Here is a 70,805-nt window from a genome sequence, read left to right as displayed (position 1 = left end):
ATTCCCGGGTCAGCAGAAGATTGGTCTGTCGATTTGACAAGGAGGGAATATGCAAAGTCAGTAACGCCTGCTGGCCGTCCCTAAGAACATCCGGCACAAAATAATGCAGAAAAATACTGCTAAGGTGGCGTAGATCGCAGGCCCTCCGCTTTTCCCCCACCCAGTGGGTGGAAACGGAAGCGTGGAAGCGGCCTCTAGCGGCCCGTACATCGCCGGAGCGCGATCATCGGTTCAGCTTGAGACGATACACACCACCTTCCTCACTAAACAGAAGGCCCAATTAAGCTGCTGAACAAATATCCTTGAATCTGTCGTGTTTCACGGTCTAGTCCAAGTGTTGCACAATGCTGGCCAAGAACTCATATTCAGCTGGAACCTGAAAAAGACGGAGGAAAGCTAATTAAATAGTTCTACAGACGTTGAAAACCTCATTCCATTTTTTTCTGACATCAACAACAAACAAGTTGTCAAACGATTTGCCATCGATCAAAGTGAGCCATCAGGTGAAAATTTGGCGAAAGAGGCCCTTTGGAAAATACAACATCGACACCTTCACTTAATCCACTTGTAACTAAGTCAGTTCGGCTTAGATCAACTTGGGGTGTTCTAGAAAATTGTTACCCATATTATTTTTGATATATATCTAAGGTTTCAGACATTTTGGTTCAGTAGATGATTTTTGCGGTCAGAAAATGTAAAAAGGTGAAGATTCTCTATGAAAATCGCATACAAACTTAAATGCTAAAGAGCTTCAATGAATCCTGAACCAAATTGGCTGAAAATTTCAGGAGAGCTTCTGTAGACATAGAACAATGATTTTATCAACAATGCAACGGTCTAGCTGACATTTTTGCATTTCCAAGGGGCCATGAACCACACTAATGGGTATGCTTTGCTCGTGGACTCGCTCTTAAATTAATGGCGAAATTTTTCTGTGACCAGAACGATTGGTGCAGCCTTAGAAGCACTGTCTGCACTATCTGAATAAAAACTAACTAAATCCACCTGTGTGGTTGGTGCCTTCCTCACTACTTATTGAAAATCACATCACATTACATAAATAATTATTCATTCTTTGGAAAGTACATCATAACTTGAGACAAGGTTGCTAGAATTTCGAAATTTTAGACTCGTTTGAAAGGGCTCTCGATTATCTATCCAAGCATAAGCTGGATGATGGAACCGGGCATTGTTTTTTTTTTTCATAGAATTATTTTTATTAGGTCATTTTCGGTACCTGGACAAAAGCAAAGCAATCCACTTTAACGACCCCCGGGTCTTTTGTGGGCTCTGTTGCAAGTTTCTGCTCATTTCTAGGCGTCCGAAGGTTATGTGTGGTGAGTCACTCAAAACCTCTTTTACGCTAATGGACTGACGTTTTACTTCCCCATCTGATAGAAGGCATGGTCAGGCAAATCTCGTCTCGAAAAATGCCACCGGGTCCGTCTGGGATTGAACCCAGGCCATACTGGGGTTTGGAGGCTACCACGCTAACCACTAAACCACCGGACCCCGGTACCTGGACATTGTTTACAAATAGATAAGTGAGACGTCATAACATGAGACAGGGTTGCCAGATCTTCAATGTTTTAGATTCAATGGCTCTCGATTATCTTTCCAAAGATTTGTAACATGATGGTATTTGAGTCAATATCTGGCTACTAATCCAACATCCAGATATATGAGAAAACACATTTTTAAGTACTTTTGAACTACTGATCGAAACTTCAAACTGTATAACACTCGAATCGAATGAAACTGGTTGGAGTTAAATCGGTTCAGCCAGCGCATGAGATATTTTGTTGGTCACATACATACATACACACACACACATTTGCTCAGTTTTCGATTCTGAGTCGTTATGTAATAGGGTGTTTCAACCAAAACAAAAAGTTCTCAGATCACGGAATCAGCCCATTTGGTTGGCCTGTCTCCAGCGAGTTGAAATTTACATGGAAATTACTATGGGATTTTTGTGCTTTTCTTTCAATCGATCCTACAGGTCAGGGGACAACATCAACAATTCACCCTTCAAAAGCATCGCATTTCCTTAGTATGCTATGACGGCTTTGTGTAAACCACGACGCCACATATCAGACGGCGACCACGTGGCAGAGCATACACTCAAGTTTTGGCTCAGAAATATTCTTTAAAGTAATAAAACTATAATTATTGATGTTGCTGGAAGAATTTCAACTTTTCTAAATAACGTAAAATGATGATTTTGTGTTAATAATGCAATCGATGCCTCTCCACGTGGTCGCCGTCTGATATGTGGCGTCGATAGGTTCGATAGGTATACATGAATACACGGTACGAGCTGTTCAAATGTTAATTTTTAGAGCAGGATTATAGCCTTACCTCAGTGAGGAAGGCAAAACAGAGTTTGAAAAAAACAATCGGCGGCAAAGTTCACTATGGCTCAAAAGTTGCAGTTTTTTCCCCTAAAACACATTGTACGATCAGTTCCTAACTGAACTCGGTCGTTGGAAATGACCCTGGGTCCAACGACTGCCAAAATAGGCGGCGGGTCAGATGCGGGATTACAAATGTCAAATGTCTCACAATCCAGGATGAACTAGGGATGATCTATATAATAAAAATCTAGAAAAAGAAATATTTTGTCAACATGATAAAATTTGGCTGGAGTGTAATTTTTTTTTGTTGGAGTAGTGATTAAGAGCGAGTCCACGAGAAAAGCATACCCATCTCGCATCGACCTCAGCAATCTGCCTGACATTTTTAGGGGTTGTTTGTACATATATAACTAGCATCTGGCCAAAATATGAGCACTCTAGGTCAACGGGAAGTGGGGTAAGTCGGGACACAAAGTTTGAAGCTTCAAAAACGTCAAAAATCTTAAAAAAGCTATAACTTCGGCAAAATTCAATTTAATTTCAAAATTCAAAATGTATCTGAAAGAGATTAAAAAATGCAACAAAATGCTGGGTGAAGCATCCCAATTGAAAAATAAATATAATATAGATATTGCGCCTTGCAGCAATTTCTAGAGTTTTGTGTCAATCGTGCTAGGCCTAGATTTTTTCATCACACTGCTTTGCAAGACGGAAAACTGTCAAATTTGCGCACTTTGCACCGCAGTAGAGTGCTGCGGGAAAATTTTCATCACAGTTGGCAAACTGATTTTCCATCACACCATCAAAACAAAACAAGTGTTATGCATCGACTTCTGACCACAATCTAGTCACCAAGCTGTGGTAGCCGAGGCAGTAAATCATTGTCATGGTCTGTTAAAGGTTCCAAGCTCGATTCTCGTAGTTGGATCTTTTGAGATTTTTTTTTTTTGACAGGTTATTTTTTTGTCTAATGAGCTCGAGGGCATAATTCTATCGGCCACCTCGAGATGTGTTCGCTGAGTCCGTAAACGGTACCATGAATTGGATATAAATTTAACAGAGTTCTGGCTAAAACCAATATTTCGAAGACGAATGAAGCCTTTACATTTTTCAGTAAAAACAGTTAAATAATATTACCCTATTGGCGCTAGAACCGAAAAAACATATTTTTAAAAGACTTTATTAGAAAAGATTACATGTATTAAATGGCAATGATACATCGGACAAGCTCCAGGGTAGCGAAGGGTAACAAATCACCCTCTCCATCGGCGAAACTCCGAGCAACCATCTCGTCCATACATCTCGTATTGATCGGTAGCGTGAATCCCGGGCAGCTTCCCTCCGCCGCTGTCTGTCGCCTCCCCATATGAGGACCGTAGATGACGATAAACCTCAGGGTACTTGCCATGAAGGGGCCTCTCTCGGCAGCGCAGGATCATCGGGTACTAAAGACGCCTGTCCGCAACGTAGCCAGCAACGCCCGCTGGTTGTCCACCACCCATCCGGCAAAAAGTCGAAGATCCATAGTAAGCCTCCACAACACCGCTGCATCCCGACACCGGAGACCACGATTCCGGAACAAGCTTTCGTCCCTTGAATTACTTAGCCGGTCCGTAAAACTTTCTTTGGGCTGGACGAGCCAACAGTTTCTGAATTTCCAAAAATAAATAAATAAACATAAACAGCCTACCATATTAACGGATATCTTCGTCATCACTGTGAAGAAAAATCACTGTGATGAAAAAATACTGTGATGAAAATAATTGCGCAACACTCTAGTAAAGTGCAAAATGCGCAATAATATTTGTCAGTAATAAATTTCTTTGAATTGAACTTTTTTACTCCAATTGGGCACCCCTAGGCCTATCCAAGACCGTTTTCAATGACCGTGAGAAGATGCTATGAGCATCTATGAGCTCAATCTACAATATCAATTTAAAAAAAAAACAATAAATATGTGCCTTGAGAAATTGATTTTTTTGTGAAAAAAGTTAATTTAAAAATTGGCTATTTATTCCGTGTGTGTATTGTATTCTGAATAGTCCTCATCGATACATACAACTTTGCCGAAGATACAAAATCGATCAGAGTATTCCTTCAAATGTTACAGATTTTGGTCACAGGAAAGGTCACAATGTCAATGTTTTTCATTTTCAATTTTGAATTAGAATTGCATTTAAAAAAAAAATATTTAATGTTACACATATTTTGAAATATAAAAATTGGTGTTTTTTTTCTCTTGCACTGTAACCTTGTTTTTTCCCACATTATTCTATCGCACTTTTGACAACAAGAATTAAAAAAAAACTATTTGAATTTGAAAAAGTTGATCCAGGTGTCGGTAGAGTATCAACCATCGATTGCTGCGATCCCTGTCTGACATCGCAGTTATGAAGTAAACAGGGGCGAAAGTGACAAACGCAACATTCTGCGATTTGCCATTGTAGATTAGGCTTTAAAATCAAGCGAGCAAACTTGGCTTGCTTTGATAATTATAAATAATTTTTAAATTTAAATCCCAGGCCTGTTTGACAAGTCGCAATATTGCGATCGATAACAAAAAAAATGTTTAAGGGTGCACAGTTACCAAGGAAGTTGTTGTTTTCTTATTCCAAAATTGTCAAACTTACGGACCCAACCCAAGTAGCAAACTTTGTTCGCCAAGAGATTTCCGAACTGGTTGTTGAACTCGTTTACTATGTTTTCCCAACGTCCCTAAGAACTCTTGAACGCTGGAAAAAGCGCACGTTTTTCTGTTGTTGAACATCTCTTAATCCGTTAGAAATGTGCGTGGTTTAATTTAGTTTTACCAGCGCACGACATACTTGCATAGAGAACGTTTGTTTAACATGCCATAAGAACTCTTATATGAGATTATGAACCGGGTTAAAAACCGTTTAAAAACATCCTGCTTTTAAGATCCAGAAGGGAGTTAGGCAAACGTTTTTGACATTTGTGTTACACAACCATGTTGAACACTGGATTTTTGATCAAAATGAGAACAAATGACCAAATTTTATGACACTTGTTCAATAATTAACGTATAAAAACGCTTTTGCAGCAATTGTTCAGCAAAAAAAGCGATGTTTCACTTGCTACTTGGGAATCCAACAACAATTGTAGAAATAGTCAAACTTTGGTTTAAATCTTTCTGTTGACAGCACATTAGGGGTTGAATCCCAAAACACGAACGACGATTTATCGAAAGATATCTGCTCGTAAGAGGTGGGCCATCCAAAGGAAAAAAAACATTAGGGATTGAATCCAAAATTATATCGAAAGCCCCCGTAGTTTTGAAGATATAAAAATGTCTGTTACAAAAATCTTGGTGCAAAAGATATTTAAACAATGTAAACACGATTCTAACCCCTCAATTAAGTGAGGAAACAAAGAGCGAGCATATTAAATAAATCAATAATCTGTCCAAAAACGATTACTTTTGATAAAGAATTTCTAGAATTCATGTTGTAGTTCCTCGAAAGAAAAAACAGTTAAAATTTGAAATCTTGCCGCCTTGCCCACCCCATCAGTAATGAAGCGGCGATAATGCCCTTTCAAGAATCTGTGCTAATGACCACTGCTGTTGCGCCTTACAGTTAACCGGCGCGGTAAATGTACCTGTCACGTGGACTTCCGGGCAAGCTTGTTATACGCTTGCATACAATTTGCACTTTTTGCTCATTTCCGGTTCAACAATCACGTCGGTCTGGCCCTGCTGTAAGTTATGCGCCCCCGTTGTTGTTGGCATTCATTTATCATCCGTGGTTTCTGACTGAGCTTTGCACGAGAAGGGCACTTTTTGTGCCAACCGTCCGTCAGTCCCTCGTGGAGTCCCGCGAGAGTGTTTTGCAAACCAAGATGGAAATGGGGAAATTTATGCGTCCATTTATTTTCCGTGCTCACTCAGAGTGAATGCTTTTTCTTCCTCCCCCCCCCTTTTTCTGGTGTACAATCAGTTTTCCGTGTTGCTCACAGCAAACATGCAACGTCATGTGTCGGAATGAATAAAAGTGTGCATTTCTTGTTCGCCCCACTCTCACCACAACAGCTTCCGGCGAAGCTCTTTGCACCACTTTGGACATTGTTTGAAGAATTCCTCCAGGGGATGCAGAGATACCTTCACTTTATTAAGGGACTTGACGAGCTCGAGATATGTGGTTGTTGAGATACATTCGAATGTGGTTGAATTTGTAACCCTGTTTTTGACAATTTATACTCTCACTCATGTTTCCTTTATCCCTTTCAAGCCTGATGGGTCATATATGACCCAAAAATGAAAATTTTCAAAACTAGCCTATAATTTTCGTATGGTCTTAAGAATCATTTTCCCATCATTAGATTGAAAAATATTTTTTTTGAAAATTCAGGCTCGAAAGGGTTATATTAACCCAATTATTTTTCCACCCCTCCAGACGGAACCGTCTAACCTGACCGTGCTGGTCCAGTACTATTGCTACCTGTTTTTCATCACCAACTTTGGCATCAACTTTGTGCTGTACTGCATCAGTGGACAAAACTTCAGGTTCGTCGCCTCACCCCGCACAACTTCTTTTTGAATATAAATTGGCAATATAATTTTCCGGGATTTTTTTCTTCTTCTAACTTTTGCAGAAAAGCTGTGATAGAGATGTTTAATCGTACCCGGCAGAGTCGACTGTACCAGGAGCCGTTCAGCGGCGGAACACAAACAGGTCGGTATGATTTATGTATGCCCGAGCAGACGGAAATAACTTAGGAATAACATTTTTTGATATTTGAAAATACAAGGCCAATAACATTTTATGTTATTTATAACAAGATTTGTTATTCGTCGTTATGAATTTTGTGTTTTTGGATTGTTATTGTAACAACAAACTAATAACATTTTTAGTCATTCTTCCAACAAATCTTTGTTATTATTTTTTGTTATTATAGCAACTAATCCGTTCATCTCAATAACAGTTGGAGGTATTCTTCCATAACAAAATATGTTATTCCAAAGTTGTTTTGGCTTACCATCAATATCAGACCAATAACAAATTTTGTTATGATAACATAAACTGTTTTTAAATCCATATACAAAAATGGATTGTTCAAAAAGATTCCATAAAACTTTCTATAATTTTAACAGTATTTTTTATTGAAATGGCATGAACTTTGTTATTACCGTCTGGGTGTGTACTAGGGTGCCCAGAATATGTGAGTTTTTCTCAAAACCTCGCTCTACAAGCTGAATATTGTTTCTTGGGCTATTTTAGGACTCTGGGCCAAATATGAGCAAAATTGGTCAACGTTTACCCATTGATACTCAAAGGTGAAGTTTGTATGGGGAAAATCGAAAAAAATGTATGGAAAAACTAACATTCTAACGTTTTGGTCTGCACGGCGCGCTTCTTCCATCTAAATAGTCCCAAAAGTGAGATTCTCATTCGAAATTTAATGCTCTACATCTTTGAAGAACATCTCAAAGCTGTAAAACTCGATCCTGAAAAGTTATCACCGATTTAAAAAAGTCATTTTTGTATGAAAAACTTTTTTTTCTCCAGCTTCAGGCTCGGGTATCAATGGGTTAATCTCAACCAATTTCGCTCAAAATTTGCACAGATGCTTAAAATAACCCAAAAAACCGTTTTCCGCTTGTGGAGTCGGGGGTCATTTTTTTCTGTGTACGAATGTGAGATCGACGCTGTCGTGCAATCTTGTCGAATGTCACTTTTTGTCGATTCGAGAAAAACGATTTTCAATGTTTGACCTTGAATGAACAAAAACCAGAGCACGCAATGTAAACAATAACAAACACATTTTGTTTGGTTGACCATTCTGTGCGTTTTCCCGAAGTTTGAATGAATTTGGTTGCCGAGGTCCCGTGTTATAATTATAATTGTTTACGGTAGTCGAGACAGTACGTATGTCAAACGCGTTCTGCCCTGAAATTGCCTTGGCAAGTTGTCGCATTTACATCAATTTTCAGGGTGTGTCAAGTAAGCACGACAAGATTGAAACTTCGTTCATGTGAAGAGCGACAACAATGCACGGAGTTTTTTTTCGGTTTTTATTGAATATCTCAGGAGTGAAATCGAATTTTGGGGAAGAGTTAGCACGACAGCGACGAGAAGCTTCTTCTTGCAATCCAAAATCTGTTTGAGTCTTTGTTTGGTTGGGTGGACACTGCTGCTGGGACTTTCTTCCGGGGTTCATCAATTTTGCAGTGATATTGGAGCTGGATGAAACAATAAGATTTGTTTGTTGTTTGGCTTCTTTCGGTGGCTTCTTTGTGCAATTTCCGGCCAGCTTGCCTTTATCTAGTTTCACGCCACGTGCAGGATATTTCTTTTGGAAACGACATTTACCGGCCAAGATTTTTCCGGAACGGAAGTTGTCTAAAAATAAACAACTGCATTTTTGTCTAAAGTTTTTATTAAAGAGTTTTATTTATTTTTTCAGTTTTCTCTTTAAAATAGAAAACCGTACAGTAGGAGTGAAAAAGTTGTTAAAAATTTGACGGGCTTTCTAAAAAAAAAGCGCTGAAATAAAATTAATGCTTTTTCCAGGATTTTTTGTTATTGTAAGATTCAAAAGTCGAATTTGAAAGTGGTCCTATTTTTTTCGTTCAAAATGTTTGTGCAAATAGCCTTAGATGTTACACAAGCCTCACGAATAATGCAAGATGGTATGTCTCTCCTAAAAAAAATAAAAAAAATAATTATTGAAATTGTTTTTTGAAACTGGTCCAAACGTCAAAATTCGATCAGAACACAACACAAACAATAAAACAAATTTTCAAATATTCACATGCCCATTTTGTTTGAACAGGCCGGAAAAATGTATGGCTTCTTTTGATCGAAAAAAAAAACATTCAAATTGATATAAAAATCTCGTTTTTTTTTGCGAAATTCATGAGAATCACACAGAGCGAGCAATTCTCTACGAAATAGGCCGATCCTGTGCATTTTTTTTGTTTGAATCAAACTTTGTTGGTTTTCTTCATGTTCCTAAAATCGGCGTAATTTTCAAATCGGATTCTGGTGAAAAAAACGCGTGCACTCTGTTCGTGTGAAAAGTGAAAACTTAATGATACTTTATTTCAATTTCAGGTGGGAAAAAGTTCAAACATTAAAACTCTCTATGATTAAGGAAGCCATTTTGTGCCATTGGTTCGTTCACCCATACAGGTCTTCATGCAATCTTTGCAGCTGTCCAAACAAAAATTGAATGTTCGTATATCTGAAATCTTCCGATCGTTTTGGTGTATTCGGCAATGTTGTAATTTTTCACAAAAAGGGTTTTTTGAAAAAAAAATGTTTTTGAGTGAAATTGAAATTTTACCGAATTTTTGTTAATATCTTTCTATGAACTATTGCAATCGCAAAGTACTTTTCAGACATTTTGGGCAAAGTGCACCGTATTTGAGATGATGACCGGTTGAAGTTTGATTTTAACTTAAAAAATTGTATTTTTTTTATAGTACACATGAATAACATTTTCTGTATTTATTTAATTTTATTTCGACAAGTATACAATTTCGTCTAAGAAACATTGAAGATTGGACATCTGATGGCTAAGATACAGCGGATAAAAGAAAAAAACAGGAAAATTTAAGTTTTTACCTCAGTTTCTCCTCCAAGTCTTACTCAAGCAATCCCCCGCTTTCTTATGCCCATGTAACTTATGGCTTAATTTTCAATGTTAAAAAATGAAACATTTGTGAAATTGTCTGATCAGTCGAATCATTATTTTGGAAGCATTATATCATATATTACGCCCATTTTAATTGAAAATATTTATCTAGAAAATTAATGTGTTAAAGTTTATGACGTTAAAAGTTGTTGGAAATTTGATTATTTTTTTTTATATTTATTTAGAATAAGTATAAATATTTAACATACACTTAGGCTTAGTGATTTTTCACGCTAAAAAATTAAATTTTCACGGGGCCACTATTCGAAAACAGAACATTTCGCGGAAATTTCACGGAACGTGAAAAATGTTGTAATAACCTATAAAATCTTTTGTTAAACAACCGTAAAGTTTTTTGTACCGTCAGTGGGGGTGACATTGGGTCTGGGGAGTGAGATTGGGTCAAAGTATTTTTTACGAATTTTAAAATTCTTCAGGTACTTCTCAATGAAACTAAATTCTGTTAAAAGGGTTGTGCAAGGGATGACCTTGCTGAGAAAATCTCGTTCCTAGAACAAATCCTGTCATTTTAGCAGCTGTCTAAAGTTGAGGTACGTTTTTAGCCAAAAATGACTTCTCGAAAAATCTGAAGAGCGAGTTGTGGCGCTATAACCACGGCAAATAGTGTCCAGGTTTGCCAGATTTAATTTAAATTGCTAAAATAATCGAAATACAATACTATTTCTTCAAATAAAAAAAGATGATTTAAGCAAACTATTTGTTGTCAAATTTACATTGAAAATATTTGTGGATAAAATATTAGTTTTTTTTTTAATGTTTACCAATGATTTCAGAAAATCCTAGAATTTCACGGGATTTCGCGGAAATTGTAGAATTTCATGAATTTCACGCTGTCCGCGAAATCGTGAAAATTTACTAACCCTATAGAGCAGTTAGAGCAGTGGTCCCGCCCGTGTGGATCAATCGGACCGCGCACTGGACTCACAATCCAGAGGTCGCCGGTTCGAGTCCCGCGGAGGGTGCTCTAAAATTCTTTGTGTAAATATGGGTATTCGGCGCCGTCGCTCCGTGCCATACTTTCATACACTTAGGAGCCCAGGGCGGCGAAGTCCTTGTAGATAAAAAAAGGAAGACACTAGTGGTTGGTACTAGCAATGGTGGCCGACAGCTATAAAGTCAACTTTGTTTATAGAGCAGTTCTCTACGGAATCGGTCTTTTTTCTTTAATTTTATTTTTTTGTATTTTTTAATCCGGCTGAAACTTTTTTGGTGCCTTCAGTATGCCCGAAGAAGTCATTTTTCATCATTAGTTTGTTCATATATAAAAATAAATAAAACAATTTAAAATAGCGTTTTTTTGCAAATCAAGTTTTAGTGACAAAAAATGAAATTAAAAAACACAATTTTTTTACCGTGCATCATTTTTTTTCAGTGTAGTCCATTTTCATACCATACCTCTATAAATTCCTTCAAAAGATACAGATTTTTGAATTTTCGCATATCATTTTTGTATGGAAAACTATAATTGTAATTGTAATTGTAATATTATTGAAACGATATCCTGTTAGTTTACACTGTATATCAGGGCAAAGAGGTAATCTGGATCTGAATTAAACTTTAGGAGCGATCTGAATTAAACTATATGAACAAACTAATGATGCAAAATGGCTTATTTGGGCATACCGAAGGCACTAAAAAAGTTTCAGCCGGATTAAAAAATACAAAAATTAAAATTAAAGATAAAATACCGATTCCGTAGAGAACTGCTCAGGTGGAAACTATTTTTGGTTACTCGGAAAAGTTTTTGATGTGTGTCACATTCAAATTTAGTAAAGATTTTTTCAAGTTTACTAAAAAATAACATATGGGTAATTCCATCTGAAGCGGAACAGCATTTGAAAATTACCATCTCCGATTCTGCTCAAATTTGGCAGAGCTGTTGAGACTATCAAAACATGCAAAAATCCCGAATTTCATCCAAATCGGACAATCCCCTCCATTTTGGTCCCCTCCCAAAAAATCAACTTTTTGGCGATTTTTGAGCAAAACCCCTATCCTCAAACGACGATAGCTCAGGAACCACAAATCTTAGAGGGTCGGTCTTAGACTCATTTTTTTTTTTAGAAATTAGACGTAGAATCCATTTCCGTGATCAAAATTTAGATTAAAATATTTTTTTTTCCTGTATTGCGCAATTGAAAACTTTAAATGGCCGTATCTCAAAACAGCCCAACTTATTTTTTTAAATTTGACCTCACCATTGTATTCCCCGTCCAATTTTACATAAGAATCACTTATCGACAGAAAGGAATATGTTTCGTTCCAGAGATATCGAATTTTAAAGTTTTGAGTATTTGACATTACCTAAATTAGCTACCCTAGCCGCATCTGCTAGAAGCACTCAGTCGTGCTGATCAATAATTAATACCTGGTGTTCTGTAAGATGAATTATTTTTATAATTTAATACGATTTTGGGATAAATAATACCTTGAACAATCTATTTTTTGTTTAAGGAATATTTATTGGGTAATTTTCAATGCACTGTTTTTCCTGATCACAGTGTCATTGAACCATATTAAGTAAAATTTGAACTTTTAATATTTATTTGCAAATGCTACAGAGTTTTTACAATACAATTTTCGAAAATTTATCATTTTTCTATTATTTTCATATTTTTCCTAATTCCTCATTTGTTCCCACTTTATCAAATTATTTCTTTTATTTCATCTTTGATTTGAAGCGAGAACAAATGTAGAGCTGGCTGTAGTAGATGAAATAATTCTCATGGGTTCTAGAGCTTTTGCCATGTGCGGTAACGAAATAGTGCCATTCAGCAAAAACCCAAAAATCTGCCTAACGGTTTGAAAGATTGATCATATTAAACCGACTTTTATATTGTGAACCAGCTTCAATTCTGGTACATTTAATTTCAAAAACAAAACCTTATACTTCTGATACATGTGGACAGCAGCTGTATCGTCTTCCAAGCAAAATTGAGTCTAAGACCGACCCTCTAAGATTTGTGGTTCCTGAGTTATCGTCGTTTGAAGATAGGGGTTTCGCTCAAAAATCGCCAAAAAGTCGATTTTTTGGGAGGGTACCAATATGGAGGGGTGGTTCGATTTGGATGAAATTCGGGATTTTTGCATGTTTTGATAGTCTCAACAGCTCTGCCAAATATGAGCATGATCGGAGATGGTAATTTTCAAATTTGCATTTTTTCTTGCACACTTCAGGTGGAATGACCCATATAATGAAGCATAAAAAGTAGTTTCTGTAATTTAAACATATTTTTTTATTTCACGTTCCGCGAAATTTCTGAGAAATTTTGTGTTTTGAAATTGAGGGTCCCGTGAGGGGTTGCAAAAAAGTTGAATGTTGTTGGAAATTATGAAACAATTGTGGTAGTCGAAAATACAAGTTTTGTATATTTAATTTAATTTAAGATGGAGTTTATATCCTGCACACTTTAGAACTTCCGAGAAAAACTCGTATAAATGTCCGTCACCAATCCTGTGTCTAGAGTAAAATTTATTTAGTTTAATACGTTTTTCGGGAGTTTTGAACACGTCGATGCATTGGGCGTGCAATGATGCATTTCTAAACAAAAGGCTCTTTGATCTCTAGATATTGAAAGAGCCATACACTTTCGGTACGGAACATCGAACAACATTTCTTAGTTTTTCTTTTTTAAATTGTTGTACATTTTGATTAAATTTAAATCCAAACATCTTTTTTGATAGAACATGGCAACCCAAGTTGCAAAATGTTTCAGCAGTTCTACAAGGGCTCTTTGAAATAGCTACAGCATAGCAGTGGACTGCTGCAGGATTAGATCTCTTTTTTTCAAATTAACACAACTCAACAACTCAAAACTCTTGGAAATGGTGTTAAAAGAATTTTATCCTGCCGAGTTTCAAAATACTCTGCGGTAGCTATTTTCAAAAGCTCATGTAAACCATCAATTTGCAACTTGAAAAATCATTCAACTCAATGCTCAAACATTTGCAGGGATGTACCTTTAGATGATTTTTAAATGTTTCTCTAGAAAAAAGTACTATTAAAAAAATCCATTCCTCAAAGTGGATTTCCAGGATTCCACATTAAACCAACATTGTATTCCATTGCTCCAATTTCTCACCCATCTGTACAATGTTTTATTTATTTTCCCGCTCTTCGCAGAGATTTTCCGCAGCTCCGGTTCGCTGATGGCCCTGAAGCGATGCAACACGATGACGAACCGTCCCACGCTCGCACCACCACCGAGCAGCAGCTCCTGGGGGAGGGAGTTTTGCGACTATCCGACGTTGAGCCGCCCCTGACGTCGTCGCTACCAACAGGGCCAAGCCAGCTGCTGGCGGAGCCGATCGATGATGGGCCACGGCTCACAACAGCACACCAGCAACCAGAGACAGACTCAGCTGCTTCTGCCATCGTCCCGGAGTCCCGGGGGAAGTGGCGGCCAGTCGGCGTCCTCGTCGATGGTGGTGATGGCCCAGGAAGAGCAGGACTCGGTTTAGGGAGGGACTTTTTGTTTTGTTTTATTTGTTCCATTTTCCAACAAAACAAAGACGGTTTCAACGAAGACTTTGTGAACTTCCTAGTAAACATTCTTCCATACGTTTTCGCTTCGATTGCAAATCTATTTTCCAGAGCACAAAAAGTTCACATGTACACGTAGGAAAACACAGCTTCTTAAAGTTTTACTCACAGACAAATAGACGTGATATTTAGAACAGTTTATTTTACCTATAGGTTTACGAAACGAAACGAAACTATTGGCACTACGCCCCCCGGGGCATGGCCTTCCTCTAACGTGGGATTTCTGCTCCAGCGCCTCTGACGAGACAGGAGAAACCGGGACCGACGTTTTACTTCACCATCCGATAGAAGCTCAGTGGATAAGGCGGGAATCGAACCCGCGTCTCATAGCATCATCGGGATCGGCAGCCGAAGCCGCTACCCCTGCGCCACGAGACCCACCTATAGGTATAAGATTGAAATTGAATTATCAATATTATCGAGTAAAAAGTCAAAAGCTTTACAAATTCAAATTAACCTACAAGTTTGACCTTTGTTTGTCATTGTATTTCTTATGCTTTTCTCTCCAAACTAATAAAACTTTTACATCGATTGTTCGTTGTTTGTTCGGCGAGTAGATCAGAACTGATGTAAAAGAAAGCCAACTTAATAATCCGGAATACGGAAATCGAATATGGCACGCCAAATTTCCAATCTGGACACATCGGTGGCGTTCAGGTGTAGGATAAAATAACTTTTCCTTCCTACAATGCAGAAAGAAGAAGAAAAAAACTAATTGAACTTTATGATAGCTTTTTTTTGTGGTGGCACCTGACCGGAGAAGATGTGCTGCCCCAACCGAAAAACTTGACCAGCGCGGGTTGGTGAAATAGGGAGGAATGAACTACATTATTTACACAGAGTAAGAAATGTTAAATCTGTAGGTGAAGAATTCTTTATACACAAGAAGCGTTAGCTGTGCTTCGGAAAATTTGTTTAGATGAAAATAAAATTAAAAAGTGAAAATTTCAACCTTACTGCAAGCGTTTCATTTCGAAAGAATTGATCTTGACATTCTAAAACAGCGTCCGTTACGAAGTAGTTTATGCAACAAGAAGCAAACAGATGATTATTTCTGCACGAATTTATATAACGAAGTTTACCGAGTTGGATAGTTACAAAATGTGCTGAAAACCAAGTTTTGCAACTTGTTGCATGAACTACTACGGTGGACTCTCTCGATGACGATATTGAAGGGACCGTCGAGAGCGGGAGGTATCAAATTATAGAACGAAAAAGCTTCTTGAAGGGACTGAAAAATGAAAGGACAGCTGGGGCAATATTAATACACTCAAACCCCGATGGTTTGACTTCACACGGAGTTCACACACACTACCAAACGTTTGTTTCGATAGTGTGCGTGAGCACCGGGTAAAAAGTGACAGTTCGTCACTTTTTGGTTTGACTTTGACCAACCAACGGGGTACAAACTAAAAAAAGTGTCAAACGAAAATGTGACCAACCGCCAGATGTTGAGTGTATCAAGAAGATCCAACAGCTAGAAGGTCGACTGTATTTTGCATTTCCGAAAAACACCCCTTGAAAAGGATTTTTTTTTCAGAAAAACGTTGATTTTCCCGCTTGAATGTAATGTTTCGTCAAGATAAGTGTCTAGCTCCAAAACTGTATCGAAAAGTATTGAAAAATGTACTTTGAAGTACACACACGAATGCTGAAAAGTACATGGGGGAGCAATTCTCTGAGATTTCGAGCATTTGATTTTTTTGTTGGTATTTTTTAATCCAGCTGAAACTTTTTTGGTATGCCCAAAGAAGCCATTTTGCATCATTAGTTTGTCCATATAATTTTCCATACAATTTTGGCAGCTCTCCATACAAAAATGATATATGAAAATTCCAAAATCTGTACATATATTTTGAAATCTGTTTTATTTGCTTTTTTGAATTTTGTTGATAGGACCTTTAGGCTTCATCCATAAAGTACGTCACGCTAAAATCAGCCAAAATTTTCTAGGTGTCCGGAGGCTTGATTGTTGAGGTAATGGCAAACCTCTTTTTACACCTTAGCTTCCATGCACCCCGGGATTCGAACTGACGACCTTTGGATTGTGAGTCTAACTGCCTAACAGCGACTCCACCGAGGCAGGACCCAGGGAGACAACTCCTACACCTGGACTGAGCTAAGGGACCATCCACACGGAGAAGAAACCGTTCCGGAATTCGTGAACAAATGTTCATGTTTTCACGTACATTAAATGTTCATGAAATCATGAACTTGGTCACGAAATCATGTTGAAAAGTTTACGATATCGTGAACAGTGTTCACAAAATCAGGAACAAATTTTATGTTTAGAAGTTTACACATTGTTTTCGTTAGATGGCGTTGTGTACCAGGGTTTGTGTCTAGAAATCAGCGCTATCTGCGGGTGGAATTTCGTCGGCTGCATGTGAAGGAGCAAACGAAATCACGCACAGACATGTTTCGTTGCGCCCGACTTGGGCCTTTGGATGACGTCAAAGAAGTGAATCCAAATAGGGTCCTTAAGCAAATAGGGTCATTAAGATAAGTTCAAATCAATCAAACATAAATGAATTTAATTATTTGTTTATAATTTAAACATTCAAGCAAATCAATTTGGATTGTAAAATTGTAAAATTGTAAAATTGTAAAATTGTAAAATTGTAAAATTGTAAAATTGTAACATTGTAACATTGTAAATTGTAAAATTGTAAAATTGTAAAACTGTAAAATTTTAAAATTGTAAAATTTCAAAATTGTTTCAACATTTAAACATTTAGACATTTAAACATTTAAACATTTAAACATTTAAACATTTAAACATTTAAACATTTAAACATTTAAACATTTAAACATTTAAACATTTAGACATTTAAACATTTAAACATTTAAACATTTAAACATTTAAACATTTAAACATTTAAACATTTAAACATTTAAACATTTAAACATTTAAACATTTAAACATTTAAACATTTAAACATTTAAACATTTAAACATTTAAACATTTAAACATTTAAACATTTAAACATTTAAACATTTAAACAAGCGGCTTCCCCGGAAGGCGCACATCTTCATCGCCAAGATCTTCTCCACCTGTGTCCGACTCGGATACTTCCCAGCCGCGTGGAAGCATGCGGTGGTGATAGGCATTCCGAAGCCAAATAAGGACGCCACTAACCCCTCGAACTATCGGCCGATCAGCCTGCTGCCAACCCTCAGCAAACTCCTGGAGCGGGTAATTCTGGTGCGCATCGACCAACACTTGGAGAACACGCGGGTTATTCCGGACACCCAGTTCGGATTCAAGCGAGGGCACTCCACCAATCATCAGCTCGTTCGGCTCGTGAAGGAGGTGCGCGCGAACTTCGCGCGGCGCAAGTCAGCCGGCATGGTGCTCTTGGACGTCGAGAAAGCGTACGACTCAGTGTGGCAAGAAGCAATCCTGCACAAGATGTATCTCGCCAATTTTCCGCTGTACATCCTGAAGATCGTCCGCTCGTTCCTGCAAAACCGATCGTACCACGTTGTGGTAAACGGACATGTTTCAGACCGGCACGAAGTTCTCTTCGGCGTCCCGCAAGGTGCCGTCCTTAGTCCCACGCTCTACAACATATTCACGGCGGACTTGGCAATGATCAATGGCCTCAGCTACTTCCTTTTTGCCGATGACACGGGATTCCTCGCGTCAGACTCCGACCCAACCATCGTCGTGACCAAGCTGCAAGCTGCCCAAAACGCCATCGAACGCTACCAGAAGAAGTGGAAGATGAAGACAAATGCCGAGAAGTCGCAAGCGATCTTCTTCACACGCAAGCGAAGCCCACGCTACCTTCCGCGCAGGAGGTTTCAGTGTGGGGTAGCCATGTGCCATGGTCGGAGGACGTCAAGTACCTGGGGGCCGCCCTGGACAAGAAGCTGACGTTCGCGAAACACATCAAGAACGCCACGACCAAGTGCGACAAGATCACCAGGATGCTCTACCCGCTTGTGAAACGGCGTTCCTACTTGGACCGCAACTCGAAACTGCTGCTCTACAAGACGGTGCTCAAACCGGCGATGACGTATGCATACCCGGCGTGGCACGATTGCGCTGCTTCACATCGGAAGAAACTGCAAGTGAAGCAGAACCGGCTGCTGAAGATGGTGTTAAACCTGGATCCCTTCCACCCGACTGACGACGTCCACAGGATGGCGAAGATGGAGCTGATTGACGATTGGCTTCTACGAGTGCTTCCAAAGTTTTGGATGGGGTGTGCCACCTCAGCTAACCCTCTGCTGCAGCGGATGTCCCCTTGATGTGATATTAGAATAAGAAATACCTCCTTTCCTCTAACTATCCCTATCTATTAGCAATTTCGAAGGTTATTTTGTAACTTTTTTCCTTCCCTTGCTCAATTTTTCTCTCGTGTACCAGTAAACTCTAACACCGTTTGAATTAGTCAGCTGTTGAAAGGTACCCCATATCTCAGCTTAGGATAATTACTGCACTGATGTTTTTGCCAAAACAATCCAATAAATGAAATGAAATGAAAAAACATTTAAACATTTAAACATTTAAACATTTAAACATTTAAACATTTAAACATTTAAACATTTAAACATTTAAACATTTAAACATTTAAACATTTAAACATTTAAACATTTAAACATTTAAACATTTAAACATTTAAACATTTAAACATTTAAACATTTAAACATTTAAACATTTGTAATAATTAAAAACATCAACTTTACACTTCTAGAGTTTTTTTTTTGAAAAGGAAACTATTGTCTTTCATATGTTTAAAGGACCTTATAAAAAAAAACTCTGGACTTACCAAATATTTATTAATATTTTTGAAAAACGTAATATCACATTTCATTTGACACAGCGCCATTTGTGAATGGGCCCACGGCTCGTTTCATTTCAAACGTCAAGTGCGCGTCTGAAAAAAAAACCGGCAGCAGCGGGAGGAACCAGCTCGCTACCGGAATCCCGGAAAAAAACGAACTAGGTGTTTGAGCTGGCAAGCAGATGTGGCAAATTATTGGGGTAAGTTATTTAAGAATGTTTTCTTTTATATAAGTTAATTAGTTTCCTAATTTTACAGCTTCGATAACACCATCCGAGTCTACACATTTTTACCGCGGTTTTGGGCCATCGGCGAAAATGTCACGACAGGGCAGGACAGGTTTTTCTGTCCGGATTGCCTTCTTATTAAATATTTCGGTAAGTTTTTCTATGTTTGACGCTGAAAGTTTTGTTAAAAAAAACATACTTTTCAGATGTTTCCGCTCCAGATTCCTTCAGGCGGCCCACGGCATCTTCTAACCTTTCCGCCTTCATCGGAGCAACAAAAAGCAGGATGGCCACAAGAATGAACCGCTGCAGGTCCAGCCATTTATGAATTTTCTCTGCAGGAAGCGAAAAAAAGTGTGTTGATTTATGCAGTGATGAGTTTTTGACAATAAAAATAAACAAATTTCAATTTTTACACCATGCTGATTTTTGTAGTTTGATTACTGGCCACCAGATGGCAACACATTTTCTTGAGCCAAAAAACCACCACCAGATGGCAGAGTCGTCAAAAGAATACAACGCCAGAGACACCAACCCAAAACGTAATACCATTTTTATCCGCCAGAGTTCTTCAATTTTTAAACCGCGTGAACAAACGTTCACGATTTGCGTTTTGTTCATGGAAAGTGTTCATGGTACGTTTTCGTACCGTGGAATATCACGTTGTTCCCGATTTCGTGGTACATTGTTCACGATTTTCGGAACGGTTTTTTCTCCGTGCACAAACCACGTGGATACTTTTTTGGAAATCTCAACCCCCCCCCCCCCACCCTTCGTAGACAATTGTCCATACAAAAAAAAAACTTTTTTGTATGGAGCGTGGACAATCGCCATACCCCCCCTAAAGTGTCCACGTGGTTTATAACGACTTAACCTCTAAGGTTAGACCGAGGCCAACATTTACTTCCCCGTCCGACGGAAGGCGTGATCAGACAAATCTCGTCTCGAAAAATGCCACCGGGACCTTCTGGGATCGAACCCAGGCCGACTGGGTGAGAGGCAACCACGCTTACTCCACGCTTGCCACGAGTCCCGGCTATTAAAGATGTAAACATGCAGAATTATATTTTTCTGTGTACGTCTACAAAAAAGCTCTTGCATTAGCTTCAACAAGAGCTTCAACTTCGTTTAAACCTCGGCGATGGATAAACAAGTCACCAGCTTGTGAAGGCACCAGTAATTAACATAGCAAAAGTGATGATCCAGCCTTTATTGCGGTAGTTTCGTGCATATTCAGAAATCGCACATCGCTTCTCATAAAGGAGAACCCATGATTCTCAGCAGAGTGCGCTTCTTTATGGCGTGCACACGGAGAAATTTTCTGTTGAATATTTTGATGATTTTAAAATTTGTTGAAGGTTCAAACGATTTGATCATTTTTTCTAACATTACATTTTTGTCGCTGAAACATGTTTCCCTCCGTGTACTCTCCCGTAGTAAGTGGGTTTAAAAAATGGACGACATTATGCTATGCCGCAAACGCTACGATACCATGGGCTGAAAGACGTAATTTTCACATCGGGCAGCGCCTTTGTTTACTCTAAAACCGCGCTAGTTATTATGTTGGTGAAAGGGTGTTTTTTACACATCTAGTTTCAGCCAGCCGCCAGACTATGTTGCGGATGAACGGTTTAAGAGGCAGTATTTGTAAATATTGCTCGGTTTGTTCTAGAGGTCGTATCGAGGTGCTCCGATTTGGATGAAACTTTCAGCGTTTGTTTGTCTATACATGAGATGAACTCATGCCAAATATGAGCCCTCTACGACAAAGGTAAGTGGGGTAAAACGGGCTTGGCAGTTTGAGGTCGAAAAAACCAAAAAAATCTTAAAATTGCTCGCATTTCCGTAAAACATCATCAATTCCAACTCTCTTAGATGCATTCAAACGGTCTTTTGAAGCACTTCAAAATGTGCCATAGACATCCAGGATTGGTACGACTTTTTCTATTAGCTTTTGCAAATTACTGTCAAAAATGGATTTTTTTAAAACCTTAATATCTTTTTGCAACAGCCTCCAACACCCATACTCCCGTAGGTCAAAAGATAGGTAATTTCATGGACTATAAGCCTACGGTATTAACTTTTTGGCCAATCGCAGTTTTTCTCATAGTTTTTTGATTTTTCTAGAACAAACATTTTACAACGTTAGTTTTTGCCCTGCAGGCCAAGAAGACGGCACTTTTTGGTCTCAATTTTGTCATATTCGGAATCCTCGGACAATTTCACGTAAGTTAGAAGTATTGGAGTTGGAAATTCGATTTAAAAAATAATTAAATAAAACATTTTTGAATAAAGAAATAGATCTTATTTACCCTATGATCAATACGTCAAATGCTGTATCAAGTAGGCGAAAACCTGTTTTACCCCTGATCCAACAAATTGTTAAAAAATATTTTAATTCATTCTAAATGGCAATTTTTCCAATCAAATTTACAACTCCAATACTGCTAACTTACGTGAAATTGTCCGAGGATTCCGAATATGACAAAATTGAGACCAAAAAGTGCCGCTATGGTGGCCTACAGGGCAAAAACTAACGTTGTAAAATGTTTGTTCTAGAAAAATCAAAAAACTATGAGAAAAACTGCGATTGGCCAAAAAGTTAATACCGTAGGCTTATAGTCCATGAAATTACCTATCTTTTGACCTATGGGAGTATGGATGTTGGAGGCTGTTGCAAAAAGATATTAAGGTTTTAAAAAAATCCATTTTTGACAGTAATTTGCAAAAGCTAATAGAAAAAGTCGTACCAATCCTGGATGTCTATGGCACATTTTGAAGTGCTTCAAAAGACCGTTCGAATGCATCTAAGAGAGTTGAAATTGATGAAGTTTTACGGAAATGCGAACTATTTTAAGATTTTTTAGGTTTTTTCGACCTCAAACTTCCAAGCCCGTTTTACCCCACTTCCCTTTGTCGTAGAGGGCTCATATTTGGCATGAGTTCATCTCATGTATAGACAAACAAACGCTGAAAGTTTCATCCAAATCGGAGCACCTCGATACGACCTGTTACACATTGGTGAAAAACTCGCTCTTAATTAATTTTCGCAGACTCTTTTATGTGTGTGCAGCAGCAGTCTGTTCAGCCTAGCTGCCAGCTTTTGGTGGTTTCCAAAATTTATCTTTTGACTGCAGGGAGAGACGGCTTAAAACAAGCTGGAAAAAAAGTCGTGCTCCCCATTTAGTGGTATGAAATAAGGGATTAGAAAGGAAACTTTTCCGCTATATGTTTTGTGATATGAACCCTTTCCCGAATTTCGCCATTTTTTAATTTGCTTCAATGTTTAACTTTAGCAAACACATTCAGCCTGTTTCAACTTAAAATATTTGTTTTCTCTCTAATAAGTGTAACATATTTTTGTGAATCGCTCCTTGTATAAATTGCGTGCTATTTTTGACATGTATGCAGCAGTACGGTCCCTAGAAAAATAAATACCGACTGCTCCACAAGCGGAAAAGTGTATTCTAGCTTATTTTACATACTGTACAAATTTTGAGTGATATTGGTTAAGATTAACTCTGATACCCGAGCCTTAAATTTGCGAAAAAATGGTTTTCATACAACAATGACTTTAATGAATCTCTAGTAACTTTTCACGGTCGAGTTTTTGAGCCTTGGTATGTTCTACAAAGTTGTAGATTATTAAATTTTAAATGAGAATCTTACTTTTGGCAATTTTTGGATGCAAGAAGCGCAACGTGCATACCATAATCGTACAAAAATCGGTATTTCATACATTTTTTCAATTTTTCCCATGAAACATCACCCTCGAGTATGAATGGGTAAATATTGACCGATTTTGCTCATATTCTACCTAGAGTGTTAAAATATTTCAAAGAACAATATTCATCTTGTGGAGCGAGGTTTTGAAGAAAATTCCCATATTCTGGGCACCTTAATGCAGCAGTGGCAAATCACCTAAACTCTTAATTAGGCTGGTTAAATATAGCTCTATTTTTGGCAAAATAGTTTGAAGTTCAAAAAATCAATCCTAAGATTTAAAAAGATTTTATGAAATGCTGATTTGAAGTTCTACAGACCAAGAACCTGTTTGAACATTTTTTATAGAATTCCTCGGAAATTTTTACATTGGGTCATTTCTTGTCAACTGAGTGCACTTTTGGACTCGACCATCATCGAATTGAACCAAACTTGGAGGGAACGTTTATCTATCGATAGTTTACAGAAATTACATAAAATGAAAAAAATATTGAAAGGCATTTGATGGTAAATATTTAACTTTCATCGCTTTGTTTGGACAATTTCTAATAAAAGACAAGCAAAAGACAGTCAATTGGTCCAATAGTTGATCTAACAACATCAAACTTGAGAACGATTAAAGTTCATTCCAGTTTGACAGCTTGCCCAGAGCAGACGTGTGTCCTTTGATTGGAGCTTAGCGCGTTTTTGACGGTCTTTTTTTTAAACTTTCGTCGACGGCCATGACGGCGGCCGTGACGGCGGAGAGTGAGTGGACGGAGCATAGGGTTGAGGATGGAAGGCCGTTTTACTGGAACGCGGCCTTGAAGAAAAGTGTGTGGGAGAAACCGGACTGGTTCCAACCCAAAACGCAGGCGGCGACGGGCATGAAGGTGGATGACTCCGAAGGAGGAGGAGAGGACGGGGCGAATTTCGTCCCGTGGTCAAGGTTCGGCGCAGGAAGGCTAAGGAGGAGATCAACGACGGCAATGGCCAGGAAGTAGAGAAACTGCTCAGTAACAACAAGTTCAGCCCGCTTGCGGAGAAGAGCAACAACAATGCGAACCAAGCACCCGGCAATTCGGCCGGGGAGAAGAAGCAGCCGCCGCTGGTGGTGAAAGACACGAGCTTCGCCCGCCTTGCGAAGGTGATGTCGTCATGTGATGTCCAGCCGGACCACAAACTGACGCAGTACGGCACCAAAATTACGAGCTTCTCGAGCGACGACTTCGACACGGTGCAAGCTCACCTGAAGAAGAACAAGGTGCAGTTCTACACGCACGGAAAGCGCAGTGCGAGACCACACCGGGTAGTAATGCGAGGTCTCCCGAACGTGCAACCGGATTACATCAAGGAGCTGCTCAAGACGGAACATCAGCTGGACGCCTTGGCAGTACACGCCATCAGGCAGAAGCAGCAACTTCCCACCATCGATGAGACGCCTTTCATCGTGCTCTTCCCCAAGGGGCACACCAGTCTGAAGGAGTTGAGTATGAAGGTGAAGAAAGTGGGACCAGTCGTCGTCCGGTACAAATAACCGCACGTGACCCAGTGCAAGAACTGCTTGCAGTTCGGTCACGGAACCAGTAACTGCCATCTCAAGCCCAGGTGCAGCAGCTGTGGGGGTACCACAGCACAGAAAAGTGCAAAGCAGAATAAACGCAAGCCAAGAAGTGTGTCAACTGCTCTGGATCCCACGAGGGTCTGGACCGCAGCTGTCCCAAACGTGCGCAGTTCATCCAGTCGAGGCAGCAGGCGTCCAAGCCGAAGCCGTCAGCATGAAAGAAGGACAGTCTCCGACAGGAGCCGTGTTCACCGTGGCGGATTTTCCTCCGCTACCTGGAGCGGTACCGTCCGGAAGATAAACATCCTCGTCCCGCAGGAAGAAGTCGAGGTACAGCGAGTCGGAGCTGTGGGCCATTTACCGAGAGTACAGAGTTCGCTTGAGGCAGTGCAAGACACCCGAGGAACACATTGATGTGATCGCACACTTGTTGACACATGGCACGAGAAAATGATCATCTAAGTCGGTTTTTATTTATTATTTTTCATTATTTTTTGTACATTTGATCCTCGGTCCTAACCTGGTCACTGCACCTAAAAGGACCTGATAAAAATAAGTTATGAAAAAAAACAACGATTCAAGTTCCTTACAAGTTTTGTCCACATCGGTGAAGGTTGAGTCCAAAAGGGTCCTCAGTTGACATAGAATAACCCCATTACTTTTCAGGGTACTCATTGAAACCCCTAGGGCAGCGAATGACCAAGAAGGTTAAAGCTGCCAGAAATAAATGAATTAACAACAACAACAACATTGAAACCCCGATGGTTTGACACCAATTCGTCGCCGACGTGCGACAAGATAGCACGACGGCGACGAATTGGTGTCAAACCATCGGGGTTTCAGTGTACAAAAAAATGAGTACCCTAAAAAGTCTATGTCAACTCTTGCCTTGTCTTGTCGCACGTCGCTTTTTGACGTTCCGAGAAAAACGCTTTTTAATGTTTGACATTAAATAAACAAATAAAATAGAGCACGCAATGTAAACAATAACAAACACGTTTTGTTTGGTTGAACATTCTGTGCATTGTCCCGAAGTTTGGTTGAATTTGGTTGCCGGAGTCCTAAGTTATAATTACATATATTTACGGTAGTCGGGCTTGTACGTGTGTTAAACCTGAAATTCTTTTGGCCAGTTGTCGCACTTCTGCAATTTTCAGGGTGTGTCAAGATAGCACGACAAGAATGAAACTTCTTTCATATGAAAAGTGACAAAAATGCACGATTTTTTTCGGTTTTTATTGAATATCTCACGATTGAAATCGAATTTTGGGGATTTGTGAAGGTCAAAAGGTGAGGCATTGTGAGCTGCACAAAATGTCGTTCTTAACTCAGTTTGGCCCAAAATACACGCCCGACAAGTGACAGCGACGAAGTGACATTACTGCATTGGTGGAACATTTCATAGGCTCTCAACTACAACACCTTGTAAAGGCTTGTCTGGCGTATTTGAATTGCTTGGCCCACATTTCATTGAATAAAAAAATATGTACAGTTACCCTACTGTTTTTTATCAGTTCACTTTCTTTCTCATCATTTTCCTCATTCCCGCATCACAACGCATTGAACACAACGATCATTATCATCGATAACAATCGTCCGGACATGCAAATCACTTATCATGCATGTCTCCATGAACTTGTGAGTAAACACAGCCCCAGCGCATCATCAATTTCACCCCAGACCTTGTCAAACCAGTTGCAAATCGTGCACCGAGTCGCGTGCATCTTCCTTCTTTCCTTCAAACATTGTAAAAAAAAGCTCGGTATTTTCTAGTTTTCTGCAACTCTTGACGAGAAGTGGGTTTTTATTGCAATTTACGATGACATGTGCTGGTAGCTTCGTTACACTTTTCCTGTGTTTCTGTGTTACTCTTCCATACACTTCAGTGGGGTTTGCCGCGGAACTTGGTGAACTGTACGCGAAAGAGTTGTCGTCAGTCAAGTTGTTCTTTTATTCCAAGTGAGTATATGCGCTTGAACAACACAGATCAACAGACATGAAATTTGGTTGTTGGTGACGCCATCACTTCGAAGAGAGGCGTCTCGATTTGAAATGACCGTTAATTTTTCGATGCAAAAAAAAATCACGTTTCATGCCTTTTTGTCTGTGGTTCAACATTAAATAGAATGTCACGCAACATTTCATGGTTTCATTCGCTTCAAGCACGCTCCCAACCGAGATTGAGCTGGAGGAGGGAAAACCGCTGGAGCAGTACAACCGGTCCCGGTCCCTCAAGCTGGTAATCCACGGCTGGAACTCGGACCGCAACCAAATCGCCATCGTGCCCGTTCGGAACGCTTACCTGGTGCAGGACCGCCACAACCTGCTGATGGCCGATTGGTCCACCGTTGCAGGTCTCTCGTACGGGGCGGCCCGCGAGCTAACGCGACCGATTGGCGAACGGATTGGGTCGATTTTGGCCGGATTCCTGCACGCGATGGACATCCCGGTCGGGCGCGTTCACGTGGTTGGCCACAGCCTCGGGGCGCACATTGCGGGCCACGTGGGCAGACGATTCGGTGGGGCGCTGGCCAGGTTGGTAAATGTATGCTTGTTTACCTGTGTGATTGATGCAGTTTGAAGTGGTTGTTGGAGGCCATTCCGCAAGTTGGTTTGGTCGCGAATTGTTCAAACAGTTGTGCTTAACCGCATTAACCTGCAATCTGCAATTCATGTTGGTTCGTCGGTCACAGGAACAATCTGCGGTATGGGAAAAAGGCCAACCAAATAAGCTTACATTCTGTTTGTCCTCAATATTAATTATATGATGATTGTTGATATTCTTTTAATCTTGGTGTGTCAAACGAAAACATTTCATTTTTTGTATTTTCTTTTCAGTTTGATTTCTATAGATTTGCAATTTTTGCCTTTAATAAATTTTTAATTTAGCATTACCATTTATCCAAAAAATTACATTTTGCATAATAACTTCGTGGGTAATAATGGAAAATAAGTGTGCAAATTTTATGCTTCAGCGAAGTAAAGGCAGCATTTTGTTTTTCAAAATTGGGCAATTGAGCTCGATTCTTCTGAAAACATCAACAACATAAACGAGAATTTTCAGTAAAAATTAAACTTTTAGTAGCTTTATCTTAAAACGGTGCACTTTATCAAAAAATCTGTTAAGTACTTTTCGATTGCAATTTTGATTTTGCATTTAAAACAAAAATAAAAAATCAAACACCATCTTAGTAAAAATCGTAAAAATGAAAGAGGTCGTCCAGCCCCTAGTCACGAAAAATCGAAAAATGAACCTAGGATTCGCAATCAGTACCGTAAAACGGGGTGACTTTGATACACCCAAAACTGGCAGCGCTAGTCCGAGAGAATGATGGTCTCGAGTCGAGAGAATAGTGGTACCATTCACGGACGCAGAGAACACAGCTCGAGATGGGCGATAGAACTATTCTCTCGAGGTTCATTTGCAAAAAAAGTTCATCCGTCAAACAAAAAACCAAAAGTGTCGACAACGGGAATCGAACCAGAGACCTTTGACAAACCAATCCAATGACTTAGCTGCCTCAGCCACCACAGCTTGGTGACCAAGGAGAAGTCAGAAGTCGATGTATGACACTTGTTGGAGATTTATTGATTCAACTAACGAATGAACTCATTTGTTATGATGGTGTGAGTTGGTACCATTATTCTATCGATTTTGGCACTGAGCCCTCAATAAATTTTGAGAGAACGATTATCTCGACTCTGAATTTTGGGTGTAGGTTTGCGATTTTTCCGAAAAATGAAGAGTACAATTAAAATACGTAAGGAATGGTTTAGAAACATACTGACCGTGGTAGAGAAGTGTTCAAAGTACCTCAAGAAGAGCTTTTCATAAAATGTTGACAAGTTTAAAAAGTTATTTAACTATAGTTAAGAAAATGATGATGAAAGTCATTATTTTAAACTTCTCAAAGTGTCATGATTTTCTCAATGAACATGATTTTTAATCGGAAAACGGAATGCATTTTCGGATTCTTTGGACAATTTTCCACAAGGAGAAGTTTAAAAAAGTTTGTAAATAATAAATAATATGTGTTTTGAAACACAATTAAAAAAAATCTCCAAATTTAGAGGCAATTTCAGTTGAACAAATTTCATGTAAAATGTGAAAACTTGTGATTCGTGATTTGAATTCATTATAAAATGCAATTTAAATCGATAATTTTAAAAACAAAACTAGTTTTAACAAATTTCAGGCAAAATTCCGACTTTTAAACAATTTTACCTAAAATTTATATTTTGCTAAAAAGCTTATACACTTAGTTAACTAAATATAAACATTGATTTTTTTGTTAAAAACTATATCAGCTTGACCCGCCCGTATGGATCAATCGGACCGCGCACTGGACTCACAGTCCAGAGGTTGCTGGTTCGAATCCCGCGGCGGGCGCTCTAAAATTTTAAGTGTAAATATGGGTATTCGGCGCCGTCGCTCCGTGCCATACTTTCATACACTTAGGAGCCCAGGGCGGCGAAGTCCTTGTAGATAAAAAGGAAGACACTAGTGGTTGGTACTAGCCAATGGTGGCCGACAGCTAGAAAGTCAACTTCGTATCGTATATCAGCTACTTTAGTAATGGTACATTTAGCGTACCAATAAAGATTGAACAACTTAAATATGATTTTAACAAGAAAAACTATGACTATCAAAGTCACCCCAGAATTAAAAATAAGAATTTTTAACGTAACTATTTTTCTAAACATTATTGAATTTTTTTTCCGAAATAGTGCATGGACTTTGTGTAGTCTACCCCAGTTCATGTTTTCAAAATAATAATCTTGAGAAAAACCATACCTGTTGGAAAATATAATAAAAACTAATTTAAATCCTATCAAAGTCACCCCGGTTTACGGTAAGCAAAATTATCTCTTAGAGCAAAGATTGAAGGAAATCGAAGAGCGGTCGGGGTAACTTTTTTTGATTTCGTGTAAGTTGGTGGAGAAATACCTAATTCCCTTTCGTTTTTGACAACAAGGTTCAAAAGCGCATTTCGCAACGTTAATTATTTTTAAAGATGAGTTTAGTCTCCGATTTCAATGAACCTTTGTAGACATGTTATCCTACGCTTATGTAAGCCATTTTTGTGTAGGGTATTTGTTCCTTTTATGGGCCTACAAAGCCGAGCGCACTTTTAATTTGATGTATTCTCAAAGACTGCTATAGGCAGCATTGCTTATCCCAAGTAACATTTTTTTCCAGGAGTTCTACAAGAGCTCTTCAAGATAGCTACAGCATAGCAGTTTGGACCGCGGTAGGATAAAATTCTCTTCAAAACTTCTTCAGGAGTTTGGAAGAATACTTGAGGAGAGTTTTATCCTACCGCGGTCCAAACTGCTATGCTGTAGCTATCTTGAAGAGCTCTTGTAGAACTCCTAGAAAAAAATGTTACTTGGGATATTACATGAATAAGTTGTTTTTTTAATGCTAATCATCGTACTTAATTACATTTTTGACAAAAAACTTTATATCGCTGTATAAGCCCGAGAAACTAAAACATTTTTGTCCCTATTTAAGGGATATTGCTCCTAGGATACGACCTTCTTTGTGCCTATTTTCGACCTACCTTCTGATTGGTTGAAATCTCGAAGCACGTGGCGAACTTTTTTGACGTACGGTTCAACCCAGCTCGTGCAGTACAGCCGCACACATTTGGTCGAAAAACATGCTAAATCATTTTGATGTTTTAAGCCACAAATAAACATTAGAATGATTGATTTCAATTGCATTACGTGCATAATTAGCTTGGACATGATTTATTTCATTCTTTACGAGTTTTAAACATAATTAAACAATTGTTGCGTAACCAAACAACAAGCCCGTAATATACAAGAAAGACTGTAAAATGTGAAAAGCGCACACACTTTGTCACAGTTTGTAGAAGTTTCAAATGGAATGTAAATAGAGCCATGCTCTCCGAGATGGACGAAGTAACTGCAATCAGTTATTTTATTGATTTGGTGGCAGTTTAGTGCTTGTTTTTCTGATTATTTTTTTTCGGGGGTCGGCTCTCATTCGTGTGCTGAGCAATGAACGCCGTGACGCTGAGTGTCAAAAAGCGGTAAGCAAAAGTGGGGAAAATTTTGGACCTAATGGGCAAATAGCAATTTGCCAAGAAAAAAGTGTAAGTAATGTATTTTTTGCATTATTTCTAATTTAAGAAGAAAAAGTGAATTATTCTTGCCCACCAAAATGAAGATAATAACAGCACGAATCATTCTCAAGTGGCAGATTCCTGCCAGATTTGGTGAAATGCACAATTTCGTTGAATTATGTTCGGTAGACCCAAAATAGGTACTAGGCCCAAAATAAGAACAAATACCCTAAATGGAGCCAGTTTCATTCAATAATGACAATTAAGAAAGGGCGTGAGTGTTTTAAATATTTTTGTATTTCTTAATTTAAATATTGCTGTATTTCGAAGCCGTTGCATCGAATTAAAAAGTGGACAAACTTGTAGGAAATTTGACGGGCTTTCCGAAAAAAATACTATGAAAGAAAAAACACAGCCCTTTTGTCATTTTTAAAGGTAAGCCCTCGATTTTTTTTTCCTTCAATTCTTTTTTGTGAAAATTGCCTAAAATGTTACAAAAAGAATCACGAAAATGCAGGATGAAGCAACTCACCTAAAAAAATACAAAAATCATTTACTGAAACTGCATTTTGAAAAGTGCTCTAAACGTAAAAATTTTCTATAACCAAATACGGGAATCGATTCTCCAGATAATTTAACATAAAAGTCTCCATATTGACCTCTGTCCTAAGTCCAATCCTTGTGAAGTAGGTTTTTTGATGGCTTTCGGCAATTTATGTATGGGTTATTCTCTACCAACTCACACGAAATCGGGAAAAGTTGCCCCGACCCCTCTTCGATTTGCGTGAAACTTTGTCCTAAGGGGTAACTTTTGTCCCTGATCACGAATCCGAGGTCCGTTTTCTGATATCTCGTGACGGAGGAGTGGTACGACCCCTTCCATTTTTGAACATGCGAAAAAAGAGGTGTTTTTCAATAGTTAATTTGCAGCCTGAAACGGTGATGAGATAGAAATTTGGTGTCAAAGGGACTTTTATGTAAAATTAGACGCCCGATTCGATGGCGTACTCAGAATTCTGAAAGAACCGTATTTTTCATCGAAAAAAAAACACTAAACAAGTTTTAAAATTCAGCCATTTTCCGTTATTCGACTTTAAATTTTTTGGGAACATGTCATTTTATGTGAAATTTAATGTACTTATCGAATCTACATTGACCCAGGAGGTTCATTTATTCATTTAGAACAAAATTTTTCATAACGAGTTATCGCGATTTTACGCGAAACTTTTTGATTTGTTGCCTTCTATTTTCAAAGCATAAAATTGCTTTAACATCACAAATCTGGAGCAACACGAGAAAAGGGCGTATAAGCATTTTGAAGGCCATGTTGTGCATTGCCGCTCTTATCTATTCCGTCCCATATATGTAAAAACAACAAGCCGAGAAAAACGCAAGTAAAAATTGTCCCGCCCATAAGGCTACGTGTTAGAATTTCACGAAAAACTTGATTTTCTTAGGTTTTCTGGAATAAAGTACAGCATTTTATTGGTTTTTCTGATCGTTCATGTGATTTTGCACCAAACTGCAGCATTACTTCAGAATTGACAAAATTACATTTGGGACGGACTTGCTTTGAGCGGCAGTGCAGCTTTAATGTTTCTATTAAACGAAGTGAAATTTTTCCAATACCTTTGAATAGTTGAGCCTGGACTGTAATTTCATAATAACCCTAATTACGGAAAAGGTATAAATAACTGAATAACCTACTCAAAATCAGAGCAAATCATAATTATTTGCCAGTCTGAGGCTTGCTGGAAACCCTTGATATTTTCATAGAAAAAAAAAAAACCACTGAACTAATTGCGCTAATTGTTATTTTTACCCCCTCCCCAAGACTCACCCTCCTAGATCCAGCAGGTGTCCTGTTCTCTCGCCTTTCGGTGGACGCCTACAACAGCGGAGACGCCCAGTTCGTTGACGCCATCCACACGGATGGATCGGTCCTGGGCGAAACCATACCTCGGGCCCACGTGGACTTTTACCCGAACGGTGGCACCGGAAGCCAACCCGGCTGTGAACTGCTGGACACGTTAACTTTACGTACGATCCGAGTGCTTTTTTTCCGGAAAAGTTTTGCCGCGTATGGTGTCGAATTCGATTTTAACTCGAAACTTGTTTTCGTTTTTCTTTTTTCTTTTTTTTTGCTGCATCAGATGCCTGCAGTCACTACCGTTCGACCGGATTCTATGCGGAGTCCATTCTGCTTCCAGGAAACTTTTTGGCTCAGCAGTGTAAAGTGGACCGAGCTGTGCTGCCCTTGGTAACCGCGGCCTGCACCGTTGCTAAAAATAATGCAGCAGAATCTGTTCCGATGGGGGAGTTTGTCAGCGAAAGGTAAGTAAGAATGAGTTAAAAATTAGTTTGATCATGCTGAATTTTATTTTGTTCAAAATTTTGACACTAAACTGTTGTTATGGGTAGATCTCCGCCAACTCACACGATATCGGAAAAAGTTTTCCCGACCCCTCTTCGATTTGCGTGAAACTTTGTCCTAAGGGGTAAATTTTAGAAATCTCGGTACGGAGAGGCGGTACGACCCCTTCCATTTTTTTGATAATTCGAAAAAGACGTGTTGTGACGAATTGGTGATGGTGTCAAAAGGGAGAAAAAAAAACAATTTTCATGGAAAAAATTACATGTCATTTAATGGAAAATTAAATGTAGGTACTTTTTGCAATTCCGTCGTGAACCTATTTACTTTTCCTGTCATTCTTCTTTTCTCTACCAAAAATAACAGAATGAAAAGATAATACCTTTCAATACCAGTGCTGAACTTTTCAGCACTTGTATCGAAAAGTAACATTTTCAATATTTTTTTGTTTTGAACGGTGAATTTACTTAACAAATGAATGTTTGACGTGAAATTCCTTTCAAAAAGCGTTTTTAGTAATTGCAAAAAATGTTGTAAGAAACTCGTTGCAAAACTTGATTTTTGCAGCATTCGTCGTTTTATCGTGCCGCTTGTGCAGAAAAAATCTTCTTTTGGCATCTTGTTGCATAAACCACTATTTTGAATCTGCGATAATCCATTTAGAACAAACTTTTTCAGGTTGGAATTTCGTGTTTTTTGTAACTTTGCAGGGTTATTTTTTAGATTGTAGCAATGTTCTACCAGGTTGTAGAGCAGACAATAACAAAAATTTTGCTGTATACCCGTGATGGTCGTGATTTTACGAAAACATGTTTTGAAAAACTTTTTCTTTTCTTTGTTTCATCGTTCGTGTCTTACCTTAAACGTCCGTGATCAACGACGACCAACTTTTTCAAAAAAAATCAAAAAATCCTGATGGTTACGTGCAAACCTTGTATTTTGTCTACTCTACAACTTTGTAGGACATTTTTACACTCTGAAAAATAACTCTCCAAAGCTAGAAAAAAATGTTCTAAATAATTTTAATTCCCTGTCAGACCGATTTGAAAAGTATATTAATTTATCCATTAAATGACATGTCCTTTCCTTAATTTTGACACTGAAGGGGAATTGGCAGTAATTTTTAAATATTTGTTTCAACTTTTTTGATGATAATGAAAACTTTTTTTATAATTTTGAATACGCTATCAAATCAGTTTTATACAAAAAGCTTTTTACACCAAATTTTAATTTCTTCACAACTTCTAGTTTCAGATCACTGAAAATGTGTTTTAATGAAAAATCAGAAAAATTAAAAGGGTTGTCAGGACATATCGAAAAATGGACCTTGCGATCAGGGACCAAAATTTCCCTTGGAGCAATATTTTACGTATGTGCGAGTTGGCAGAGAAAACCCCATACTGCAAGCAGTTTTTTCGTTAATTGTTTTTTGATGAAGCTTTTGAAATTATTTATTTTAAATAGCTTAATAATTTAAATGCTGAAGGGACCATCCATAAACCACGTGGACACTTTTTGGGAATGTGTTACCCCACCCCCCCTTTCCTCGTGGACAATAGTCCATACAAAAAAAAACTTTTTTGTATGGATCGTAGACAATCGCCATACCGCCCCCCCAAAGTGTCTACGTGGTTTATGGATGATCCCGAAACTATGGCCTGTTTTTTGGGATTTTTAAAGTTTTTTTTTCTCTTTTTTCGACTTGATAGTGAGAAAAAGAGTTTGAAATATGTGAAAAATCTTGTACGTTTTTTAAAAACCATGGAACACTTTGCTTGTGGTTCCCATTTTCATGAACGCTTGTTCACGATTTTCGGAGTTCATTTTTCTCCGTGTAGAGTCAAATGTGTTAAACTGTAAAAGAATTTAAAAATCATTGGAATTTTTGAAAATTTTCGACGTTTAGCATCGCAAAAAGTTTTTTTTCGTCAAATCTTACTTTTTTTTAAACTAAAGATTGCAAAACAACTTAACTAGTGTAAAATGCATTTTAAAACACTTTTTGCATTCAAATGTTGAGACTATGGCGTGATTTTTATTTTTTTAGTTTTTTTGCCTCCTTCTCGACCCCGGCCAGAGCCGAGGGACAAAAAGTTTGAAAAATATTTGCAATGGCCTAAGAAATTATTAAAATTTCATAAAGTTCCACAATTTTAGAGTTTGAAGCAGAAAAAAAAGAAGCAGAGCTCTTGTCGAGAATTTCATTTTTCGATTAATTTTTGTTTTTTTTGCAGTCCACTAAAACATAAAAAAAATTAAGAAATTTATGAAGGTTATTAAAATGCTTTTTTTAAATCAAAAATTCATTCAATTATCTTTAGAGTTTCTTTTGTAACCACATAATACGACTGATGTTTAAGTGTTTAGTTTTTTAAAGTTTGTTTTTGTTTAGATTTTATCTTCCTAATAAGTTGAATAGGGGAAGGTGGGGCAAGAGGAACAATCGCTCGTACGGCCGTAATTTTTACAATTTCGATTATTTCCAGTATGAGGAATTGTTGCTAGCAATGCAATTAGCTGATTCTACTACCACATAACCGCCAAAACGACGTAAACGCCACGGGGCATAAGATTTAATGATGTTTTTTTCAAAACCTTTGTTTTCTTATAATATTTGAAAAATAAGGCTTAGGGTTCGTTTTAAGGGCTCATTTTATCAAAATGCTATTTTTCCTAGATCAGTAGTGTCCCAAGCAATGATTTGCACCTATTATAAAGTATGATTTAACTTTTGGTTATTTTTGTTGAGAGCTTTTAAAAATCTTGTTCAGGTGGGGCAAGTGTACCATATGGATTTTTAGTATGGAAAAAAATACGAATTGCTGCAACAACATATTTTATTGGGAAATAAATACATAAAAGTTCTTAAAAACTGATAAACAATTGTTAAAAAAAATGTCCATACAAAATTTAGTGATATTATGAAAATTTACTTTTTAAAAACCGGCTCCGTGGCATAATGGTTACGGCTTCTGCCAAGCAGAAGGTTCAGGGATCAAATCCCGGTCGGTACATTTGAAATTTGGAATCAGGAATTTGAACTTTGAATATGAACAAAAACGAAAAAGAATCAGGTGGGATTCGAACTCACACCTTTGGATTGGTGGTCTGGGACGCTAAGCAGTCAGCCATCAGAAGGTTTACACTCTAGAAGTGAATTGATCCGTAGTGTTGAAGCATGCTATCTTCTCATATTAAATACGCGCTGATCCCTGATTTGCCTGAGGGGATTGGAAGTCTAAATATAGATCGAGTTTCCTTCAGATGCTTGCTTCTATGTTAAGGCGGGGCCGAACAATGCCCAGCGACCTCGGAATTGGACCGCAAGGAGCTCTGTCATTCTGAAACGGGTCGTTGGAAGCAGCGCGAGGGCTATCACCACCTAATACCCGGGACTGAGATAAGTTGTATCAGCATTCGGCATATACAAAGACTGATACAAATTATACTTTCCCATAATATCGCTACCGGTTAGCGGGTATTGGATTGGACACACACACACACACATTATGAAAATTTACTTTTTATCATCTAAGTAATTATTTTTTTCGTTAACACTGGAACGCCCAACGCATGTCCAACTTACACGGACGCCCAAGCCTCCCAAAAAAGTTGGAACGGTAACTTCAACACGCCGGTTCTCGGGCATAACTCAACCAATCGGGACGATTCTTGTTTCGAGTGATTTGTAAGAATGTCTAGATGATCCTTAAATTTTGCAGAACTTAATTTGATCAAATCTGTAATTTTTGCGATCAAAAACATCGTTCCAACTTTTTTTAAACGACTGCCTCCGCGGAATTTTTGGGGATTTTTTTTTTACACGCGAAAAAAAAAGTTGGAACGATGTTTTTGATCGCAAAAATTACAGATTTGATCAAATTAAGTTCTGCAAAGTTCTAGAATCATTTAGACATTCTAACAAATCACTGGAAAAAAGAACCATCTTGATTGGTTGAGTTATGCCCGAGAACCAGCGAGTTGAAATTACCGTTCCAACTTTTTTGGAGCCTTGGGCGTTGGAATGTTAAAACGATCAAATTTTTAGTAAAATATTATTATTTAATCAAAAAATGAAAAAAAAATTACATTTCAAATACATTCTAATCTGATGTTTCAAAGTGATAGCAGTTCAATTGTTAGCAAATTAACATGTTGTTTCATGCATTGTTCCTCTTGCCCTAACGGGTTGGTCGTCTTGCCCCACTAGTTGAGTTGAAAGTACGGAAAATAAAAAAAAAATAAGATCAATTTTTTACATTTAAAAACAGGATTTTTTAAAATTTGTTCTATCAAAGTCTTAGTCAAGACCTGAAATCAGATGATTATGAAAAAACGTTTTTAATGGGTTTTAACGAGCATTTCCTTAGCTTCTTACACTTGCCCCACTTTTCCCTACAATGGATTATCCAAATATTTTCGTCAATTGTACCACGCAAAAAGGGGGAAAAGTCAAGTTGAGAAATGGGTAAGCATGAGGTATAAGGTTCTCTGGAAAACCATTGTTTTTGAATTTTTAAGGTCATTCAGACAAGAGCCAAGCAAGACTGGCTCTTTTGTATTTTTTTAAATTAAATTTTATGAAACAATATTTTCTTAAAATACAATATTATCAGACATTTTCGTTGATCCGACCTTTGTATTGTTCAGTTATCATCTAGTAATGATTGGAATATATGAATGAGTTGACAAAAATGCCTTTTTTCAAAGAGGCCACATGGACCATTTCATGTTTTTTTGTATGGAATAGTCTTTGATGAAAAGCGGTTTGTTTGGAAATGAGAAATCGAGAGATTAATTTTCATAGAAATAAAAAAATACAAAATTGTGAAAAGCTAAACAATAGAACTGCTCAACCGATTTATTGGCGTTTCTCTCCGTCAAAAGCTATGATCCTGGTCTCAAAACTAATATTTTGATTTTTATGTCCACAAAACAGTAAAAAAAAAAGTAAATCTTTCCCAGTTCCTGAGGGGAACACCCTTGAAGAGTATCGGGGCCGGCATTTACAAAGCGGATTCAGTGGCAGTTTCATTCTCAACTTAATGTTAACATGTTAAGGTTAATGTTAACATTCCATAGGTCGCCTCCCTAAGGTGTCGTGATAAGGTCCAGTTTGTGACGATACACTACCTTCCCTTTACTAAGCAATCGAATCCAGAAGGGAAAAGATCACCAGTTGTGTTGGTCCGAGCCGGGATTTGAACCCCGATCTACCGCTTACGAGGCGGAAGCGTTACCACTAGGCTACGTAGCTCGGTCACAAAACAGTCAACCAATCAAATCCGCAAGCACTTTACTGCCCCTGATCGCATAAATGTCCCATATGCATTTTCATCGATTTCGAGATATTGATGCAGTTTGGTTCAAAATCGTGTGCTCTTTCAAAAGAGCCTATAACATCCAGTACTTTGTTCTAGAAATCAGGAGAAAATCTAGTTTTTTCGCGAAAACTTAACACGTAGCCTTATGTATGGGACAAACTTCAAATGCGTTTTTCTCAGCTTGCTGTTTTTGCATATGGGACATTTATGCGAACATGGGCAGTTTAGCTCTCTTTTTTTAATCCTCTATGATTCTTTTTCTCTCTATTTTGATCTCCCGCAGCGCCCGTGGGACGTACTATCTGGAAACGTCCAATTTCCCGCCGTACGGATTAGGAAACGCCACATTCCGACGACGGGGGTCCCCAGTGGCCAGATAAATTTATAGCACTCTGCTCAGTTGCTGATGTGTGTGTGTGTGCTCTAGTGGTAGTGGTGTCTTCAATATAAAAGCACAAAAATATCAATAACTTGGGGGTGCCTCAAGAAGTGGAAGCAAGTTGGGGGTGGCACATGAGGAGCCTGCACGTGGGACTCAACAGCAGATAATTTGCTCCCGGAAAAGAATGATGACAGCAGAGTGGTCTGGGTTGGGGAATTCATTGGAAAGGGTCAATGTTTATGTGAATTCGTTGATGATTAAAATTGTGAAGAAATTTAATTGAGTTGTAGCTAAAATAGTATCAGAATATCTATCACAAAAATTGCCTTGCCACTTTTCAGATGTAAGAAGGTGCACTCTATAGAACAATCGATAAAATACATAATAAATGCATGCTTAGTGCCAGCTTCTGAAAATTTCGACCATCTGTGGCTTTTAAGCGAAGAGCCAACATAAGAGCTCCACAAATCATTTTTAATATTTCCTCTCAATAGGAACTGTGTTACATGGCAAAATCTTTTAAACAGTAAAAAAACGTTCAAAAATTATGTTATGGAATGTTGATTTCACATTTCGTTGAAAATATATCAATTCCATACTCAACGTTACAAGTCAAACCAAATCTACCGTCATATAAATTTCAAAATGTCAAACAGCACCGATAAAAGAGTGAATTATTATTAATTACATTCACTTCAAGCCAAAATTAAATGAAAAACAAAAAATGCACATCAGGGTTGTTTTTGTTGATCGATGAATAAATAAAATGACTTACGTTTTGTATGTTTTCCCGCGTTGGTAAGCCAACTCAATTTCCATGTAAAATAAAATGTTGGCATCCGCTGAGGGCTCAAGGTGACATTCATCAGTTGGCAGAATAAATAAAAGAGGAAAGCTGCAAGAATAACATTTAATTTTCAGAGGATGGGCCGCAGGTGAACAAGCCAAATTAATTAAAATCAGCGATGCAGATGCAGAGTGGTTCCGATTTGACTTTTCGCCGTCTAGAAAGCCGCTGCCGAGAAAGTGACTTTTCCAGTTAGGATTATTTTTATAGGTTTCGGATAAAACAGACACAGACACAGATTGAACCACTCTAATGCACAGTCTATCAATAGGTGATCATTCATTGGTGCCTGAAGTAATTCGATGACTGAAAGGACTGACTCAGTTTGATAAGGGCGTTATAAATATTTATGTAAAGCTCTGTCAACTCAATACTTCGTTTATTTGCGTGTAGGATAGTCCTTCAAGGTAATTTAAATTCTTGAAAACGTATGCGAATTCCATTTTTGATAACTTACACAGTAAAAAATCAGGCTAATAAAACATCTGGGAAAATCTTGTATGTGGAAGACCACACGAATTCCAAAATCTGATGTTCCAAGGGTGTGGGAATATCAAAAACTAAAACCATGGCAATTTTCTATCCGAAACCGTTATCAACAAAATAAATAAAATTCTTATAAGGAATCTTAATTTTCTTTACCCTATAAAAGAAATACCCATTACCAAAAGGTTGATTTTTTTTTTATTTAAATGAATTTAGAATATTTTAGTTGTTGATCGAAATTTACTTTTCATATAACCAAAATTTTTATGAAATGCAATCTTTAAACAATATTTCGATAAGAGTTGGGAATTCAAAAATTGGACGTGAGTGGTCACTTTGGAAGTTTTTGCGACTCCGACCTTTTTGCGACTGGTTTGACACCCAATGTTGTCAAACGAACGGGGTTACTTTTTAGTTTGACACCCTCTTCACACAGAGCTCACACTTACTACCAAACGTTTTGTTTGATAGTATGTGTAAGTCCTGTGTAAAAAGTGTCAGTTTGTCACTTTTTAGTTTGATTTTGTCAAACCAACGGGGTACAAACTAAAAAAGTGTCAAACGAAAAAGTGACCAACCACCGGGGGTTGAGTGTGTATATAAATGTTCCAAAAAGATCTTGATTTTACTTATTTATTTTTAAATTTGTTTGAAAAGATCTTGAAAACGAAGTTTAAACAAGAAAGTTGGCAAAAATGTGTCTTTAAAATATGTAAAAAAAATAACATGCAAATATGTGACATCTTTTCAAAATCTATGTCATAGTTATAAAAGTATCATCAAATTACAAAAAAATAAGTAAGCCTCGGTTTTGCACTGCCCCGGTTTTGATTCGTTCAGCTACCTCGGTTAAGCACGGTCCAGTGCTTAACTGAAGCACAGAGCTTATGGGATGTTGGCTATATGGGAGACATTGGCTATAATTGTATGAAAAATCATGCAAACATCAAACAATTATAGTGTTTTGGAATCGGGATGATGGCAACTATCCATTGCAATTATAATTACATGAACATTTTCACAAAAATACGTATTTTCCCCGTATTTTGAAAATGCAATTTTCTCGAAAAAATATTCAAAATTATTTTATTGCAATATGGGTATCAAATGATCGGATTTTTTCATTCATTTCGAATATAATAACAACATTTTTGAAAATACTTGAAATTTTCACAAATCTACGTATTTTCGAAAAAAATACTCAAAATTTTGGTTTTTTTCAATATGGGTATCAAACGATCGGGATTTTGTCATACATTTCGAATGTAATAAAAACATTTTTTGAAAATACTCAATATTTTCACAAAACTACGTATTTTTGAAAAAATACTCAAAATTTCAGTTTTTCACAATATGGGCATCAAATGATCAAGATTTTTCCATACATCTCGAATGTAAAGACAACATTTTTTGAAAATACTCAAAATTTTCACAAAACAAGGTATTTTTGAAAAAATACTAAATATTTCCGTTTTTTACACTATGGATATCAAGCGATCGGGATTTTTCCATACATTTTTAAAGTTACAACACAATTTTTTGAAAAAACTCAAAATTTTCACAAAACTACGTATTTAAAAAAAAAATACTAAACATTTCATTTCTCACAATATTGCTATCAAACGATCTGGATTTTTTCATGCATTTCGAATGTAATAACATATTTTACATATGTAGTTTTGTGAAAATTTTGAGTATTTTTTTCAAAAACATATCGTCAGCTGTGTTGTGACAACGACCATTTAGTACTTTTCGAGAAAATCGATTTTTAAAATTTGATGATAATTTTTTTCAAAACTATGAATGATGGCACCAAAATTTTTGAAGCAATCGGTTCGTATACTATCGTTTAATAAACGCTTCAAGTTTCAACTAATTTGGTTACACCAGTTAAAAGATACAGTAAATTATGTAATCAAAAATCTGAAAAGCACGTCTCACAAGTGTGTTTCGAAAGTTAAATTGTACTACGTGTCACAAGTGTGCACAGAATTCTCATACAAACTAAAATAGGCATAAATCAATAGTTTAACCGACCTAATCAGTATATTTTCAAAAACCAGAGATTGCACTGCCTTCAGAAAATGTGTATCGACATAAATTTGTGAAAACAAGACAAATTTTCCACATTTTCCAACAACATGTATGACGTGTCACAAGTGTGCACGAACATTTTGATGATAAATTGGTCTATGTCACAAGTGTGTATTGCGATATCCGGGAAACGGAAGCGAGTTTCCAAAATCGGGTTAAAACATCTTGTAGTGTTTGTTAAGTATAGCAAAACGTCATCATTAACTCGTTTTCGACCAAAATGGTCTATGTCACAAGATAGCACACAGCTGACGATATGTTATTGCATTCGAGGTGTTTGAAAAAATTCTGATCATCTGATATCCCATATTGTTAAAACTGAAATTTTGAGTATTTTTTTAAAATACGTAGTTTTCTGAAAAAATGAGTATTTTCAAAAAAAATTGTTATTACATTCCAAATGTATGAAAAAATTTCGATCATTTGATACCCATATTGCAATAACAATTAATTTGAGGTTTTTTTAGAGAAAAAAAATGACATTTTCAAAATACAGGGAAAATATTATAACTGCAATGGATAGCTGCCATCATCTTGATTTCAAAACACTATAATTTTTTAATGTTTGCATGATTTTTCATACGATTATAGCCAATGTCTAGACAAAATCTCATAAGCTGTGTGTTTCAGTTATGCACGCCTTGGTTTTGCATCCCCCATATGCGGTGCTTAACCGAGGCATGACTGTATTTTTCTACCAACATAATGAATGATCTACATAAAAATCATCTGAAAAAGTATTTTTTCAAGATATTTTTATAAGCTTGTCAAAAAGTGAACCTCGCTTTGGACAGTCCATTTAGGGTGAACGTTCCATAAACTGGTTGCACAAAATAGGGTATACAGGCCATTTATGAATAAATTTTTAATTTTTTTTTTATATTTAGGTTTGTAATTTTAAATTGTTATGTATTGTCTAAAGTTATTTTTTTGTTAAGACCGAGCCATGCGGTAAAGCTTCCGTCTCGTAAATGGGAGTTCAGAACCCGGTGCGGCATCATAACTGATTATCATTTCCCTTATGGATTCGATTTCTAAGTAAAGGAAATGTATTTTATCGTCACAAGCTGGACATTATCTTCTTGGAATGTTGACATTTCCAACTAAAACATGTTAATAAGTAAACTTTAAAAAATGTTATCGATTGACTTCTCCCTCAAAAGCTAAATAATATTTTTTTTATCTAGTTATTTATTTTTTGACAAGACATATTCAAAATTATTCATAAAAAAAAAATTAAAATAATTTTACACAAATAAAACTTTTTTTTCAATTACACATTTGCTTGCTCTTTTACCCTATATTTAGCGTCAGAGGGGTAAAGCGACCAAATAGCGGGGGCCACGGTCCAACCAATGTGAGGCTCGCGGCCCATACAATCGACAATCTTGCCATCAGGCTGGTTTAAACAGAAACCCATTGTTTGTTTATGCTAAGTTGGCAACCACCGCACTCTGTTCGCCCCTACGATGCTCAAGCCCACTGGGTACACGCGACCTGCTGCTGTTTGATAGCTGCACTTCCGCTACCAGTCTGTGACAAACTTTTACACGAATACACGCTATTTTGTTTTCTCTTAAGTTAAACCGCATGTTTTATTAGGGCCTCCCCGAAACCTCTTTAGTTTAATGGCAGCTTAAATTTCCAGACAGTCCTTTAACCACCGTTGCGTTCATGATTCTGCGGTTTCCAAAAGACAACACTGAATTATTGAGTTTGCAAATCGAATCCATGTTTATTCAAGCATCTTCTAATTTAATCGCCATGCACTGAATAAATTATTTTCAAGGAGTCGTCGTGGTCGCCCCCGCGATTTTCCTAATCATCATTCGCGTTCTCTTCAAAGCATGCAAATCACCCTTCCAGTGGCGCCACACAATAATTCGATTGGCAACGGCGTTCAACCCCCCCGGGAGATATCTGGAATTCAAATTGCTGAGATGACAGGCCTTGTACCACCAGGCTCCGATATACTCGGCGGCACAATTCGTCGAATGCTCGTCGTTGTCCCGGTCGAACGTCGAAAATCGGCCACCCTTGTGGTAAGTCAGGCTATCGTTGCCACTGCCGCTGAACGTGCCCAGCCTGGCCAAACTGTACTGCTCGGCTTCGCCACCGACGGCAAAGCTGGAGTAGCGGGCGATGGCCACCTCCCCGGCGAAATCCTCCATCACCACGGCCAGCTCGTGGGGAGCGGAGTACGTAATCTGTTGAAAGACAGAGAGTGTTATGATCTCAAATAGCTATCAATTAACCCTCTATTGCAAACGAATTGATAACTACTTTATACTATTTATATACTTTAAGCGCTCCTTTTGAACCCGGTTGAACAAAACATAATAAACCAAAACATATTTTGTTAATATCAAAATTGATACACAAAAGGTCAATGGTAAACCACCCCATACCTGATGTAGCTTCTCCAGCCCCAGCCAAAACTCGCCATCCAGCGTGCCAAATCCGTGCCGGTACTCGTCCCAGGACCGATAAAAGTCAACACCACCGTCGAAGCGGTTTTGAAACACCAACCAGCCACCGTTTTCGAACTGCTGCTCGCAGTACACTTCGAACGGTTCCCGGAAACCACGCGAAACGTCCAGCCGGTACGGGCCTGAGACTTTGGACGGGACGTCACTGCAGGAGCGGAGTAGCTCTGAGAAAAAAAAAAAGAAAAAAAATCTGTCATGAACCCCAAATCAAGCCCAATGGCAGAGCTAATAACTAGGATAAGTGATTTTTCACGCTCGAAAATTGCAAATTTCACGGGGACCTCAATTTCAAAACACCAAATTTCACGCAAATTTCGCGGAACGTGAAAAATATTAAAATAACTCGGAAAATCTTATTTTTAAATCGCAGAAACTGGTTTTTATGCTTCATTATATGTTATTTAAATAAACTAAAAACAATTTCAATACATTTGAACCGGACCCAAAAAAAAATCTCCTAATTTTCCAATAAGATTCGACCTGGTATATGGGTAGGCTCTATATATATTTTGAAATAAAATGTAGGGCATGCGTATTCTCATTTGTTGAACTGCTTTTTTTAATATTCGACTTATAAAGCTTAAATGTTTTCGCACACCCAAAGTAAAAATATATCTCAAAATCTGCAACATTGGATTTGCTGCAGAAAATGTCATATTTTATAACATTTTTTGCAGCAAGCCCGTAGATCATTTTTGCCCGCGTGTAAAAATTTCAGCGATCTGCAGTTCTCACCAACACATATAATGCTGGCCCGTCCCCGAGCAACACTCCAAAGAGAAGCATATGTTGGTGCTCTTTCACTCACTTTTCATCAAGCGTCCACGGCGCGGTGGTAGCGTATCGGATCAATAACCAAGAAGTTGGTGGTTTAACCCTCGTTCTGCTAAGTGTTTTTTTTTTTGTGAGATTTCATGCAGATTCTGATATACTTTCATGCCGCCATGCATCACAATCATGCGACTGCCAGTTGGGTGCAGACTTGCTTCATTTTATCGAATTTTATATCAAAGCAAGATTTACCAATCTTGTCCAGCCAAAATGGGTTAAATAATTTGTATTTTTGCGACATTCAGCCCATTAAAAATAACTTTAAATGTTTTCATTTCCCATTTCAAAATAAAAATTAAAAAAAAAAATAAACAAAATAAATATATTTGTAACGAAATCGGAGTAGCAACTGCGGGTGGGCACCTATGCTTATGCTTAAAATAAATATATTTGTAACGAAATCAAAATTTTTAATCAAAATAAAAACAAAAAGAAAATAGTATTGTGTAACTTTCACGGGAATCATCCATCCAAACAATCAAATATCCTAAAACTAAATAGGATTCAGAAAAATCTGGAATGTTTTAAAAAATTTATTTAGAAGATAAAAAATAATTCTTTTAATTTGAATAAAACAAAGCTTGATTCTTTTAATTTCATATGATAAAAAAAAATAAAAAAAAGAGATTTGAGAAAATTGATAAATTTCACGAATTTTACGGCGTCTACGAAATCGTCAAAAATCATGAACCCTATGTTAGTAATTAAACACGGGTACTAAACAAGCACTCGCTTAATTCAACAGTATTTCATAAAATTATTATTATTCCTATTTGAGTTCGATAAATCATTTTGAGAAAAATCGTTACAAACATAAAATTTCACGGGATTTCACGGAAAAAGCCAAATTTCACGGATTTCACGCTGTCCGCGAAATCGTGAAATTTCACTAACCCTACTAATAACTCAATTCCGTACGTAACTATGACTGTTGATTTTGCATCCAAATTCGGACATCAAATCGTTGGATTTGCATACTGCAATGTGAATGAAATTGGGCAAACGTTGTAAAAAACCCCACGGATAAATATTCCCTTCAGGGAGTTATTTTTATTGAGCTTAGGACATCTGCAGCGCTGGGGTGCAAATCAAATTTTCACCCGGCTTATCGATACCGAGATCAAATTTGCCACCTTGAAAAGACTCCGTCATCCCCACCGCTATGGTAGCAAATTTGCCCATTTTTTTCGTTTTTTATCCTCTTACATCTTCATAATCAAAAATTATGCGATGAATCATGCCTAGAAATGATAAAAGTTTATAAAACTTTTTAATCCTATCGAAAATTTCAAAGAATAAATATTTTGGAAAATGTCGAGAGTTTAACAATTTGCTATAAAACTAATTTAAAAAATATATAACTGCGACTATTTTGAAAAGGTTACCTAAAAATGGCTATGACTTGAAAACGGTGCGATTGATCAAAATTTCACTAAAGTACTTTTTGATTGCAAATTCAATTTTACATCAAAAAATTAAATTGAAAAATTTTTGCGGCCAATATTTCGATTTTTTGAAAAAAATCATTATTAATTCAAAAAAAATATAACTCGGTCAAAGATTTTTTGCCCATTCTAGAAATTTCTGAAAAGTTGGCATTTGATGTCCTCTAAAACATATCAGAAAAAAAAGAAGTGTTTTTTTTGCAAATCAAGTTTTAGTCAAGTTTTAGTGACAAAAAGTGAAATTGAAAATCTCCAAACAAAATTTGACCGTTTATCATTTTTTTTCAGTGTAGTCCATATCCATACCTACAACTTTGCCAAAGACACCAAATCGATCAAAAAATTCCTTCAAAAGATACAGATTTTTGAATTTTCACATAAAATTTTTGTATGGACAGTAGGGAGTCATATGGTTGTATGGAAAAAAATAAAGTTGTCCAAATTTAGCTAGCACAGCAACTTTTTGGTTCCTTATAGGATCCTTAACAACTCCCCAAAGTTTGGTAACGATTGGTTAAGTCCCCACTTTGCGCAAAGCGATTCAATTTTCCATACACATTTGTATGGGAAAAATCATTTTTTTGAATTATGATCAGGGATGGAATAATCGCGAAAAAATCAATTTCGCTTGCGAACTTTCTTCACCCGCGAAAGAGAGAGGAGGCAAATCACGCAAAAGAAAATCACTCCCGAAATTCTCCAAGAAAATCAATCTGCTGATGATTTTTTGTGAATTTCCTTGTCAGCACCACTCAAACAAATTTATTTCACTTTGTTTACACACATTGCCCATCTACAAAATGTGACAGGTCATTTTTCGACGTGTGACGTTACACTTGCAAGTGTAGTAGTGGAAAAGATGTTCCGCCGAATAATCAAGATGATGATTTTTTTAGATTCATTTTACCGATCTTTCGTGCGCGAGAGAGGAGAGCCATGCTCCCTTCGGATTTTTTCTTTTGATGAACGTCCAATGATTTTCTTTTGATGATGATTATTCCATCGCTGATTATGCTATTTAAAAAATCCACGTTTCACGCTATATCAAAACCGGATTCATATTCGAATGCTCTGGAATGTGCTCTACAACTTTCCCGAAGAGAGTATGTTGCTAACTTGCTCCTATAAAAAGATGCATCGTGTTCAAAACTCGTCTAAAACGTGTGTTTTGATCAAACATCACGTTTTAGACGAGTTTTGAGGACGCTGTATCTAAAAAAAACGCTTTTGGCGAATGTCCGGAAGATTGTAAAAAGGGTGGTTTTTGCAAGAAAACCTATCATACATTTTCAGAAAGGTATTAAAAATACCTTTTTGCAATTCCGTCGTGAAACTACTTACTTTTCCTGTCATTCTTGAACGACGAAATAGCCTACTTTTCTGTACCAAAAATTACAGAATCGAATAGCAACACTTTTCAAAATAAATGCTGAAAAGTAACACTTTTCAACATTGTTTTGATTTAAACGATTTATTGACAAATACATGAACATTTGACTTAAAATTTCACTCAATGGGTGTTTTTCGAAATTGCAAAAAATGTTGTATGGAACTCGTTGCAAAACTTGATTTTTTCAGCACTCGTCGTATTTATCCAACTCGGTGAACCTCGTTGGATAAATGTACGACTCGTGCTGAAAAAATCCTCTTTTTGCAACTTGTTGCATAAACTACTATTTCAATGACCCCAAAACATTGAAGATCTGAAAACCCTATCTAAAGTTTTTATTTATACACTTTTTGGAGGCCGGATTTCAGATATTGTGATAGAAATATTGTTTGAATCATCCATCGTTGAATAGGTTTTTATTAGACCTTGCCGATGAGCCAGAAATATTGAAGGTCTGTGAGCCCTATCAAAAGAAATGAGTAATAAAGTTGATTTGTTATACATGTCAAGGGGGAATGTTGCTATTTTTACTGAATGTATTGACTTTATGAATGTGAGGAAGGCACCAACCACCTAAAGGTGGATTAAGTAACGTTTTTTTATTGGATTCGAACTAATCTTTGTCATTATTTTTTTGTTATTTTAACAACTAATCCGATCATCCCAATAACAGTTGGAGGTATTCTTCCATAACAAAAAAAAATATTCCAAAGTTGTTTTGGCTTTCAACCAATATCAGACCAATAATAAATTTTGTTATGATTACAAAACTGTTATTAAACCCTTTTGCAAAAATGGATTTTTCAAGAAGATTCCATAACACTTTCTATTATTTTAACAGTATTTGTTATAGAAATGGCATAAATTTTGTTATTACCGTCTGCCCGGGATGTTGAAATAGGCGAGTTTAATACATCAACAATACGTTGGTTTGAAGTTTTGTTGAAAGTCGGTTTCTGCAAAAATTATTAAAATGTTTTTTTTTTGCAATTTATGAAATTTTAATTAAAGTAAAGGACCCCATTTTTATTAAAGCTTAGAAAATTTTCATCTTTTCAAGAACAGTGTTGGTCGGACAACCGCGGTGGCTGAAATACGGGTTCAGATTTTTTTTAGCTTAGATAATAACTCTTATTATCAAATCGATAAGACCTAACGCCAGTTGAAAAATAAGGGTAAAGGCTCCATGACACTTTCTGAACACTATAATAGGCGTTATTTTGAAATCAATCTGTTAATTATTGAATTTGCCTTGGTCAGTCCTTTCGAGTATCTCGTCACACAGAAATGAATATTTTATTATTGTTTTTGCTGAAATGCATCATAAATGCAACTGCAGCACAATCACTGCATTTTTCAGAAGAAATCTGAAAATAAACTGCATTAAAATATGACTTTTCCAGAAAAAAAATGTGTTCCATTTGCAAATCGCGTCATGAGCATATTTGCGCAACGTTGTGTTTATAATTCCAGTGAAAAAAAACAATTCAGTGTGTGTTTTTTTTTCACATTCCTCTTTTTTTCATTTTTTATGATTGAAATATATCACACCTGCCTGTTCAAACAATTGCATCTCTTTTGTTCAATCTTTCACACGAATATGACCTAAAGACTGAGCAAAAACTTCAATTTATTGTTTATTTAATCTACACTAATGAATCTGACCAAACTTTCTCCTCAGAGCAATTCTCTGAGATTTCGGTCATTTTTGGTATTTTTTAATCCGGCTGAAACTTTTATGGTGCCTTCGGTTATGCCCAAAGAAGCCGTTTTGCATTTTTTTTTTTTTGAAATTAAATATGTCTTTATTGAGCTTTCTTATAATAATTACATTTCATTTACATTCTAAGTGGTATGGCTACATGCTCTTCATCTTTGTTATATTTTTCGTTTTCTTATTAACTGTTCACATTCATTTATTTACTTCAAATTGTTTTACATTATTGCATTGAATTGAATACATTTGGGTAAAAAAGAAAAAAAATCACTTTAACAACTAATCCTAACCTAAAACTAAAAAAATAAATCCATTGAAATATTCAAAATCACTAGAACGAGTAAACTACGAACTGTATTTTAAGATGAATGCTCCAAGCGTTCTTACTTGTTCATGGCGAGTTTTGCACCCACGCAGAGTTGTTGTCATCTCGATGAAAATGTTCAGAAGTTCTTGTGGTGAAAACAGGTCACTACTGCCTTCACCCGTTGATGTTGGTTGGTTTTCCCTCGGTTTCTGACTGAAGCCTGGAGGTGTTGTATGCTCTGCAACTCTTTGCCGCTGATTCAACGGCAATGGCTGCAGATTTGGAACCACTCGAGTAGATCCTGCTCCTGGTGACGCCAAAGCAGGAAAATCCACGTCCGTGTATGCTGGTGGTGTTTTGCGACGATTTGGTTGGTGCCTCGTCGTCGCTTGCTGCCGAATTTTTACAAACTCAGCACGTTTTGGGCAGCTTCGATTCTTGGTAGAATGGTCGCCGCTGCAATTGAAGCATTTCGCTTCGATGTTCTCGTTGATTGTTTCGCAAGCTTGAGTTTTGTGCTCACCTCCGCAGGTTGCACAACGACTCTTGATGAAACAGTTCCTTCCACCATGTCCAAACTGCAAGCAGTTCGAACATTGTGTCACGTCACGGTGCACTGGACGATAACGTTCCCAAGTCACGATGATGTTGAAAATTGCCCGAACTGCCTTCAGCTCAGACGGCGTTGTCGATCCTTTCTCGAGATGAACCAGGTACAGTTGATCACGATACTTGATGTCCTTGTTGTGTCTCGTCATCTTGAAGACTTCGATCACGTTCAACTTAAGAGTTTTGAGCTCTTCTTTCAGCACACTCACATCCATGTCGTACAGGCCTCGGAGGACCTGTTTCATGGGCCGTTTACCTGGATCGTCATGGCTGTAGTATTCAATCTTTGTGTTGTTCAGGAAATCCCGAACGTAGTTGTAATCCTTTCTGGTAGGTAGCAGAATTTTGAGTCCATCAGCACACAAGCGAATGGAAGCTCGTAAAGCACCAGATTTGATAAACCCGGTCAGCCACTTTCGCACCGAATCCGATGACGATGTTTTCACAAAAATGGGTGGCAACTTTTCCCGTCGTTCAAATTCTTCCTTCTCGCTCACGTCCACAGGGAGGGTAGCGAACTGGTTTCCAGACGAATTTTGAGCGTCCTTGCTCAAACTGCCTGGCTTTGCAGGTAGCGCTTCGGCATTCTTTAGCTTCTTCAAATCTGCCGATCCTGCTGGTGAGGACCGCCTCTTTTTCTTGCCCTGAGGCATATTTGCACTTTTTAAGCACTTTCAGGAGCTAAAATCCAGGAGTACCTCACTGAATGATGGTCCACAATGGAATGAGCCGTTTTGCATCATTAGTTCGTTCATATAATTTTCCTTACAAATTTGGCAGCTGTCCATAAAAAATGATATGTGAAAATTCAAAAATCTGTATCTTTTGAAGGAATTTTTTTATCGCTTTGGTGTCTTCGGCAATGTTGTAGGTATGGATATGGACTACACTGACAAAAAATGATACACGGTAAAAAAAAATTGATGATTTTTAATTTCACTTTTTGTTACTAAAACTTGATTTGCAAAAAAAACACAATTTTTTTTTGATGTATTTTAGAACACATTAAATGCCAACTTTTCAGAAATTTCCAGAATAAGCAGAAAATCTTTGACCGAGTTATGATTTTTTGAATCAATACAGATTTTTTTTTTAAAAAAATCGAAATATTGGTCGCAAAAAAATTTCAACATCATTTTTCGATGTAAATTCGAATTTGCAATCAAAAAGTACTGTAGTGAATTTTTGATAAAGTGCACCGTTTTCAAGTTATAGCCATTTTTAGGTATCTTTTTTCAAAAAAGTCGCAGTTTTTCATTTTTTGTAAATTAGTTCGCATGTTTGCCAACCTTTGAAAAAAATATTTTTGAAAAGCTTTCAAAAACAATATTTTTAAAAAATTTAAATCAAGACTAACGTTTCAAAAAGGCGTAATATTGAATGTTTCATATTTTATCATAGTAAATCGGACCATTAGTTGCTGAGATATCGACATTAGAAAATGATGGGTTGTTTGGGTGAGACTTAGAAAACATCTATTTTCCTGTTTTTAAACCTTTGCATGGCAATATCTCAGCAACTAAGGTTCGTTTCAACAAAGTCCGAAAAAGCAAAATATAGAGAATTTTCTCAGCTTTTCAAAAATATTTTTTTTGGAGTGGGCAAACATGTGTACGTATTTAAAAAAAATAAAAACTGCGACTTTTTTGAAAAAAGATAACTAAAAATGGTTATAACTTGAAAACGGAGCACTTTATCAAAAATTCACTACTGTACTTTTTGATTGCAAATTCGATTTTACATTGAAAAATGAAGTTGAAATTTTTTAAAAACTTTAGTAACATACCGCATTTGATGCAATTTAAATCAGACGTTACTAACTTCATTTTCGTAGACAACTTCATTAAAGCGTTCAAACGACCCGTTCCCACGAGTTCCCACTGACCCATCGCGTGTCATTTTTACATGATACCAAACGAAAAAAATATTAATTTTATTACCTGCCACTCACCACCCAACCAGTGATGCCAACTTACCTCGCTTTGATCCCGGAAATCCATCAGCATTCCGGGCCGCCATCATCATGCTCTGGATGCTGCCCGTCAGCTGTTGAATGTCGGTACGCAGGCTCTGGGAAGTCTCGAGCGATTTAAGGTGCGATTTAATGGCCCTAAACACCAACCAAGAGGGAGGGAAATAAAAAACCATCCTCCATCAGTGTCAAGCGGTGGGTGATTCTCTGGGAGAATCATGCTCTTGGTTCAATTATGAAATTGAAAAAAAAAATTACAAATAAGTCTAAAATATGACCAGATATTTATATTTTGACACTTTGGTTCTTTTCAGGGCAGATTCAGATTCAGTGGACAAAATTACATTGAAATATATAATTCCAATTTTTCCTTGCAACTTAGACATTTTTAAATTTAGATAATAGTGTTTAAAAAAGTCGAAAGTTAATTTTTTTAAAACACCCTGAATTGGACAAAACAAATGTGTCAGCTCTCCAAAGACTGCCTCAGATAAGGTTGACTTTATCAACTTTGAAATGTTGGTGTTTGTCCGTTGGCGACAGGGTGTTGAGCCCACTTCCGAGCGACACTCTGCTGGCAGGGCCATCAGGAACGCGCGGAATAAATTCAGAGTTGGTGGGTGTAAGAGTACTTACGCGTTCTCCAGGGAGTCCAAACGGGTGGCGAGCAGTTCGTACCCGAAAGCACCGCATGACGCCGTCGACGGTTTGTCCTCCGCAAAAGTGGCCTCCGGGAGCAGGAGGAGCAGGGGAAGCACAAGCAATAAAACGTTAAGTCGAGGACCGTGCATTGCGGTTCTGGGAATTATGTGGTGGTGGGACTGCGAGTCGAGGACTGGACGGGGATGTGACTTGCCACCTTCGAGAGACAAACTTGACTGAGTTGCAAGTTTCGAGAGGAGTTTCTTGTTTTTCTTTACTTTTGGCCGTTGTGGCGAAGGGGAATCCCATGTTGGGGGATTTTTGTGTTGAGAAGAGACCAGTGACGGTTGTAGGCTGGTAAGAATGTGTTTTTATAAAGAAAGTATTCTTCCTCATCTAAAAAAAAATATTTCTTTTAATCCTGAATTATGTAGCCCATGAGTATGGCAAACCTACCTGAGCGAAATGTGAAGCTCATATGCGTTTAACTTGTCCATTCTTAATCGGTCTGATAGCAGAGCGTGCTAAGGCGCTAGTCTTTACTGTTGGTGCTGGGTTTTAGTCCCGTCGGTTGCATTTTTTGTTGTTTTTATTATAACTGTACATGCAGTGTGTCCTCATTGACAAAGGTGATGTGCATGCTTTTGCATGCGATTTTACCTGATTCTTTGCTATATTGTTTTTGTTTTTGTTTTGGTTTTGGTTTTGGTTTTGGTTTTGGTTTTGGTTTTGGTTTTGGTTTTGGTTTTGGTTTTGGTTTTGGTTTTGGTTTTGGTTTTGGTTTTGGTTTTGGTTTTGGTTTTGGTTTTGGTTTTGGTTTTGGTTTTGGTTTTGGTTTTGGTTTTTTTGGTTTTGGTTTTTTTTGGTTTTTTTGGTTTTATTGGTTTTTTTTTGGTTTTGGTTTTGGTTTGGTTTTGGTTTTTTTTTTGGTTTTGGTTTGGTTTTGGTTTTGGTTTTGGTTTTGGTTTGGTTTGGTTGGTTTTCTTTTTTTGGTTTTTGGTTTTGGTTTTGGTTTTGGTTTTGGTTTTTTTGGTTTTGGTTTGGTTTTTGGTTTGGTTTTGGTTTTGGTTTTGGTTTTGGTTTTTTTGGTTTTGGTTTTGGTTTGGTTTTGGTTTTTGGTTTTGGTTTTGGTTTTTTTTTTTTTGGTTTATTGGTTTGGTTTTGGTTTTGGTTTTTTGGTTTTGGTTTTGGTTTTGGTTTTGGTTTTGGTTTTGGTTTTGGTTTTGGTTTTGGTTTGGTTTTGGTTTTGGTTTTGGTTTTGGTTTTTTTTGGTTTTGGTTTTGGTTCTATTGGTATTTGTTTTTTTCTTTCTTTGGTTTTGGTTTTGGTTTTGGTTCTATTTTATTTTTGGTTTTGGTTCTATTTGGTTTGGTTTTTTTGGTTTTGGTTTTGGTTTTATTTATTTTGGTTTTGGTTTTGGTTTTGGTTTTGGTTTTGGTTTTGGTTTTGGTTTTGGTTTTGGTTTGGTTTGGTTTTGGTTTTGGTTTTGGTTTTGGTTTGGTTTTGGTTTTGGTTTTGGTTTTGGTTTTGGTTTGGTTTTGGTTTGGTTTTGGTTTTGGTTTTGGTTTTGGTTTTGGTTTTGGTTTTGGTTTTGGTTTTGGTTTTGGTTTTGGTTTTGGTTTTGTTTTGGTTTGGTTTTGGTTTTGGTTTGGTTTTGGTTTTGGTTTTGGTTTTGGTTTTGGTTTTGGTTTTTTTGGTTTTGGTTTTGGTTTTGGTTTGGTTTGGTTTTATTCTTTTGGTATTGGTTTTGGTTTTGGTTTTGGTTTTGGTTTTGGTTTTGGTTTTGGTTTTGGTTTTGGTTTTGGTTTTGGTTTTGGTTTTGGTTTTGGTTTTGGTTTTGGTTTTGGTTTTGGTTTTGGTTTTGGTTTTGGTTTTGGTTTTGGTTTTGTTTTTGTTTTTGTTTTTGTTTTTGTTTTTGTTTTTTTTTTTGCAGACACAGGTATTTAAACTCGAGATCAAACTAGTTCTTACGGTTTTCTATATACTAGTTTACAAGATTTCACAAAACTTGATTCTTATTTTTTATTCTGTTCTCTTACTTATACTATTTTCAACTCAAAAAAAATTAACTTTTCCTCCCCTAAACGCGCCAATCTTCTCTCATAAACCCAGCCAACAAATCAGCGGGAGACAGTGATAAGACGCCAGTTTTAGTTTGTCGCGCGAACGCGCTTCTTCGAAAAAGGCAGAACGATGCTGGCTCGTCCACCCCAAACTCGCTCGTGGCTCGTCTTGGCCGTCTGCTCAACTTATCTGATTGCGGCAACACGTGCAGCTTCCGCTGACTGTGGCTTCGGTTACGAGTTGCTCGCTGCCAAGTTGGACACTTTGGATCACGGGTAAGTTTTCGGAAGCTTTTCCGATTCCCATGGAAACGCTTACAGTCGGATTGATTGATGTTTCAGAATTGCAAAAGTTTGCGCGGAAACGCTAGCTGGAGCTTATTTGTACGACTATCCTAGGACTTGCCGAGACGGTTCAATCAAATCTTCAGGAATTTACTTACTTCAACCGGAGAAGGGCTTTCGAGATCCGTTTCAAGCGCGTTGCGAGCAGGACTACGAGGGTGGAGGTTGGACAGTGATTCAGCATCGCTTTGACGGAGCCACAAACTTTGTTCGACCTTGGGAGCAGTTCAAGAATGGGTTCGGTCACCTCGAGGGGGAGTTTTGGCTAGGTCTGGAGAAGATTCACCAGTTGACGTACTCAACGCCACACGAGTTGCACGTGCTGTTGGAAGATTTTGAAGGGAAGCAAGCGGTGGCCAAGTACGAGGATTTTGCCGTCGCAAGTGAGTACGAGTTCTACAAGCTGGTCAAGCTGGGATCGTACAGTGGGACAGCGGGGGACTCGCTATCTGGACACAAGGATCACAATTTTTCAACCTTTGATCGCGATAATGATAAACATGAAACTGCCAACTGTGCGACGGTGTACAGTGGAGCGTGGTGGCATGGCAAGTGTCATTCGAGTAATTTGAATGGGTTGTATCTGAAAGGAGTGACCACAAGTTATTCGAATGGAATGTGCTGGAATGCGTTTAAGGGGTATCATTACTCGTTGAAGGTTTCTAAGATGATGATTAGGAGTAAAGTGTAATCAAGATACTTTAATAATATTGAATAAAACAATACATAAATATTCCTTTTTAAATCTGTCGTGTAATTCCCAGTGTGAAATTTCAATATCTAATGAAACTGCCTAATTAGGTATGAGAGTCTACATAACAAAGTTCAAACTCAACAATTCAAAATGGTGCAATTAATCAATAGGTACCGAATATAACCGTCATCGTAAATTAAATGGCAAGAAGAGACTTCGTAGAAAACCAGTTTTATTTCTTCCTCCTTATCATCATCTTGGACGACTTCAGTGCATAGTGATGACCTCGAAACGAGTACCAAACCATTCCTGTAGCATACTCCGAGGTAGTTCCCTTCAAGTATTTCCCGTTCAAATTACTGCAAAAAAAAATTCCAATTACCGTGAGATATTACTAAAACCTCAACAACTCACCTCGAGTGACAATTCGAGTACCACCAAGCTCCATGAAAGTGGGACGCACAATTCTGCGGCCAAGAATCGTTATCTCGATCAAAAGTGCTAAACTTCAGCGATCGTATTCCCGTGATCGAGTCCCCAGCTGGCCCACTGAACCCGTCGATGATGTTCACCGCGTAACCAGCCTGCTCACCAGCAATCTCAAACCGGTCCAACTTGGCGTACGTCGCGTTCCCCTCGAAATCCTCCAACAAAACGACCATCTCGTGCGGCGCCGAGTACGTCAACTGGTGAATCCGGTCCAGCCCGAGCCAGAACTCTCCCCCATCCAAACTGCCAAAACCTCGCTTGTACTCGGCCCAATCCCGGTAGAAATTGACCGACCCGTCGAACCTCCTCTGAATCACCACCCAACCACCGCCGTCGTACTCCTGGTCACAGTACAGCTGAGCCGTTTCCTGCGGACCAATCCGGATGTTGAACAGGCCGGACACCTTAACGGGGACCTTATCGCACGAGTCGTACACCTGCTGGGCACTCTGCTGTGAAGTCACGAACTTGAGTAGGCTTTCTAGCCCGGCCGAGATGGAATCGATTTTGGTTTGGGTTTTTTGCTCCTGATTTGCGACGCGATCCTCCAGGGCTTCCAGTTTGCTCATCAACAGCTCGTAGCCGAAACCATGATCGGTTCCGGAGGAGGTAGTTGTGGTGCCAAGAATGATGAGAATTAACCAAAAGCAGCCAAACAGATTTGGTTTCATTTTGCGATGTTAGCGAAATGGGAGTTGAAGTTGAACTGAAGTAAAAATTGTTTCGCCAAAGATCAGGGGAACTGATTCAACAGAGAAGAAGTGTGCAAACGGGGATTTTTGTGAGTCAGATAAGAAGCAGAACCAAAATAAAATAAAAACTTTCACTGCAAGGGGATTCACATGGCATATCGGCATGGAGTTTAATCAGTTATGTTTTATTTGAAGCAGCCGTGAATTGTCAAGTGAAATCATAACTGCAAATAAATAATCAGTCAAATAATTTTACAAACGAATACTGTCAGTTTATTATCACAATCAAAAGTTCATCACACGTTTTATCATCATCCGAGATCGCTTCAAAGAGTAGTTGTCTCCCCTGAAAGGATTCCAGGTCATTCCCTTGCCGTGATACTTGGAAGCGTCGACAGGACCCTTCAAGTACTGCCCATTGAGGTTGCTAAAAAAAGAGTGACATGGACATTATACACATCAAAGAAGCTGAAAAGGACGAAACTCGATATCAGTCATACCTGTGATGTCCCCTTCGATACCACCAGGCGCCAGTCCAGTCAACACCCCCATTGTTCCCCGGCACGTCATGGTTGATGTCCATCGTGGAGAACTTTGACCCCCGATGATAACCGAGCCCATCTCCCGCCGTCCCGTTGTACTCCCCCAGTTTCGTAATGGCGTACGATTCGTGCTCATTTCCAACGGCAAACCGAGAATATTTCGCCACCACGGTTTTATTCTCGAAATCTTCCAACAAAACATGCAGCTCGTACGGGGCCGAGTACGTCAACTGGTGAATCCGGTCCAGCCCAAGCCAGAACTCGGCCTTCAGGTTCCCGAACCCGTTTTTGTACTCCTTCCAGCCGCGATAAAAGTCAACCGACCCGTTGAATCGGCTCTGAATTACGACCCAGCCGCCAGACTCGTACTGCTGGTCGCAAACCACCGGGAAGGAATCGCCAAAGCCCGGTTCCGGTAGGAGCTGGTGGACGACGCTAGTTGAAATGGATTTTGGCGCCAAATCGCAGCTCTCGTACACTTGTAGCGGGGCAGTTGTTTGTAGTAGAGGCATCGATGAGTCGGCGGTCCAGTTCACTGCGAAAATGTAATATTGGTTAGGGTAATTTGGTCATGCTTTACACAGCAAAAAAAAACTATGGTGAAAAACAATATTTTGGTGAAAAACGTCACTCAATATTACATGTAATGTTCTTCCACACGCAAAAAAAAAGTTGTAACCGACGAAATTCAATCCCAGCACTTACATTAAGGACTGGCGTCTTAGCCTGCACGGCTGTCAGACCGTAAGCTTGACATTACGGTCTAGTAGATTTCCCATACTTCTTTTTGCTACGCATTTCACAAAAAAAATGAACTGGATTTGCCATGTTTTTGAATCTTAGTTTGATTGAATTGAATGTTTTTCCTTTGCATTAAAGTAGTTGTCTACAAAATCGGCCGTTATGGAGCAGTTTCATTATTTTTGTCATTTTTTTATTTGGCTCAAACTTTGTCGAGGCCTTCCCTACGAACAAAGAAGCTATTTTGTTTCATCTGTTCACCCATACAAGTCTCCATACAATTTTGGCAGCTGTCCTTACAAAAACGGTACGTAAATATTCGAAAATCTAAGGGAATTTTCTGATCGATTTGGTGTCTTCGCAAAAATTTAAGTTTCGAATAGGACCAGGAGTTCGAGAAAATCTGCTCTAATAAGTAATGAGTGGAGAGTTTGACACACTCTCCTTGAGGACTCAGTGTTACACGAGCCGACAGCAGTCTTTTTCGGAATAGTTGCTCTAGCGGGATGTGTCAAACTTCACTCATTACTTATTAGAGCAGATTTGCTCGCACTCCTGGTCCGACTCGAGATTCAAAGTTTCAAATATTCGAAAATCCGATGATTCGAAGATCCGAAGATTCGATGTTTCGAGGATCCAACGATTTGAAGTTCCGATGGTTCAAAGTTTCGAAGATTTGAAGATTTGAAGATTTGAAGATTTGAAGATTTGAAGATTTGAAGATTTGAAGATTTGAAGATTTGAAGATTTGAAGATTTGAAGATTTGAAGATTTGAAGATTTGAAGATTTGAAGATTTGAAGAATTGAAGATACGAAGATTCGATTGTTAGAAGGTTGAAAATTAAAGAAATACTAATTTGAGGAAACAGTGACACAAAAAAGCTTCTTTGGTCATAGGGAAGGTCAAAAAAAATTGAGAAAGATAAAAAATACAAATAAAATCCATAACCGGAATTACAGGAAAAATTTTCATCAGGAACATGGCCCAAACAGTTTAATTCAAGTTTAATTATCAACTTAATACAATCGCTAGCTAACCAAGTACATACCTTTCGTTACCGCATCAGCAGCAGGATGAGCCAGTTTTTGGCGCTTGAAGTGATTGTGACCTTCGACCAGTAACGACTGAATGATCGTGACGCTACCGGCCAGCGCGTCGAGCTGCTCATGGGAAGCGTTTTTGAAGTGCTGAATTTCCGCCCGAATGCCTCCCACGTCACCGCGAACGTTGTGCACGGTGGCACTTACGTTTTCCACCTGGCGGATGATTCGGTCCAGTTTGGACTCGAACGAGGAAAATTGCTCCCGCGAGGCCGCTTCCACTCGGGTGATCCTAGAGGGTGGATTTGAAGTCAAATAAGACGTCCATAAATCACGGACACGGAAGGAAATTTTCTAGCAAAATTGTATTCTTGGATTGACGAAAATGAAAGCAACATTTCTGGAGTTTTTTTTGAAAAGGTCCTATAAACAAAATTTTCATTTTTCGCTTTTTGGGTGTTTTCGAATAACCCTGACTCAAGGCGGTTCTAAAAACACCCAAAAAGCAAAAATTTGAAATTTTGTTTATAGGACCTTTTCAAAAAAAACTCCAGATTTCTTCCCGTGTCCAGCAAAAGCTCATAACTCACTTGGTATCCAAGATTTCCAGCTTGGCAAGCAGCTTCTGATAGTCCAGGCCGGGTTCACTCTGGCTACCTCCACTCACCATCCCGGGTCCAGTGGCACCGAGGACAGATCCTTGGAATGCCACAATGACGAAGATCAGAATCGTCGCCACTGCCGACATCGTCGTAACCATGGCTTGTCCACTATCCACCGATGGCTGTCGAGGGGTTTCGAGTGTTTACGGTTCAAGATCACGACCGCGACTGCAGTCGAAGGCACCACGACCGCGTGAACCGGTTCCAAAAATTCATACCGCGCACTACGATGACTACACGAGTTAGACCTGAGACCGAGGGCAATTGTTTTGGTTCATCGTCCGGGCCCGCTAACAAGACGTGGACGTGTTAGGTAATGCGCTCGGCTGAATGATGTGTCGTGTGCGAAAAAATGAACTAGACTTAGATTTTGGTTAAATGGTGATGATAAGTGACTGTTGTAATATTGGGTTCAAATTTAACCGATAAGATGTAGTTGTGAAGACTCGTGAATGTATACCATAATTGGGCTATTAACTTGGCTCTTGGCGTTCTATTAATTTTATTATTAACTTTTTGTCTACATTACAAACTGGTATTTTTTGTACTTTTTTTAGTTCAACCAAGCCAATTATTACATTAATTATTAGACCGATTCTTAGCGAAGCTACACCAAAATGTCACTTTTTTCAATTTTCAATGTGATTTTTTATAAGAAAAATTTCATTTTAATTATGATCTAATAATTGCAATGTGCTTTAAATGCGTTTTCTTATCTGAAATGCCAAAAATATTGACCAAATAAGGTCTGCAAGTCATTGAATGGGAGAGGAGTTTTTTCATAAATCTGCTCCTTTCGTTGTCCCGTCACGAAAAGAAATGGCTGGCAAAAACTCAAATCTCAACCAAATCTTTCAGTTCAAGGAGCAAAAGATTCGTTTTTCAATTTGTGATAATGTGTAGAAGAGCAAAAGTTTCAAAAAATCAATCTGGCAAAACTGTGTCGATTTTTTTGGTGTGCCTTTTAAAATTCCAGTTTTACGATGTTGTCCCGTCACGCTACATTTTCATTTCAGGAGAGGCACAGGTATAATATTGTTCATTATGCATGTCATTTCTATGTTGGAAAATCAATTATCTTTTCAAATATGTAATAACATTGGGGGGTTTCTTCTTTAATTGTGCCACTACAGCCAAAACGCTGAAAAAAACTTGGGAATTTTTTGAAAAGGAGCCGAAGAATCGGTCATTATTATTATACATTTTTAATAAGCTTGAAGGATAAGCCTCATTTAGTTTGATGCTATCGATAAAAAAAACTCGGAGTTCGCATGTTAAAAATTAGGAATTTGCTCAAAAATGTAATCTTAATTTGTAAGAAAACTAAAAATTAAAGCCTCAAAAGATAAAAAAAATCAACAAGTTCAACAATCTAAAAAACAATTTGAAAGATCTTAAAATAAGAAAATAAATAAACATTCAAAAATTTGTAAAAAAATTGCGGTTTTCAAACAAATGAAAATATTTGTAAAAAATATTTGGTTATTTGTCCCTATTTTGGGCCTACTAAGCAGTTCGCACTTTAAATTTGATGTATTCTTTAAGGATGCTTTAGGCAGCCTAGTATGTTTTACATGAATGTTGGATTTTTAATGCTTAAGCTGGTAAATTAACAACATTTTGATAAAAATACCTTATATCGCTGTAAAAGCACGAAAAACTAAAACACTTTTTGCCCCTTGGGTCTATTGCTCCTAGCATACGACCTTCAATGTACCTATTTTTGACCCACCAAGCCAATTAATTAACCCGTACTACGCGAGTAAGGACATTGAGATGTGAAACTCGTTTTTGAGCAGTTTCAGTTTTTTAATCTAACTTATTTCATTGTGTGTGTGTGCAACCAACCAAACGGGACCACGCGGCCACTTCTTACAAATTGAGTTGTTTCCATGTATTTTTAGATCTACATTCTATACATGCAAATAACTCGCATAGGCATTTGAAAGGTGTTAGCTCAGCCGAGCTTCGGTGACCCATTTCTACGCTGGCTAGCCGAGCGCAAGGTACTTCAGCTTTATCGACAAGCCCCGCCCTGAAGAACGTTTGGACCAATCGGATTCAAACGTTATTTAGAACTTCCGAACCCTTGTCAAATGGACAAGGACCCAGCGCGTATATAGTTGATAGTAACAGTATTCCTAATTCCAGTCATAGCTCACCAAGCCGTGATGGCCTAGTGGTTACCATTTTTGCTTACCAATCCAAAGGACGGGGAATCGAACCCCGAATCGAGCGACATTTATTTTTTCGTTCATTTTCAGAGTTTCAAGATTAATATTTCCTATACTTTCTCGTTCGGAGCAGATGGGAATCGAACCCAGGACCATTCGCTTACAAAGCGAACACCGTAACCAGTCAGCCACGGCCGCTTCTTTTGAATCTAACTTATTTCATTGCTCCTATATACACCATGTAAGTTTTGGATCCATTCTAAATCCACAAAACAACAAATGTGAAGTTTTACAGCTAATGCATACACTCCTTTTTATGTTTTATGTTTCGTTAAGCTTTTGTTTGTGAAGCTCACTACGGGCAAAAGCGTTTCAGTGGTGCTTTTGGGTAGCTATCGCTGCGCATGCTTTGTAGTTGTGGTGAGTTGGATGCTTTCTGAATGAAAGCTCTTGGCTTCATACCCACCTCATGAATCGTGATATGCTTTTGTGGGGAGAATGGAAGCTTTTATGATGTGCTATCTAGATAAGCTGTTCTCTGTTAGAGATGTTTGAGACTTTTAGAAATACATTTTTATCTAGATATGGCAAAGCTTTGCATTTCCAACTTTATGATTACTTGTTAAACATGAGTTAATGTTGAAAAATATCGTTACACTAGACTGTAGTACTTTTATGAGGTATTATGCCTAAAACTACAACAACAACAAAATATATCCACAACCAACCACCTGTTTATCCAGTTAATCTTGTCCGTCTCAACCAGACAGTTGTTTTCATATCATTAACAGCAGAGGTAAACAAATCTCTTTGGTGGCCAATATTTGATGAGACAAAAACTTTACCAGTTTGGAAACCACACACAAGTAAAAAAAACACGAAACACCTGTTTCGGTACTTGATATTTGGCACTTCTTCGGGGTGTATTTTCGGCCACCGGTCGTTGAGAATGACCGATGCGTTACGTATTATACGAGGATCGGTAATGGAGGGTGAAATTTCGAGTGGATTTGTTTGGTGTTTGTCACGGTGCACTGACAGAGCCATTAATGTTGGATATGTTTGGATTTTTTTGTATGTAGTGTATAATATTTTTTGGGTTTTGAAATAAGTTGAAATTTTTTTGTCAAATATATGATTGGCTTTAATATTTAATATGATAGCTGATTGCAGTAAATGTTTTTTTTTTCAAATTTAACTCTGTTCATTACAAACTAAACATTCGAATTAAGTTTGGTTTGGCTATAAATTGCATTTGAGAATTGTACACTCATATTCAAGTTCTATCAATAATTTTATGTTATTTTTCAGTTTTTCCAGAAACAAATAAGTGTCCGGATAAAGTATTTTATTGCCTTTAGATTTTTTTTTGGCAGACATGATTCCATGAAATTGGGCTATTTTATTTATGTTAACAAAATATTTTAAAAATTTTTTTTGCTGTGTGAATTGGTTTTAGCCATGTTTGAATGATTCCAGATTTTTTTTTTAATAGGTCCTATGAACATATGAAACACAAAAGCTTATAGGACCTTTAAAAAAAAACTCTAGAATTGTTAATATGTTTTATTATTTTCAGTTTGAACAAACGTATAAACAAATTATAAATTTCCATGTTAAAAGTTTTTGACTGCTCTAAACATTTTTCTCGAATACACTTTTACAATTAAATTGAAAGAGGTGAAGCTTTAAATCAAAGAGCATTTATTTCTATAGACATATTTATTATCTTTTAAATCATTGTTCACACCTCTCATTTACAGTAAAGTAAACTACTCGAGCTAAGCAAGTAATCAATTGTTAATGTAATTGAAACCTTTGAAATATGAATTTTATGGAATAACTGGTTTAATTTTGGAAACTGATGTTCTAATTTTGTTGTTCTGAGTCTGTTTTTTTCCAAAACCAATCAAAATATTGTGTAAAAGCATGGCTAAAGTCGCTGTCTCAATTTTCCCATCTATCCCCATTCACCGTAGATGACGGTAAATTAATTTACAATAAATATTTATTTTCCTTACAACATTTTCTCTAGCATTATTATTAATTATGTTTCGCGATGTAATATTGAAATATAATAGATTTAACCATCATAAAAAAAAATATTGAGATTTCGGATTTTATTATTTTGACTTCAGAGTAACAAACAGACTCTTTTTAAATGATAAAGAACTCAAATATCTTTTTTCCGTTCTTTTACAAAACCCTGGTTTTTATCTGACTTTCTGAAACACATTTGCATAATTTCATTGATGAGCAACCATCACACCGAGGGTGAAATGCATGAATGAAAGTCGCGCCCCTCAAGCTGGCTCCTTCCAATAGCTGCGTTCTCCTTCTTCCCGAACGAGAGAAAGAGATCGAGCTGACCACGCGTGCCCCTTTTATCTCGCTCACTTTTCCTGTGGAGCAAAACGGGCGGCTAAAACTGAGCTCACTCTTTCTCTTTGCTCTCTTCTCTTATATGGGAGCGCACATGGCTTAACCTCGTGGTGAGACTGGTTTCGTTTATCGGCAGGGAGCCGCGCGTCGTATCATATCAAATTACTTTTGGGTGATTCGATTTGGGATTTTTTTTCATTCTGGAACTCGATTTGACCTAAGAATACTGTGATGGCGCCATCCGGCACACGATTAAGGGAGTGAGTGTTTGCTTATCAAAAATGTTGATTGTTTGTTGATTGCAGATTTGAAATCGATTAAGAGGAAATGAGTTGAGCAAAACATGTAATTAAATTGCATTTAAAACATCCATAATAAACAGCGAATTGCGTCATATAGTATAATTTTGATCATTCTTTTCTATAATTAGACACTCAATCGTTATTTGCAGAATTAAAACAACCAGTTATCTGCGCTTTTCAAATAAACCATTAAGGCTTTAAAGAAATTTGAACTGATATCATGAAAAACATATTTTTGAATGTTTCTACACAAAAAAATGTATAAGGTCAAAAATTTTCATGAATGATTTAAGTTTATGTCCTTTGGTCTCAGTAGCAGTTTTGAGGTGGAAGGTGGCTAAAAATCTTTTAGCTAGTTGAGTTTTTTTTTGTAAGCATTTTAAGCAACAATTATTAAGATATTTTAAAATGCATGATTTATTTTAAAAAAATATGGAAAATTACTAAAATTTACGAAAAAAAAAATTAGGTTTCTGGTCAACGAGTGAGGCAAAAACTTTACTCAAATATAAAATTTGTTTTAGCCTAAGAGGCAATATTTTGGAATAGCCTTAGCATTGAACAATTTGCTACACTTCACTGTTATTGGTTTTTTTCTTTTTTAACCCTTTCAAGCCTGAATTTTCAAAAAAATATTTTTTAAGTTGATGATGGGAAATAATTCTTACGACCATACGAAAATTGTAGGCTGGTTTTGGAAATTTTAATTTTTTGGTCATTTATGACCCATCAGGTCTGAAAGGGTTAAATAAAAAAATATTATAAAATATTTTTTTTTAAATAGGGTTATCTCTTAAATCCGAATCCTTTGCATATTTTTGATCTACAAAAACAGGCTTCCATTTGTAAAATACAAACCAATTTGCGATATTTCCATAATTTTTTTTACTGATACTGGATGTGGGTCTCGTGGCGCAGGGGTAGCGGCTTCGGCTGCCGATCCCGATGATGCTATGAGACGCGGGTTCGATTCCCGCCTTATCCACTGAGCTTCTATCGGATGGTGAAGTAAAACGTCGGTCCCGGTTTCTCCTGTCTCGTCAGAGGCGCTGGAGCAGAAATCCCACGTTAGAGGAAGGCCATGCCCCGGGGGGCGTAGTGCCAATAGTTTCGGATTTTTTTGAAAGACAATAGGTGGGGCGATTATACTTGTTTGAATATTAATTTAACAATGTTATTAATATTGCTATTCATGGGGTCTCCATTTAAAGTTGAATCATCTCCTTTTTAAGTTGAAATTAGTATTCAGTCATTTTTGTTGTGTCCTACACGCAAACGAGAAATCCGCGAGGGTGGCCCCTTCAATTTTATTTGTGCGGTATAAGGCTCAAATTGTGCGGAAATCCCTCCCGATTTGAAGAAATTAGGAACACACGCATACCATCATAAAAAGACGTGTAAATTTTATTCTCCAAGAACCAAACACTCACGCGCAGTTACGTCTCACACGTCTGTCATGCGTACATGTATGCGTGCTTGTATTTTTTCGCCGACCAGCTCAAAATCATCTTGCAGTGTGGCTCAGGATTTACTCACTTTAATAAATTAAAATTATAAAATCGATTTTTGATTTTTTTTTGTTTAATTGTTTAATTGTTTAATTGTTTAAAAGTTTAAAAGTTTAAAAGTTTAATTGTTTAATTGTTTAATTGTTTAATTGTGTAATTGTTTAAATGTTTAAATGTTTAATTGTTTAATTGTTTAATTGTTTAATTGTTTAATTGTTTAATTGTTTAATTGTTTAATTGTTTTATTGTTTATTTGTTTTATTGTTTTATTGTTTTATTGATTTATTGTTTTATTGTTTTATTGTTTTATTGTTTTATTGTTTTATTGTTTTATTGTTTTATTGTTTTATTGTTTTTTTGTTTTATTGTTTTATTGTTTTATTGTTTTATTGTTTTATTGTTTTATTGTTTTATTGTTTTATTGTTTTATTGTTTTATTGTTTTATTGTTTTATTGTTTTATTGTTTTATTGTTTTATTGTTTTATTGTTTTATTGTTTTATTGTTTTATTGTTTTATTGTTTTATTGTTTTATTGTTTTATTGTTTTATTGTTTTATTGTTTTATTGTTTTATTGTTTTATTGTTTTATTGTTTTATTGTTTTATTGTTTTATTGTTTTATTGTTTTATTGTTTTATTGTTTTATTGTTTTATTGTTTTATTGTTTTATTGTTTTATTGTTTTATTGTTTTATTGTTTTATTGTTTTATTGTTTTATTGTTTTATTGTTTTATTGTTTTATTGTTTTATTGTTTTATTGTTTTATTGTTTTATTGTTTTATTGTTTTATTGTTTTATTGTTTTATTGTTTTATTGTTTTATTGTTTTATTGTTTTATTGTTTTATTGTTTTATTGTTTTATTGTTTTATTGTTTTATTGTTTTATTGTTTTATTGTTTTATTGTTTTATTGTTTTATTGTTTTATTGTTTTATTGTAAAAAAATAAAAATTTTGAACAGCTTAAAATTTTTTTTAACAGTTTTAAATTTTTGTTTTGCAGTGTAAAGAATTTAAAACAATTTAAAACAATTAAAAAAAAAGATTAAAACAATTTTAAACAATTTTAAACAATTTTAAACAATTTTAAACAATTTTAAACAATTTTAAACAATTTTAAACAATTTTAAACAATTTTAAACAATTTTAAACAATTTAAAACAATTTAGGACAATTTAAATCATTTCAAAACAATTTAAAACAATTTAAAACAATTTAAAACAATTTAAAACAATTTAAAACAATTTAAAACAATTTAAAACAATTTAAAACAATTTAAAACAATTTAAAACAATTTAAAACAATTTAAAACAATTTAAAACAATTTAAAACAATTTAAAACAATTTAAAACAATTTAAAACAATTTAAAACAATTTAAAACAATTTAAAACAATTTAAAACAATTTTAAACAATTTAAAACAATTTAAAACAATTTAAAACAATATAAAACAATTTAAAACAATTTAAAACAATTTAAAACAATATAAAACAATTTAAAACAATTTAAAACAATTTACAACAATTTACAACAATTTACAACAATTTAAAACAATTTAAAACAATTTAAAACAATATAAAACAATTTAAAACAATTTACAACAATTTACAACAATTTAAAACAATTTAAAACAATTCAAAACAATTTAAAACAATTTGAAACAATTTTAATACAATTAAAAAAAATAAAATAATTTTAAACAATTTCAAACAATGTAAAGCAATTTAAAACAATTGAAAAACAATTTGAAACAATTTAATACAATGTTAAACAATTTAAAGCAATTTAAACAATTTAAATCATTTTGAACATAATAAAAACAATTTAAAACAATTTAAAATTTTTTAAAACAATTTGAAACAATTTAATACAATTTAAAACAATTTAAAACAATTTAAAACAATTTAAAACAATTTAAAACAATTTAAAACAATTTAATACAATTTGAAACAATTTAATACAATTTGAAACAATTTGAAACCATTTAAAACAGTTAAAATTAAAATTAAACAAATTAAGGTAAGCAATTAAAAACAATTTGCATTAATTTTAAACACTTTGATATAAATATGGTTTCCACAACGAAGTATAAAAAAAAATAATTCAAATCAACATTACTTTTTCGAATGCAATACTTTCCTGACCTCCTAAACCTTCTAAGAACAGTAACGCATTCTGAAAAACAAAGCCTTCTTCGCCGCACGGCCATGACAGTTCGATTTGGTTGTTCACTTCGAGTTGGTGGTTTACGTAGTGCAGCGCGTTTCTGCTTTTCTTCCAGGCCCGAGCAGCTGAAAACTTTAAGCGGTCGCTTGATTTTAACGGTGAGTTAGCATTTTATTATTTCCTTAACGAATGTTGAAAAATTTCATTCTCAATTTCAGCTTCAACAATGGATGAAAGTAAAAACCTTGCTTCTGTCCCAGACCCTGGTGCCAAAGTCGTCGGCAGATTGAGAATTTTCGACGACGTCACAGATCCAGGGCTGCCGAACCGGTTGCCGTTCCAGAAGCCGCTTAGTTCTCCCGAAGTTTACCTGGTGCGGACAGGATAATTTGATGACACATCCAACAGTGTGACATTGCAAATAAATTGTATTTTTGTGAACGAAATTTTGCTTTTTATTTTTTTCCAACCAAAACCATCACACTAATACAGGCGCAGCTACAAAAGTTATGTCACTAATACATCGAAAGATAGGGCGGTTCGACCAATACACTGCTGCAACACAAATACAAACAAGAAAACGTATGCATGTGTGTGTTTTCAAAGTTGTCATCGTTCGTGCGGTTTTCCCCCAACAAATTTGCGAGGGTTTTCTCACCTGTCCGTGAGCGGAAGGATTTTTCACTCAATTCGAGAGGGATTCCACTCGTTTTTCGCCCGGTCCCGGTTGCGTGTAGTAGATGGTTTATCAAATTTTTGCGACTCATTAGCTCATCATATTTTTTGCGCAAAAAAAAGGAACATGCTCAACATTTAAAATGGAAACAAAGGAAAAATACAAAATAGACAATAGTTTTGGATTGGATGTAGTAAAAAACTTGAGACTGCAAATACAAACAAAATAAGGCAATTAAAATATGAATTACAAAAAAAATAGGAATGTAACAAAACAAGTTTAGTTTTTGTTGATTTAAAATATTCAAAACGACTTAAGATATATGAAGAAGGGATAAGAAAATTGAATTTATAAATAAAATTTAATAAAAACTAAATACAATTGGTTTTCTGGGTTCAGAACAAACACAACTAAGAACAAAAACAAAAACCCGATTTAATCCCACCTGGGGTGAGAAAGAGCCTTTCT

The 70,805-nt window shown here is 37.0% G+C and overlaps 6 protein-coding genes and 1 long non-coding RNA gene across 7 annotated transcripts in view; 4 read left to right on the top strand and 3 right to left on the bottom strand.

Moving 5' to 3' along the window:
* LOC6031921 (growth hormone secretagogue receptor type 1) overlaps positions 1-14,700 on the top strand; it is a 61,796-nt gene extending 47,096 nt beyond the window's left edge. Inside the window, exons 6-8 of the mRNA XM_038258702.1 lie at positions 6,770-6,879; positions 6,969-7,048; positions 14,158-14,700. Of these exons, the coding sequence (XP_038114630.1) occupies positions 6,770-6,879; positions 6,969-7,048; positions 14,158-14,297 (330 nt within the window). The 3' untranslated portion in view covers positions 14,298-14,700. The remainder of the gene's footprint in view (positions 1-6,769; positions 6,880-6,968; positions 7,049-14,157) is intronic.
* A 4,735-nt stretch (positions 14,701-19,435) lies between these two features.
* LOC119768598 lies at positions 19,436-20,017 on the top strand. The gene is made up of 3 exons (XR_005278090.1): positions 19,436-19,570; positions 19,629-19,747; positions 19,804-20,017. It is a non-coding gene; the product is annotated as an uncharacterized LOC119768598 (long non-coding RNA).
* Positions 20,018-26,541: 6,524 nt separating this feature from the next.
* On the top strand, positions 26,542-39,448 carry LOC6031918 (pancreatic triacylglycerol lipase). Its single transcript, XM_038258705.1, has 5 exons — positions 26,542-26,822; positions 27,027-27,398; positions 32,790-32,995; positions 33,109-33,289; positions 38,934-39,448. The coding sequence occupies exons 1-5, from the start codon at positions 26,683-26,685 to the stop codon at positions 39,028-39,030; spliced, it is 996 nt and encodes a 331-aa protein (XP_038114633.1). The 5' UTR covers positions 26,542-26,682; the 3' UTR covers positions 39,031-39,448.
* Positions 39,449-44,169: 4,721 nt separating this feature from the next.
* LOC119768597 (microfibril-associated glycoprotein 4-like) lies at positions 44,170-54,097 on the bottom strand. The gene is made up of 4 exons (XM_038258706.1): positions 53,856-54,097; positions 53,224-53,357; positions 44,868-45,112; positions 44,170-44,666 (listed from the first exon to the last, which is right to left on the bottom strand). Exons 1-4 carry the CDS (start codon positions 54,008-54,010, stop codon positions 44,244-44,246), a joined length of 957 nt encoding a protein of 318 aa, XP_038114634.1. The 5' UTR covers positions 54,011-54,097; the 3' UTR covers positions 44,170-44,243.
* A 1,865-nt stretch (positions 54,098-55,962) lies between these two features.
* Positions 55,963-57,164, top strand: LOC6031925 (ficolin-1). Its single transcript, XM_001842555.2, has 2 exons — positions 55,963-56,200; positions 56,267-57,164. The coding sequence occupies exons 1-2, from the start codon at positions 56,055-56,057 to the stop codon at positions 56,958-56,960; spliced, it is 840 nt and encodes a 279-aa protein (XP_001842607.2). The 5' UTR covers positions 55,963-56,054; the 3' UTR covers positions 56,961-57,164.
* An 18-nt stretch (positions 57,165-57,182) lies between these two features.
* On the bottom strand, positions 57,183-58,351 carry LOC6031922 (ficolin-1). The gene is made up of 2 exons (XM_001842556.2): positions 57,378-58,351; positions 57,183-57,322 (listed from the first exon to the last, which is right to left on the bottom strand). Exons 1-2 carry the CDS (start codon positions 58,121-58,123, stop codon positions 57,196-57,198), a joined length of 873 nt encoding a protein of 290 aa, XP_001842608.2. The 5' UTR covers positions 58,124-58,351; the 3' UTR covers positions 57,183-57,195.
* Positions 58,352-58,419: 68 nt separating this feature from the next.
* LOC6031923 (fibrinogen C domain-containing protein 1) lies at positions 58,420-61,443 on the bottom strand. Its single transcript, XM_038258704.1, has 4 exons — positions 61,060-61,443; positions 60,478-60,761; positions 58,645-59,221; positions 58,420-58,571 (listed from the first exon to the last, which is right to left on the bottom strand). The coding sequence occupies exons 1-4, from the start codon at positions 61,227-61,229 to the stop codon at positions 58,430-58,432; spliced, it is 1,173 nt and encodes a 390-aa protein (XP_038114632.1). The 5' UTR covers positions 61,230-61,443; the 3' UTR covers positions 58,420-58,429.
* Between the last annotated feature and the right edge of the window lie 9,362 nt (positions 61,444-70,805).

This window comes from Culex quinquefasciatus, chromosome 3 (assembly GCF_015732765.1).
Source record: "Culex quinquefasciatus strain JHB chromosome 3, VPISU_Cqui_1.0_pri_paternal, whole genome shotgun sequence".
NCBI classification, from domain to species: Eukaryota; Metazoa; Arthropoda; class Insecta; order Diptera; family Culicidae; genus Culex; species Culex quinquefasciatus.
The sequence above is the reverse complement of the archived record's forward strand: the minus strand, read 5'-3'. Positions and strand labels throughout refer to the sequence as shown.

Excerpts from the sequence above, each read along its gene's own strand:
- LOC6031925 (XM_001842555.2), top strand. The coding sequence starts at position 56,055 with ATGCTGGCTCGTCCACCCCAAACTCGCTCGTGGCTCGTCTTGGCCGTC. Across the intron at positions 56,201-56,266 it reads TTGGACACTTTGGATCACGG|AATTGCAAAAGTTTGCGCGG; the intron begins GTAAGTTTTCGG and ends TTGATGTTTCAG.
- LOC6031922 (XM_001842556.2), bottom strand. The coding sequence starts at position 58,123 with ATGAAACCAAATCTGTTTGGCTGCTTTTGGTTAATTCTCATCATTCTT. Across the intron at positions 57,323-57,377 it reads TACTCGAATTGTCACTCGAG|TAATTTGAACGGGAAATACT; the intron begins GTGAGTTGTTGA and ends TTTTTTTTGCAG.
- LOC6031923 (XM_038258704.1), bottom strand. The coding sequence starts at position 61,229 with ATGGTTACGACGATGTCGGCAGTGGCGACGATTCTGATCTTCGTCATT. Across the intron at positions 59,222-60,477 it reads TGCTGATGCGGTAACGAAAG|TGAACTGGACCGCCGACTCA; the intron begins GTATGTACTTGG and ends ACATTTTCGCAG. Across the intron at positions 58,572-58,644 it reads TATCGAAGGGGACATCACAG|CAACCTCAATGGGCAGTACT; the intron begins GTATGACTGATA and ends CTCTTTTTTTAG.
- LOC6031918 (XM_038258705.1), top strand. The coding sequence starts at position 26,683 with ATGACATGTGCTGGTAGCTTCGTTACACTTTTCCTGTGTTTCTGTGTT. Across the intron at positions 26,823-27,026 it reads AAGTTGTTCTTTTATTCCAA|CACGCTCCCAACCGAGATTG; the intron begins GTGAGTATATGC and ends ATTCGCTTCAAG. Across the intron at positions 33,290-38,933 it reads GGGGAGTTTGTCAGCGAAAG|CGCCCGTGGGACGTACTATC; the intron begins GTAAGTAAGAAT and ends GATCTCCCGCAG.
- LOC119768597 (XM_038258706.1), bottom strand. The coding sequence starts at position 54,010 with ATGCACGGTCCTCGACTTAACGTTTTATTGCTTGTGCTTCCCCTGCTC. Across the intron at positions 53,358-53,855 it reads TTGGACTCCCTGGAGAACGC|GGCCATTAAATCGCACCTTA; the intron begins GTAAGTACTCTT and ends GTTGGTGTTTAG. Across the intron at positions 45,113-53,223 it reads ATTTCCGGGATCAAAGCGAG|AGCTACTCCGCTCCTGCAGT; the intron begins GTAAGTTGGCAT and ends TTTTTTTCTCAG.